Below are 72,089 nucleotides of genomic sequence, written 5' to 3'. Positions count from 1 at the left end.
CTCAGTCCCAGTTGATCAGCTGAGAGACAAATGTTTTTTCAACCCAAGTCACCTTTGGAGAAAGGAGGGGAGGAGAGAGAATGAGGGAGGATGGGAACAGGGATGGGGTGGGATGAGGAGGGGAGAGCAGTCACAGACAACTGGAACAGCAGTGATCTCTCAACCATTTCTTTTTGGCATTTGAATGTATTGTACAGAGGTGGTGGGTTTTTGTTGCCTTTTTTTTCCACCGGGAGATTTACCTTCCCAGTTCTGTTTGATTACAAATGAAAGAAGTCAGAGCAAATCCCCCTCTGATGGGGAAGAGCTGAGAGAAATGAAGAGGCAGTGGGTGTGAGGAGGGACCAGGAACATGTCCTTTGAGTAGTCCCTCTAATTTCCCAACTCTGACATATTACCCCCGTCACCCGAACGCCCCCCGCCCCCCGCCCCGGGAAGGACTAAAACCGTGGCTGTCCTGGAAATTCCAGAATGTAGGTCACCCACTAAATGGGTAATGCCATAAATGGAGAGTAGAGTTGAAATTGGTTGTAGTGGGAGGCATCAATGCCACCCACATATCTTTCCTACCAGTCAGATCATTCCCCAACCCTTTATCATCTTTTGATTTTAGGAATAAGAATGGTTATCATTTATCAAGTTCTTTGATATACATTACCTCTTATATTCTCTCCTCATATATGTTAAACGTGTGTCAGGCACTTTCAAGTAGATGACCTTGTTTAAAAAATTCTATCCTAGGAGATAACTGGATATTATTTGTCCTGTTACAGAAATGAGGAAACTCATTTCAGAGACATTGAGTTCGCCAAGGTCAGAATACCAAAGCTAGGATTTGAATACATGTGGGTCTTTATGTCAAAACCTATACTTTATTCCCCTCATTTTCTCCCTGTTCTTCCATACCTTACCTTGACCCAATTGTTACCCAATGGAGGTTGGCATTCTGGCAAACAGGCAATGATAGAGATCCCTTATGAATGTGAGACATTCCCCTCAACCATGTAAACCATGTTCTTGGAAGACAAGGTAAGGAAGACAAGCCTGGTAGATCTCATCTATATCTAGGCTCACTAATATGATTAGCTTTATTAAAAGTGAGGTTTGTTGAGGTATAATTTTAACATAAAAATTCCTTTTTTTTAGGTACTGGCCATAGAACCTAGGTTTCACCCATGCAAGGCTATCACTGCCATTGAGCTGCATACCCAGCCCTTTTAAAAATATTTTATTGGTACATTATAATTATACATAATAAGTGAGATTTGTCACTTATTCACACATGCACATGATATAATAATATAATTTGTTCAATATCATTCCCCAGTATTTCCACATATATTTTTATTTTGAGATAGGGTCTTGCTAAATTGCTCAGTCCGGCTTCTGTCTTGAGATCTTCCTGCCTCAGCCTGCATTACAGATGTGTGCCACCATACCCAACTTAAATTCTCCTTTTTAAAATGCAGTCCAATGAGTTTGACAAACATGAACTGTTATGTCATCGTCAACACAATTAAGATATAGAATAGTTTTGTTATTCCAAATAAGTTCTCCTTTGCTCCTTTGCAGTCAATCCTCTCCTCCTATACCCAATATTTGGTGAACATTGGTTTTCGAGGTCCATAATTTTGTCTTTTCCAGCATATCATACAAATGGAATCATGTAATGTATAGAATTAAAAGGGTCTGATTTCTAAGCACATTTTTGAGATTCATACATGTTATTTCATTCATTTTTATCACTAAGTAATATTTCATTGTGTGGGTATGGTCTGATTTGTTTATCCACTCACCAACTGATAGATATTTGTGTTGTAATAAGCTTTGAATGGTAAATAACAAAGCTGCCATAGAAATTCATGTATATGTTTTTATGTAAACAAATAGTCTAATTTCTTTTGTATAAATTACCTAGGTGTTGGATTTCTGGATGTCTAACTTTGTAAAAAAAATGCAAATGGGGTTCAGGATGTGCTACCCCCAAATATTACATCTTTGAATTTGAGAAAACGACAGAAGCAAGAAGGTCACTGTAACTTTTCCTCTGCCCATCTCCTCTGAAGCTGATCAGAAAACCTAGGAGAATATTCTGAGTTTCCCCTGAAGCAGGCCATAAGACCCTCAAGTGACAGTTGTCTTCCTTATAGCTGGTGAAAAAGAATATCCTTATCTCTGAAGACAAAGGAATTCAGACAGGAATCTTAGGCCTTGCTAAGTGAAACCCTAGTTTTTACTATTAAGCTATAAAATATAATCAGGTTTGTTTCTTTGGGTCTTCTTTTCCTAAGGAAGGCTTCCTTGTCACATAAAGTTTATATTAAATCAACTTGTATTATTGTTTTTTCTTGTTAATTCTATCTTTTGTTACTGGGGCCTCAGCCATGAAATTGAAACCGGCAGAGGAAAAGATATTTTTCCTTCCCTGTACTTATGAGAATTTTCCAATATGGCTATACCATTATGAATTCCCATCAGCAATGAATAAAATTCTAGTTGCTCTGCATCCTTGCCAATCCTTGAATAAGGTCACTCTTTTTAATTTTAGCAATTCTAATAGGTGTGTATTTTATGTGATTGTAGTTTCACTTTGCATTTTCATAATGAAGAATGAAGTAGAGTATCCTTTCATGTGCTTATTTGCCATCTATATCTTTTCCTTGTTCAAACTTCTGTTTTAATCTTTTGTCCATTTTCAAAAGGCTTTTTATTTTTGGCACTGGATATTGAACCCGGGACCCTTAACCACTGAGCCACATCCCCAGTCCTTTTTTATATTTTATTTAGAGATAGGGTCTTGCTAAATTGCTTAGGGCCTCGTTAAGTTGCTGAGGTTGGCTTTGAACACGCAATCTTCCTGCCTCAGCCTCCTGAACCACTGGAATTACAAAAATGCACCACCAGGCCTGGCCCAAAGGCTTTATTGACATACAACTGATATACAAAAAACCCGTATGTATTCATACATTTGGACATATGCATAAACCCATGAAGCTATCATGACAATCAAGGCACTAAGCATATTTCTCATCTCCAAAAATTTCTTTATTTGTCCCCCTTCTCTTGTGGTAAGAACACTTAACACAAGATCTTCCCTCTTAACATGTTTTAAGTGTACAATGCCATGTTGTTAACTACAGGAATTACATTGTATAGCAGATCTCTAGAACTCATTCCTTTTGTGGCTCATTTTTAAATTGGGTTGTTTGTTATGATTGAATTTTTAAAGTTTTAAAAAATATATCCTGGATGCATATGTCTTTTTGGATATGTGTTGTACAAATATTTTCTCCCAGTCTGTGGTTCACCTTTGTGTGTGTGTGTGTGTGTGTGTGTGTGTGTGTGTGTGTGTGTGATGCTGGGTTGAACCTAGGTCCTTAGTGCATGCTAGGCAAGAACTCTTATCACTGAGCGATATCTCCAGTCCTAATTTTCATTTTCTAACCCTATCTTTTGAAGAGCAGACGTTTGTAATTTTGATGAAGCTCAATTTACTGCTTTTCTTCTTCTGTTGTTCATGGTTTTTTAGATCATATCTATGAAATCTTTGTCTAAATCAGTTACAAAGAGTTTTCTCATATTTTATTCTAGAAGTTAGTTTTACCTTTTATATTTATGCCTATGATTTACTTTGAGTAAATATTTGTATTTGATATGAGGTAAGGATTGAAGTTCAGTTTTTGATATATAGATGTCAAATTGTCCCAGTACCATTTGTTGAAATGACTATCCTTTCTCCACTCCATTACCTTTGCGCCTTTGTAAAAAACCAATTGACCATAGAGGTGTGGGTCTACTTGTGGACTCTCTTCTCTTTCATTGATTTATATGGTTAGCCTTATAACAACACACTGTCTGGTTTACAGTAGATTCACAGTAAATCTTAAAATTAGAGTGTAGGTCATCTCACATTGTTCTTTTTAAAATTTGTGTTGGCTCTTTTATGTCCTTTGGTTTTCTACAGAAATTTTACACTCAGCTTGTCAATTTCTACAAAGAAATCTGTTGGAATTTTAAAAAATGTTTTTATTCTGGGGTGTGAATGAGAATGAGACATTATGGTGGAATGAGACAGACAGCATTATCCTATGTACATGTATGATTACACGAATGATATGAATCCACATTGTGTACAACCATAGAAATGAAATGATTTACCCTATTTGTGTACAATGAATCAAAATGCAGTCTTTAAAAATAAAAATAATAATAAAAACATTTTATTTTTGGTCTTTTATTAGCTGTGTTTTTTTTTTCTCAAAACTTTTTTCCTATATATTTTATTGTTGCATTATAATTATATTTAATAGTGTGATTCATGGTTATGTATTCATACATGCACATGATATAACAATAAAATTTGTTTAATATTGTTCCCCAGTATTCCTTTCCATCCCTCCTCCCAGGTATTTTGATTGAGATTATGTTGAGTCTAAAGACCAATTTGGAAAGAACTGACATCGCAACCCTGTTGAATCTCTGCTCCATGAACAAGGTGTGCCTCTCCATTTATTTAGGTCCTCTTTATTTCATCATTGTTTTGTAGTTTTCAGTATTCACATCTTGTGTGTATTTTTGTTTGTTTTGGATTTTTCATTTTTTCTTAAAAAATTTTATTAGTGATATCTTGCACATATGGTGTTAGATTTATCCCTAAGTATTTCATTTTGTATTATGCTATTGCAAAAGATACTGTTTGTTAAATTTTAATTTCTAATTGGTATGTAATTGATTTCTGTATATTGATTTTGTATCTTATGACTTCATTAAACTCATTTATTAGTTCTAGTAGCTATTTTTTTCTTTTAGGTGCTGGGGATCAACCCCAGATCCACAAGTATGGTGGGCAAGTACTCTGCCACTGAGTCATACCTACAGCCCTCTAGCAACTTTTTTGTTCCTAGTTGGGATTTTCTATGTAGATGATTATGAAATTTGTGAATAAAGACAGTTTTATTTATTCCTTGTTAATATTTATGTCTTTTATTTGTTCTTCCTTTCTTAATTGTCTTGGCTAGAACTTCTAGAACAATGTTGAATAGAAGTGGCAAGAGCAAATGTCCTTCCTTGTTTCTGACCTTAGGGGGAAGTTTTCAGTCTATTATTATTATTATTATTATTATTATTATTATTATTAATTTTGGGGGGATATGAGGGATTGAACCCAGTGGTTCTTAACCACTGAGCAACATCCCTAGCCCTTTTTATATTTTTTACGTAGAGACAGTGTCTCACTAAGTTACTGAGATTGGCTTTGAACTTGCAATTCTCCTGCTTCAGCCTCCTGAGTTGCTGGGATTATAGGCATGTGCCACCACACCTGGTTCAGTCTTTTATTAAGTGTGATGTTAGCTGTAGGTTTTTCATAGATGCTCTTTATTAGGTTGAGGATGTTTCCTTCTATTCTTATTTTCCTGTGAGTCCTTAAAAAATTGTAAGTGGATCTTCATCTTGTCAAATACCTTTTCTGCATTTACTGAGATTGTCATATGATTTTGCTGTTTATTTTGGGGGTTACTGGGGATTGAAGTCAGGGACACTCGACCACTGAGCCACACCTCAAGCCTTATTTTGTATTTTATTTAGCGACAGGGTCTTACCAAGTTGCTTAGCACCTGGTTATTGCTGAGGCAGGCTTTGAACTTGTGATCCTTGTGTCAGCCTCCCGAGCAGCTGGGAATACAGGTGTGCACCATGGCTCCTGGCAATCACATGGTTTTTATTTTTCAGTCTGTTGATATGGTAAATTACACTGACTGATTTTCATATTTTAACCAGACTTGCATTCCTAGGATAAACTCTACTTGGTCATGAGATGTTATCTTTTTTTTTTTTTTAATATATATTGCCAGATGTGATTTGTTAATATTTTGGGGGGGGGTATTTATGTGTATATTCATTAATGATATCGGTCTGTAGCTTTCTTATAATGTTTTTGGTTTGGTATTGGTGGGTTTTGAACTGGAGTTATTTTTCAAGTAGTGGGATTAATTTAGTGCTGGTCTCAGGCGAAAATGCTGTAAGGCCAGGTTTCTCTGAGACTTGACTTTGCTTTTCTTTACTTTGCAAAACCACATTACTGACCTTTTCACAACTGAAGATGGCGCTGGACCCTCAAATAGTTGCCTTGCTACTCAGCTCTAGAATTTTGTCTCCCTTCTTTGCCCCACTTCCAAACCAACAACACAATGTATAACGCAACAGAGACCTGTTTCCTGTATGTGAGAGTTAATCAAATAAGCCAAATATCTAACAGAAAAATCTACAGTCTAGGCTTAGGGTTGACTCGAATGAACTCCATAGCATCTGCACACACTGTCACCAAGGGTTCAAGGCATGCTGAGGGGGATTGCATCCAGCTTGTGAATGGGCACACTTTCAAATCTTTTCAAATCGTCACCTGTGCTTAGCAGAGATTTGAGAGTTCTCTGTAGTACCCTGAGTATTTAACAAGCATTCTGTTGCTGAGTAATGATTACAGTTGTACATAAAATAGAAAGATTAGTGTCTCAGTTGCCTGCTTAATATGTAAATGTATCCGGTTATATGTGAGTGCTTCTAATGAAGTAACTTGCACTTCTGTTTCCTACATTGAGAGTGATTGATGAAAAAATACTTTACAATCATATCAGAAACTAGCAGTCAGAAGGCCCTTTGAAACAACTCTGTGATGCTGCCTGGCCTAGGACTAGGAGGCAGTGGGACTGGGTTTTAGCTCTGGTTTTACAATTCTGCTTCTTTGTGCACTAGGCAGTAGACTTCTTTATCCCCATCTGAACTTGGAGAGTTCTTGATGATGGATTGTGAAATAACTCCTTTCACCCATATACCTAGATTGGTTCCCTTTCCAACATATCATATGAATGTTAAAAATAGCAGATACTAGGCACTTTGATGAGTGTTTTGCTTATATTATTTCCTTCAATCATCACACCAATCTTGGAAGATAGGAATTCACATACCCTTGCTTTACAGATGGATAAACTGAGGCTCAGAGAAGGGGAGTCCCTTGGCTAACCTCATTCTTTCAGTTAGTGGCTAGGCAGAGATTCAAGTTCAGATCTGCATGGCTATTGATCCCAATCTGTTATCATGACACTTCAAGGTCTCTCTCACTGCCAAAGATGGTAACATCTATCTGCAAGAATTATCCCACTTACATGCAACCAGATGAGCTTGGAAAGATGAGGAGTGTTCTGTGTGTATGTGGTGAAGAGCTAGATGCAGACAGCAGCTAGGGTTGAGCACTTTCTTTGGCACCCTGCTAAACATACACACATTGCTCTCAGCCTTCCATGCAAAGGACAGTGATTTGAAGTCTAGTTTAAGAAGACTGCATGGTGAATTCAGCCGCTATAAACATTGATGTGGATGTGTTACTACTATGCTGATTTTAGTAGGATGACTGGGTCAAATCGTGGTTCCATTCCAAGTTTTCTGAGGAATCTCCATACTGCTTTCCATAATAGTTGCACCATTTTGCATTCCCACCAACAAAGTATGAGTGTACCTTTTCCCCCACATCCTTGCCAACATTTGTTATTGCTTATATTCTTGATAATTGCCATTCTGATTGGAGTGAGATGAAATCTTAGTTTTGATTTGCATTTCTCTAATTGCTAGAGATGTTGAACATTTCTTCAACCACATCATGCATTCTATTGTCAAGTACAACAAATTAGAACAAATAAAAAATTTTTAAAAAGATGGCTGCATGACATCCACCTGCTCTCTGTAGCAGTAAGGGGCTCCTATTCATCTGCAGAGGCCTCACAGTGGCTAGCAAATGCTGCTCTGCTATTTCTAATTGAAAAAATATATGCATATATATAAAAATATATTATAAATAAACATATAGAGAGTACTTATTATGTTCCACTTTCTAATCACTATCTGCACACACACACACACACACACACACACACACACACACAATCCTCACAACAGTCTGAGGCAGAGCTGGAATTTGAATGCAAAGTGTAGTAATTCTAGACCTGTACCGGTTCATCAGAGAGCCACTAGCTACATGTGACTATTTAAATTTAAGTGAATTAAAATGAATTGAGGGGGTTTTCAAGATGGCGGCCTAGGGGGGTTTTCAAGATGGCGGCCTAGAGGGTGGCTGCATTTTGTGTTGCTCCAGGACTCAGGATTCAAGAGAGGAGATATTGGGACGCTTGGGACCAACTCAAAGCAGCCGGGTGACTCTCACCCCCTGGGGGGGCATCCTGGATGGGACGGGGGTCCCGGAACGCAGGAAACTTTGTGAAGTAGAACTGCTGGCGAGACACCCCTCCCCCCGCTGGAGCAGTGAACTCGGATAGCTGGGAGCGCCGTAGAGGAGGCCGCTCGGCACAGCGCTGGGACTCGGAGCAGCCACTGGGGCTCCGGCGGCTGCCCGGGGGAGGAGTGGCGGGGAGAACTGTGTGGACTCAGGACACCGGGGCCTGCCCTGAGGAGGAGGAGAGGAGCGTGGCCACTTGGATTCGGAGAGACTGCACCAGAGCTGCAGGCGGTTGCCAGAGGAGAAGCTGCGCGGCGAGCTGTTTGGAATCAGAACGACGCTTCTGAACACCGGGGCCTGCCCTGAGGACGAGGAGGAAGAGGAGCGGCCGCTTGGATTCGGGTGACTACACGGGAGCTATAGGCGGTTGCCAGAGAAGGGGCTGCGTGGCGAGCTGTTTGGACTCTGACAACCTCTGAACCTCGGGGCCTGCCCGGAGGAGTAGGAGAAGGAGGAGAAGGAGCGCGGCGGGTCCTTTGGACTCGCAGTGACTGCATTAGCGCTCCAGGCGGCTGCTCAGAGGAGAAGGCGAGTGGTGAGTTGTTTGGTCTAAAAGTGACAGCTCCTGAACACAGGGGGGCTGACTGGAGGAGAAGCGTGGTGGGACGCTTGGTCTTGAGTGGCCGCACCAGAGCTCCGGGCGGTGCCCAGAGGACCCGTGCAGTGGGTCACGTGGATTCAGAGCCACTCAGAGGGACTGCTCCTGAACACCCGGGGGGTTATCTGGAGAAGGAGGAGGAACGGGGAGGGTCACTTCGACTCGGAGTGATCGATTGCCCCGGGCTACGGATGGTTGGTGGGAGGAGGAGGCACGAAGTGAGTTTCTTGGACTCCTAGTGACCGCACCGGCATACTGGGCAGCTGTCTGGAGGAAGAGGCCTGTGGCGGGTCTCTGGGACTCAGAGCGATTGTTCGGGGCCACAGGTGGCTGCTCAGAGGAGGGGCCACGCAGCCAGGCGATTAGGTGCAGAACAGGGTCCCAGGATCTAGGAGGCTTCTGGGTGGAAGAGCCGCACAGAGACAGGCTTAGGGCGGAGCGAAGGTTCCAGGCCTATGGGCAAATTCTCTGAGGAGGGGCAGCCTAAGGATTTCATCTGCGAAGGGTGAGGCTCCCAGGCCCAGGAGGTAGGGCCGGGCCCCTGGAAACTTTGCAGAGGAAGGCAGCCCAGCCCAGGCAGTAGCTGTAAATTGAGGGGAACCTCTAGGAGGAAACTGACCAGCGAGACCTCCCCACTGGGTGAGTCTTCCCTGCCTGGTGAGGTTTCCCCACAAGGACGGTAAAACCAGAGACACAGGCCCAAACAGGCCTTGCCTCAGCCCACAGCCTAGGTCCCCTTTGGCTGACCACTGGTCAACAAGTGGAGGCACCTCTGCCCACTAGCAGGGAATATACCCCACCTGAAGGCCACCACTCCTAGAGAGGCAGCTTCCTTGTGGAGCACCGCATTATCAACTTCCTCCAAGACTTCAGCCTACTGAAGGCTAAGAGGGGATATATATAGAAATCTTCAGGGACATTGTAAATCAACAGAGGAAATCTGCAATATCTCAGCGGTCCACTGATATCTGAACAATATGAGAAAACAAGGAAAGAAAATGCTGCAAACAAATCTAGATGTTACATCAATAAAACCCAATGACAGCATGGCAGAAGAAATGACAGAAAAGGAGTTCAGAATGTACATAATTAAAATGATCAGAGAAGCAAACGATGAGATGAAAGAGCAAATGCAAGCATTGAATGATCGCACCAATCGACAGTTAAAAGAGCAAATACAGGAAGCAAAAGATCATTTCAATAAAGAGTTAGAGATATTGAAAAAAAAACCAAACAGAAATCCTTGACATGAAGGAAACAATAAACCAAATTAAGAACTCCATAGAAAGCATATCCAATAGGATAGAACACCTGGAAGACAGAACCTCAGACATTGAAGACAAAATATTTAACCTTGAAAACAAAGTTGAACAAACAGAGAAGATGGTAAGAAATCATGAACAGAATCTCCAAGAACTATGGGATATCATGAAAAGGCCAAATTTAAGAATTATTGGGATTGAGGAAGGTCTAGAGAAACAAGCCAAAGGAATGAACAATCTATTCAATGAAATAATATCAGAAAATTTCCCAAATCTGAAGAATGAAATGGAAAATCAAGTTCAAGAAGCTTACAGGACTCCAAATACACAAAATTACAACAGACCCACACCAAGGCACATTATAATGAAAATACCGAACATACAAAATAAAGACAGAATTTTAAAGGCTGTGAGAGAAAAGAACCAAATTACATTCAGGGGGAAACCAATACGCATATCAGCAGATTTTTCAATCCAGACCCTAAAAGCTAGAAGGTCCTGGAACAACATTTTTCAAGCCCTGAAAGAAAATGGATGCCAAACAAGAATCTTATACCCAGCAAAACTTACCTTCAAATTTGACGATGAAATAAAATCCTTCCATGATAAACAAAAGCTAAAAGAATTTACAAAAAGAAAGCCAGCATTACAGAACATTCTCAACAAAATATTCCATGAGGAAGAGATGAAAAACAAAGAAGCAAATCAGCAAAGGGAGGAATTATCCTAAAGGAATTGTCAAATAAAGGAGGAAGCAAGTTGTGTCAAACAAATAAATAAACAAAATTTTAAAAATGAACCAAATGACCGGGAAACCAAATCATTTCTCTATAATAACCCTGAATGTTAATGGCCTGAATTCATCAATCAAAAGACATAGACTGGCAGACTGGATTAAAAAGAAAGATCCAACAATATGTTGCCTGCAAGAGACTCACCTCATAGAAAAAGATACCCATAGATTAAAGGTGAAAGGATGGGGAAAAACATACCATGCACATGGACTCAGCAAAAAAGCTGGAGTATCCATCCTCATTTCCGATAATGTGGACTTCAAGCCAAAGTTAGTCAGAAGGGATAAAGAAGGTCATTTCATACTGCTTAAGGGAAGCATAAATCAGCAAGATATAACAATCATAAACATCTATGCCCCAAACAGTGGCTCATCTATGTATGTCAAACAAATCCTTCTCAATTTCAGAAACCAAATAGACCACAACACAATAATACTAGGTGATTTTAACACGCCGCTCTCACCACTGGACAGATCTTCCAGACAAAAATTGAACAAAGAAACCATAGATCTCAACAACACAATCAATAATTTAGACTTAACAGACATTTATAGAATATACCATCCAACCAAGAGTGAATACACTTTCTTCTCAGCAGCACATGGATCCTTCTCTAAAATAGACCATATATTATGCCACAAAGCTAATGTTAGCAAATACAAGAAGATAGAGACACTAGCATGTATTCTATCAGATCATAATGGATTGAAGTTAGAAATAAATGAAAGAGTAAAACACAGAAACTATTCCAACATCTGGAGATTAAACAATATGCTATTATATGATGAATGGATAACAGAAGATATTAGGAAGGAAATTAAAAAATTCTTAGAGGTAAATGAGAACAAAGAAACATCATATCAAAATCTCTGGGACACTATGAAAGCAGTACTTAGAGGGAAATTTATTTCATGGAGCGCATTTAATAAAAGAAGTAAAACTCAACAAATAAACAACCTAACACTACAGCTCAAAGCCTTAGAAAAAGAAGAACAGAACAGCACCAAAAGTAGTAGAAGACAGGAAATAGTTAAACTCAGAGCTGAAATCAATGAAATTGAAACAAAAGAAACAATACAAAAAATTGACAAAATAAAGAGTTGGTTCTTCGAAAAAATAAACAAAATTGATAAACCTTCAGCCACACTAACAAAGAGAAGACGAGAGAAAACCCAAATCACTAAAATTCGGAATGAACAAGGAAATATCACAACAGACAGGATTGAAATACAAAACATAATTAGAAGCTATTTTGAAAATCTATACTCCAACAAAATAGAAAATTTCGAAGACATCAACAGGTTTCTAGAGACATATGAATTGCCTAAACTGAATGAGGAGGACATAAACAATTTAAATAGACCAATTTCAAGTACTGAAATAGAAGAAGTCATCAAAAGCCTACCAACAAAGAAAAGTCCGGGACCAGATGGGTTCTCAGCCGAGTTCTACAAAACCTTTAAGGAAGAGCTCATTCCAATACTTCTCAAAGTATTCCATAAAATAGAAGAGGAGGGAACCCTCCCAAACTCATTCTATGAAGCCAATATCACACTGATACCTAAACCAGACAGAGACTCATGAAGGAAAGAAAATTTCAGACCAATATCCTTAATGAACATCGACGCAAAAATTCTCAACAAAATTTTAGCAAATCGCATACAAAAACATATTAAAAAGATAGTGCACCATGATCAAGTGGGTTTCATCCCAGGGATGCAAGGTTGGTTCAACATCAGGAAATCAATAAACGTAATTCACCATATTAATAGACTTAAAGTCAAGAATCACATGATTATTTCAATAGATGCAGAAAAGGCATTTGATAAAATACAGCACCCCTTCATGCTCAAAACACTAGAAAAAATAGGGTTAGTGGGAACATTCCTTAACATTGTAAAGGCCATTTATGCTAAGCCCATGGCTAATATCATTCTAAATGGTGAAAAACTGAAAGCATTCCCCCTAAAAACTGGAACAAGGCAGGGATGCCCTCTTTCCCCACTTCTATTCAACATCGTTCTTGAGACTCTGGCCAGAGCAATTAGACAAACCAAAGAAATTAAAGGGATACGAATTGGAAAAGAAGAACTCAAACTATCCCTGTTCGCTGATGACATGATTATATATTTAGAGGAACCTGGAAATTCCACCAGAAAACTCTGAGAACTCATAAGTGATTTCAGTAAAGTAGCAGGTTACAAGATCAATGCCCATAAATCCAACGCATTTTTATACATAAGTGATGAATCTTCAGAAAGAGAAATTAGGAAAACTACCCCATTCACAATAGCCTCGAAAAAAATAAAATACTTGGGAATCAATCTCACAAAAGAGGTGAAAGACCTCTACAATGCGAACTATACAACACTAAAGAAAGAAATTAAAGAACACCTTAGAAGATGGAAAGATCTTCCATGTTCTTGGATAGGAAGAATTAATATTGTCAAAATGGCCATACTACCTAAAGTGCTATACAAATTCAATGCAATTCCAATTAAAATCCCAATGATGTACCTTACAGAAATAGAGCAAGCAATTATGAAATTCATCTGGAAGAATAAGAAACCCAGAATAGCTAAAGCAATCCTGAGCAGGAAGAGTGAAACAGGGGGTATTGCAATACCAGATCTTCAACTCTACTACAAAGCAATAGTAACAAAAACGGCATGGTATTGGTACCAAAATAGAAAGGTAGATCAATGGTACAGAATAGAGGACACGGACACAAACCCAAATAAATACAATTTTCTCATACTAGACAAAGGGGCCAAAAATATGCAATGGAGAAAGATAGCCTCTTCAACAAATGGTGCTGGGAGAATTGGAAATCCATATGCAACAGAATGAAACTAAACCCATATCTCTCACCATGCACGAAACTAAACTCAAAATGGATTAAGGACCTCGGAATCAGACCAGAGACCCTGCATCTTATAGAAGAAAAAGTAGGTCCAAATCTTCACCTTGTTGGTCTAGGACCAGACTTCCTTAACAGGACTCCCATAGCACAAGAAATAAAAGCTAGAATCAACCACTGGGATAGATTCAAACTAAAAAGCTTTCTCTCAGCAAAGGAAACTATCAGCAATGCGAAGAAAGAGCCTACAGAGTGGGAGAATATCTTTGCCAATCATACTTCAGATAGAGCACTAATCTCCAGAATCTATAAAGAACTCAAAAACTCTACTCCAAGAATTCAAATAGTCCAGTCAACAAATGGGCTAAGGAAATGAATAGACACTTCACAGAAGAAGATCTACAAGCAATCAACAAACATATGGAAAAATGTTCAACATCTCTAGTAATAAGAGAAATGCAAATCAAAACCACCCTAAGATTCCATCTCACCCCAATTAGAATGGCGATTATCAAGAATACGAGCAACAACAGGTGTTGGCGAGGATGTGGGGAGAAAGGTACACTCATACACTGCTGGTGGGACTTCAAATTAGTGCAGCCACTCTGGAAAGCAGTGTGGAGATTCCTTAGAAAACTTGGAATGGAACCACCATTTGACCCAGCTATCCCACTCCTTGGCCTATACCCAAAGGACTTAAAATCTGCATACTACAGAAATACAGCCACATCAATGTTCATAGCTGCTCAATTCACAATAGCCAGACTGTGGAACCACCTAGATGCCCTTCAATTGATGAGTGGATAAAGAAACTGTGGTATATATATACAATGGAATATTACTCAGCCATAAAGAATGATAAAATTATGACATTTGCAGGCAAATGGATGAAATTGGAGAATATCTTGCTAAGTGAGATAGGCCGATCTCAAAAAGCCAAAGGACGAATGATATCGCTGATAAGTGGAGGATGACACATAATGGGGGGGAGGGAAGGGTTAGAGTTAGGGTTAGGGAGGGGGGCAAGTATGGAGGAAGGAAGTACTGTATAGAGGGTAAAGAGGGGTGGGAGGGGTGGGGGGAAGGGAAAAAATAACAGAATGAATCAAACAACATTGCTCTATGTAAATTTATGATTACACAAATGGTATGCCTTTACGCCATGTACAAACAGAGAAAAAACATGTATCCCATTTGTTTACAATAAAAAAAAAATGAATTGAAATTTGCAATTCAGTTTCTCAACCATACTAGCCACATTTCAAGCACTCAATAGCCACAGGTGGCTAGTGGCTAGTATGTGGATGGTGCATATATACAATACTTCCATCATTACAGAGAACTCTATCAGAGTGTTAAAATAGATTCTTTTAAAAATTTAAAAATCACTTACATGGTGTGGCCTACTCAGAAGACAATCTGAGTATGGCTTCCTATGTTCTTGGGTTGGTCTCTGCTTATCTTCCTCTTCAATTTTCTATTCTTTCCTTTTATTTAGCTTGATTGATGGACAGGACAGCACTTCCGGCCCTTTAAACACCAAGCTTTAAAGCCTGACCTAAGTTTCATGTATTAACCACCTTACCTCCACCATTCTGACCTCAGGCCTCTACTGAGGTTTTAATGTTTGAAGAGCTATAGTCTCTGCTCAGGATTTTGTATTAGGTCTGCAGGCCCCTTCTGTATAGCCCCAAGTCACGGCAGGGAAAGGAAAGATGCCAAGGGGTGTTGGCTGTTAGCCCCTTGCTACTTCTTTCTCCAGACTTTGGCCTTTATCAGATCAATTTGATATGTTGCCTGGAGAGGGAGGAAAACAATAAAGGAGCTTCTAAATAGGTGTCATCAAAGTCTGTAGCAGTTCTCTGCTATACTGATTTATAGGTATTACCACAAAATCCCCCAGAGCTGGGGCAATCAGACCAGTGATTGACAATGAGTACCCAAAGAGATTTTTTGTGGTTTTTCAGAAACCTAAGGAAGCAGGGTCCTTCTTACCAGCAGGTAGATATCTATGCAGCAGGGAGGGGGTGGGGGGTGAGGGTGGAGGGGAGATTTGGGGGAGAATTGACAAGGCTTTCCACTCTTCTACCCCTAAAATAAATCTCCATCTGGGCCTTCCTGGAAGTCCATGGTGCTTTCTCCCCTGCAGAGGGAGGGCATGGTATTTACTTGTTAGCTAATATATCATATTGAAACTGGAGTTTTGAAATGAGACTAGATTCTATGCTTTGCCAATTTACTTCTGGGGTCTTGTCTTGCAAATTTTGAAGAATAAAATCCATGGGCAGTAATAGAAGGGAAGAGTAAATGGAGCAGGATTTATTTAAGCAAGAGCTAGAACTCCCACCAAGCGGGGGGGGGGGGGGCAGATAGCAGAAAAACCCATATTGGTGTGCTAATTTAAGAGTTTATATATGGTTCTGGATAGAGCATGGAGCAAAATCTATGTTAAACAGGCATTGAAAACAGCACCAAATCATTGATCAAAATCTGTGTAAAACAGGCATTGAAAAAGCACCAAGGCTATCACCTTCCTATAACTTCCATCTGGGTTCCAGACAAGGGCGGTGTGGGACAACTTGGATGAAGGGAGAGTCATTTGCTGAAAAGTTTTAGATATGCCAGACATACTTCACTTCATTTTTCTCTTTGGCCTGTGCCCCTGTATACAGGTTCAAATTCAGGAAGGAGGGTTTGCAAAGACTCTTCATTGATAGATAAATGTTTTTCAGGGCAGACGAGGACCAGGATTTCAAGAATGATAATAACAAGCTTTCAAAAAAAAAAAAGTGGGGGGAGGCCACTGAGTGGTTATTTGTAGATAGGTCTTGGCATCTGTGGTTGATATAGCAGGTGCTTTGCTGCCACATTGACAGAGGGTGGGAGGGTGGTGGCAGAAGCTATTTATCCCACCAAGCACCCAGGCCCTGGGTGAGAGGGAACTTGGACAGCCCATGGGTGAGTCAGTGTTGTTCCTCTCTTGTTCCTATTGCTGGTGGCAACCTGTTGCCCTCATATGTGTTGTTATAAAACCTTTTCAATATGCCTTGCAGGGCCCTTCAGAATAGTAATCATGCACTCTTCTGAATGGCCAGCTGCAGTTTTAGAGCATTTTCAAATCCTTGATTTCACTTCATTGTCACCTATTTTCTCTGTAGTAGGAAGGACAGCAGTTCACCTCTATTTTAATGAGGAGGTGATGGAGGTTGAGGGGGGCCTCAAGGTTTCTTTGCAAGGAAGAGTTTGGCACCTGACTGGAATCCCAGATAGCTGGTTATCCTTCTGCTTTAGAAGCTTCTAGTAGTGTGCTGGAGTAGGCCTTCACTAAACTATTAAGTAGTTGACTAAAGGAAACCCTGGTGTTTGGTAGATGTAATTTCTCCCAAGAGTCTGTTAGAGAACAAATATCCTGACATTTGTTAAAATGGTAAAGAAGACTTTATTCAAAGTAGTTGTGACAGGGGACAGAGACTGAAGTCATCTCCAAATATAACAAGAACAAGTAGAGATTTAGAGCCAAAGTACAGAGAAAGGGTTCAGTGGATAGAAAATTGCTAAGAGGTGTTCGATTAGATATCAAGGGTAGGAATTGATGTGGTGGTGCATACCTGTAATCCCAGTTACTCAGGATACTGAAGATTGCCAGTATGAGACTAGCCTCAGCAACTAAGTTAGGCCCTGTCTCAAAAAATAAAAAGGGCTGGGGGTATATCTCAGTGGTAAAGCACCCCTGGGTTCATTACCAATACATTAAAAAAAAGATGTGAAAGGTAGGGGATTCATGCTAAACTGGCTTAGTGGGATTCTTAACTAAATGCAGGCTTGGGGACTTAGACATCAAGGGTGGGGGATGAGGAATTTGATCAGATATCAAGAGTGATCAGATATCTAGGGTGGGGGTATTTTTGCTAAACCAACTTGTTAGAAATATGAAGGTGACACAAGAAATGAAACACATGCTCAGAAGTGGGTGGGCAAGGCAAACTTTACCTCTGCCAGTGTGCTACTGAATCTGGCTAGCAAGCACACCTGGGCAGGTACTCTACCTGCTTTTATCCTTGACACAGAGCTCCTCCTTTCTCTGATAGGAAGAACTTGGGGGTACGACTGACCTGATTAGCTAATTTTAAAATTGGGGTGGGCAAAGGGAAGGGTTATAATTGATATGGCTACAATTGGATCTCCCTTTCAATTGAGGCTAAACTACTACATTCTGGGAAAACAGACTACCAGAATTTGTGTTTCTTACAAACTTAACAGGATTCTTTGCTAAAGATAGGCCAAGGACAGGGCTGAGGATGAGGCCAGGTTGGAAAGAGGGCTTTCAAGAGCCTGACCAAACTTTGGTTAAGAAGGGGACCTTTGGAAGGCCTACTCTGCTGGGGAAGAGTTTTGTTCCATCGTCTGGCAGGCACACCTTTTGGGAAACCAAAGTTGATGCCAGTGTCTGCCAAATGGAACTACTGATTAGAATCACCTGGGAAAGTCCTAAAAATACCCATGCCTGGCTCCTCGCCCATACCTAATAAATCCTTATTAATGAGGAGGGGATGAAGCGACTACATGTTTAACAAGCTTTCCTGGTGATTCTCATCATCAGCCAGGTTTGAAACCATAGGTTTACACTATGGATTGACCAAGAGGACAATAAACATGCAATGAGAACTGGCTGTTGGGAAAAGGATAAGTTGGGAAAGGAGAAGAAGGAGATCTGGTGGCTACTTTGCTCCTTTTCCCCAGATATGGGCTCCTGCTGAATAAGAACAGATAATGGTTAGGCAATGGGCCCCAGTTAAGGTCTTAATCAAAGGCAGAGACCACACCAGGAAGCTAACTGTTAGAAATATTAATGTGCACCATCAAGGCCTATTTCAAATATAACACACCATGAGGCTCACCTGTGGGATCACTCCAGGCAAGTCCTTTGTTCCAGAGAGGTGGGAAGGAATACAGATGGGAGTTGGGAGTTACAGGATGGATTAAAACTGATGTCAATAAGGACACAGCCAATATTTTTTCAATGCCTGTTTAACATGGATTTTGATCAACACTAACACCCCAAACCAATATAAGCCCCTAAGCTGGCACACCAAAACTGGTTTTCCTGCTATCAGGCCCACTCCCATATATGGGGAGTTCTCCCTTCTCACTTGAATAAATTCTACTGTATTTACTCTTCCTTTCCATTATTGACCATGTATTTTATTCAAATTTGTGAGCCAAGAACCCAGAAGAAAATTGATGAAGTGGGAACTCTAATCTTATCTCAAAACTCTGGTTTCACTGCCACCCTTGGAGGGCACCAGGACTTATGTAGTCACCAAAATTGAAAATTAAATTAACATTGTAAAACTGTTAACTTTGCTTCCCAGAGTTTTTTTTTTTTTTTTTTTTTTTTTTAACCCCTTTGGAACCTCTGTTGCTGCTTGGACACCTGGTACTTAGTTCCCCTTTGTTACTACTCTTATGAATTATATAAAATCTGCTTTCTTAAAAGAGGGTGGTTAAGCATTGCTCACTAAGGTTTGCATTGTTGAGAGGGAAAAATGACCTATTTAAAAAGGGACAAATACAGACATTAAAAGAGTAAATGCCCCAAAGTAGGAAATTCAAAAGTCGGAGAGGGGGCAACAGGGTTTCCGGTGTGTTTGTGTGTGGGATTGCTGTTTTCTTTGCCTATGTCTAAACTCGGCTCAGATGCTTTAGCTATGCCCCAGTTTCATAGGACTTTTTGAGAGATATTAGGCAGAGTTCTTTTTCCTAAAAGGACAGAAAAAATGAAAGGTTTAAAGCTAAACCCTGACTCTCAGGTAAGATGCAACCCTTACTGAAATAGCACTATGTCAGCAGAATACGGTCTCATTGGCTTATTATCAGGTGAGGTCAGGACATTATTTCTGGCAGCTTCTGAAAGCCACAGCCTGTTAGAAAAAAAAAAAATCTCCTTCCTGAGAGTTTAACACAGCTCGCTCTTACTTGTTCTCAGGAGCACTCTTGCTCGATAGCTCTCTTTTCTTGGGCCTCCTTTTAAAATGCTAATTAAATTTGCTTGATCGCCATTCCCCCTCCCCCAGCTAATTTTGGAGATCAAGAAAGGGAGCTTGATATCTATAAAAAATGTGCTTGTCTTTCCACCTGAGCTACCTTTGTATTTCATTCCCTTTTATTGCAGGAAATTGTGTCGAGCCCTAAACACTAACATACATAACATTGATTGTATTCTGCATAACAAATTGGATTAGGATAATTACCACACAGATGTTAAAAAACCCTGAATGCAAATCAATGCAATTAGTCATGACTTAATATACTATAATTCACACATTGGAATGTCTTATTGTGATTATACTATTTTAGAACTAAATGCTTTAACAAAAAATAAGGGGAAGAAAAGAATTCTTTTGCTCTGGTGCTGCACGTGCTCTGAACAAGAAATTGTTTTATGCTAATTCGGAATTTCACTACTCAGAATTCTTATTAACTAATCAGATCCTTCAATTTCTCTTGCCCCCTTTTATATAGAAAAAGCCGCTTCTTAGCAAGACAATTTCATGCGCAATTCAACTTGAATGCCACCATTATGAACAAAAGAATTTGCACACGGATGCTTCTGACAAACATGCCTTTAGAAAACTGAGCCTTGGGTGGTGGGGGCAGGCCCTCCCCCCATGGATGGCAGGGACCCTGAAACAAAGCAGACAAGAGTGTAAGCAATTGGAATGGGTCCAAGTAGCCAGCAATGAGAGGACCTGTCACAAGGGCAGTAGGCTCAGAGCTGCCACAAAGGGCTGTGAGCTTGTACTCAGTGGAGGGGGTGAGTAGGGGCTGAACTGCAGCCCCAGATCCATGCGCCAAGCTGTGCAACCAGGTGCAGTGCTGCATCGATCCAAGGAAAGGGTGTCTTTTTCTAATTTACACAAAGGAGCCTTATGGGTACAAGGCAGGAGTTTGGTCACACACACACACACAAAATACAAGTACCATTGCTAGAAACAATAGCAGCTGGGACCCCTGGAGTCTCAACTGGGAACTCAAATTCAATTCCTAAAGTCTATGTTAGCTTAGCTTACCTCCTGGTGGTCTTTGATTGCTTAGAATTGCTTGCAGTTCAAGGTGCTCTTGAAGCTGTGATCCACATTTTATTCCCTTGATTACGTGCTTTTTGGAATTGTCCTGTGTCTATTTTATGTCAAAGCTTTGTATTCCCACCTGATCGGAGGGACCCTCTGATGGCTAGGCTTGTGCCAGTATTCTCTCTGGCGTTCCCCCACCTATGGCTGTCAGATTCAACAAATAAAAATACAGAATGTTTAGGTAAATTTGAACTTCAGATATAACAAATGCTTTTTAATGTAAGTAAACTCCATGCAATATTTTGGACACAATTTTACTAAAAGAAAAGTTGTTTATGTGAAATTCAAATTTAACTTGGTGTTCTGAACTTTATCTGGAAACTCTAACCCCACCTTAGCATAAAGCACAGAGCTTGGTGATTAAAATAGATCTAGGCCAGTGAAATCAGAATCACCTGGAGGTAATGAAGACCCAGGTTGCTGGGCCCCATCCCCAGAGTTTCTGATTCAGCAAGTCAGGGGTGGGGCCCGACAATCTGCATTTCTAACAAGTTCCCAGGTGATGTTGCTGCTGGTCTAGGGACTACAGTTTGGGAACCACTTTTGCAATACAAGCTCAATAAATAAGTTCAATAGGAATGACGCTCCTGTTGCTAAATTGATAAGTGGAACGCTTTAAGGATCTCGTGCATCAGGGCCTGGGTTCCCTGACAATGCTCCCTCCAGGTGTGCATCTATTCAGTTCTGCTGACCTCAGCCACCTCCCTGCACAGTGTCTCTTGATTGCATCACTTAACAATGAGCAAAATTGTTCACATTTGTTGCTTCCAGTCTTGTTTTCACCTACATCTTAAACTCTCCTAAACCCTTCCCTCCCTTTTTAGGTGGCAGTAACTTTTTATTCTTTAACCTGCGAATGACAATTTATGTGCCGCAGGTACCGGTGGAGAAAGAGTATTTCCTAAGCAGAAAAGCAACCATTTGAACGTTGTTGGCAATTTTTAGTGAAGACATTGATTCCCTTTGAAGTTTTTTCCCTTTGTTCTGGGCAAGTCACCAGAATGGCCTTGTAATTACAAAAATATAAAGCACTACATCCCCCACTGACTTGGGATACTGACCTACCATTGTCAATAGGGAATGAGGGAGATTTGCATAAGGAGCACCAGGGCTTTTTTTTGAGACTGAGATAGAGATTCTGAATTTCTATTTGAGACCCAAAGTTATCACATTTAGGGATGGACTAGGTGGTCTCAGTCAATTCCAGGATTCTGGCAAGGGCAATAAAATTCCTGAGAAAGGAGACAGGACTAGGTGGCTAATTCTGCACTGGGGTTCCTCAGATACAGGAAGTATTGGGGATGTTTCTGCCAAGTCTCTGAAGCTACTGAGACCAGTATCTGTCTTAACAATGTCACTTCACTGGGGCAGGTTTGATCCATGTGCATGAAAGAGAAGACTCTAGGCCTCTTATCTTGAAACATTTGTCTGGGGCAAACATGCCCCAGAGTTCCTGTGGGTGATAATAGCCCTGGGGTCAAGGCTGTGTATTGGTGTCAGGGAGCATATCTAATACCCAGTGTTCTGAAGCACTCCAAGATAAAGCTTGAATGTTCTGTCAATATGCACACATAAAAACTGAGTTATAAAAATTTGAACATCAAACAGAATGTTAAACTTGTATCCCGAGTAGGTGGAATGGTCTACACTTACATGTGATATAGTTGTGCCAGAGTCTTCACTTTTTACCATCATGGCAAGACACTCATTTGATCACAGCTTTCTTTCTTACTGAGTCTGGATGTGCTTTTTAAAACCTCCTGTTTTTAGTACATTCTTGATTGCAAGTGACAGAAAACAAACTTTTAAATAAATCTAGCACTATGTTCTAAACAAAGTTCTAAAGTCTTTGTTTTTTTTTTGGTACTGGGGATTGAACCCAGGGGTGCATTAACACTGAGATACATCCCCAGTCCTTTTTATTTTTATATTGAGACAGGGTCTTGCTAAGTTGCTTAAGGCCTCAATAAATTGCCCAGCTTGGTCTTAAACTTGCGATCCTCCTGCCTCAGCCTCCCAAGCTGCTGGGATTATGGGCATGTACCCCCATGCCCAGCAAGAAACTAATTTTTAAATTTTTTTTTTTGTACTTGGCATTGAACCCAGGGGCATTTGGCCAATGAGCTATATTCCTAGACCCTTTCAAATTTTATTTTGAGACAGGGTCATCTCGCTAAGTTGCTGAGGCTGGCCTTGAACTCAGGATCCTCTTGCCTCAGTCTCCTTTGTCACTGGGATTATAGGCATGCACCACTGCACCCAAATTAATCTTTTTCTTTCCTTTTTTATAGTAGCTTTATAATGTGCTTTATTTTTTATTTTTCAAAGTTGAGTACACATTACAATAATTCAAGGAGTTCTCCTAGTTCTCATTCATCACTTCCAAAACAACCTTCTGTTAGAACTATGGGAACTCCTTGGATTATCATTAACACATCTTTCGTCCACCTTGACAATCCCACCCTACAGACAGATGAGACAGCAGGGACTAAATACTCATATTTGTAAATGAGAATGAGCTCTCCTGGGACCACTCTGAGACTTTGTTTGTCTCACTTTCTAGATCTCCACACTAACCTTTCCTTTTGGTTAACACATCTATCTTCAGCTTCAAATTACCATACAAAGAGTTAGCAATATTACCCCAAACCAGTATTCTGGGAAAGGAACACTCTTCTGCAGAATGATAATTGATGCTTTGCAGTTAAAAATGATTTTTTCATGGTTAATGTTGAGTTAAATAGGTTTCTTTTCCACAGGACTTTAGAGAGCCTTTAGTGAACCAATGTACACAATGAATTTCCAAAAGAAGGGTAGAAGCTGGGCACAGTGGCACTTGCCTATAATCCCAGAGGCTTGGGAGGCTGAGGCAGGAGGATGGTAAGTTTGAGGCCAGGCTCAGCAAGTTAGGGAGGCCCTCAGCAACTTAGTGAGACCCTGTCTTAAAAAAACAAGGGCTGGGGATGTGCTTAACAGTTAAGTGCCTATTTGGAAAAATAAGAGATGCAGAATAGCTAAAGCAATCCTTAGCAGGAATAGTGAAGCAGGGGGTATCACAATACCAGAACTTCAACTATACTACAAAGCCATAGTGACAAAAACGGCATGGTATTGGCACCAACATAGACAGGTAGATCAATGGTACAGAATAGAGGACACAGAGACAAACCCAAATAAATAGTTTTCTCATACTAGACAAAGGTGCCAAAAACATGAAATGGAGAAAAGATAGCCTGTTCAACAAATGGTGCTGGGAAAACTGGAAATCCATATGCAGCAGAATGAAACTAAACCCCTATCTCTCACCCTGCACAAAACTCAACTCAAAATGGATCAAGGACCTCAGAATCAGACCAGAGACCCTGCACCTTACAGAAGAAAAAGTAGGTCCAAATCTTCATCATGTTGGCTTAGGATCAGACTTCCTTAACAGGACTCCCAAAGCATAAGAAATAAAAGCAAGAATCAATAATTGGGATATATTCAAACTAAAAAGCTTTCTCTCAGCAAAGGAAACTATCAGCAATGTGAAGAGAGAGTCTACAGAGTGGGAGAAAATCTTTGCCACTCATACTTCAGATAGAGCACTAATCTCCAGAATCTATAAAGTACTCAATAAGCTTTACACCAAGAATACAAATAACCCAATCAACAAATGGGCTAAGGAAATGAACAGACACTTCACAGAAGATTTACAAGCAATCAACAGATATATGAAAAAATGTTCAATTATCTCTAGTAATAAGAGAAATGCAAATCAAAACTACCCTAAGATTCCTTCTCACTCCAATTAGAATGGCAGTTATCAAGAATACAAGCAACAATAGGTGTTGGTGAGGATGTGGGGAAAAAAGTACACTCACACATTGCTGGTGGGGTTGCAAATTAGTGCAGCCACTCTGGAAAGCAGTGTGGAGATTCCCTAGAAAACTTGGAATGGAACCACCATTTGACCCAGGTATCCCACTCCTTGGTCTATAACCAAAGGACTTAAAATCAGCATACTACAGTGCTGCAGCCACATCAATGTTCATAGCTGCTCAATTCATAATAGCCAGATTGTGGAACCAATCTAGATGCCCTTCAATAGATGATTGGATAAAGCAACTGTGGTATATATACACAATGGAATATTACTCCACCACGAAGAATGATAAAATTATGGCATTTGCAGGCAAATGGATGAAATTGGAGAATATCATGCTAAGTAAGATAAGCCAATCCCAAAAAACCAAAGGATGAATGATCTCGCTGATAAGCAGATGATGATACATAATGGGGGGTGGGAGGGAGGCAAGATGGAGGAAGGATGGACTATATAGAGGAAAAAGAGAGGTTGGGGGAAGGAAAAATAACAGAATGAATCAAACATCATTACCCTATGTAAATGTATGATTACACAAATCGTAAGCCTCTACTTCATGTACAACCAGAGAAACAAGTTGTACCCCATTTGTTTACAATTAAAAAAAAGTTAAGTGCCCCTGGGTTCAATTCCCTGTAACAACAACAACAACAAAAAGCTAGAGAGACTATAAGTTTTTGCCATTTATTATTTTTTAAAAGAAGTTATGCTAAGTGGATTAAAGAAGACACAGAAATAGAAATACCACACGATCTCACATGTGAAATTAAAAAAAATAAACTTATAGAAACAGTGTGGAATGGTGGTTACTAGGGGATGGGAAGTAGAGGGAGTGGAGAGATCATAACCAAAGGGCACAATGTTTGTTAGCCAATAGGAATACATTTTGAGATCTATTATACAATACAGTGAACATAATCAGTAATAAAATATTGTATATTTCAAAATTACTAAAGAGCAGGCTTTAAATATTCTCACTTCAAAAAAGATTAAGTATAATAGAAATGTTAATTGACTTGAGACAATCATTCTAAAATGTATACATTTATGGGAAAGCATCACATTGGACCCTATAAATATATACAATAATTGTCATTTAAAATTTTAAAAGATAGTTACAAAGGGGAATTTATGACTTTTCTATTGCTCTTGAAAAAAAATTACCACAAACTCAGTTGCTTAAAACAATACAAATTTATTCTTCTGGTTCTATAGTTCAGAAGTTCTAAAAATCACATATCAGCTGAGCTGCCTTTCTTCTGGAGGTTCTATGGGAGAATCTGTTTGCTTATTCTTTCTGGCTTCCAGTCATTACTCACATCCTTGGGTCCTAACCCCTCTCTTCAAAGTCAGCAGCACAGCATCTTCATATTCCCTTCCCCTATCACATCTTCTGAGTCCAGCACTCCTACTTCCCCCTTATGATTACATGATTAGGACTCTCATGATTGCATGGCGTCTACTTGGATAATCCAAGGTAATCTCCCCACCTCAAGATGTTTGTCACAAAAATAACATTTTTGCCATGTGAGGTTGTGTGTGTGTGTGTGTGTGTGTGTGTGGGTGTGTGTGTGTAGTATTAAACATGCTAATACAGTAGTATTCTTTTGAGATTAATCCAGGGTCAAACTTGATCAAGTTTGGATAGTTGCTGCCATTTCTCAGATAATTGTGTAGAGGTTAGAATGGGTTAGATCTCACAGAATTCTCAGAGGGTGCTCGCTACTTATAAGATCTAATGCTCTACATTGGTGGTGCGGTGGCAAAGGCTCTTGGAGAAGGAAGAAGGGTTTGTGCACTGATGAAGGGGAATTTTCCCTAAGTCCCCTTCTCAGAAACATGCCATTCTCAGACCAGAATCTTGCAGAACAATTGCTTGGCAGTGGGTTAGAGTGACTTGTTTAATGGAAAGTAGAGATAACCTATCACTTGAAATGGAAAGTAGGGCTCCAGAATGTCTTAAATGAGAGTGTTACCATCCTGGGAAAACCCCTGTTGACTTGTGAGCAAGAAAGTAAGGCTGCAAGCAGGTTACCTTTCCATGTCACCCGATTTCTTTGTGACAGGTGTTACACTGTATTTAAAGAAGCTGACACCCAAAGTTCTTGGCTTTCCTGCAGAGAAAATGTGATCCCTTCTATATTCCTCTAAGGATATAACTATTTCAAGTTGGTGATGATATTAACTCTTGACTTTGATGTAGTCTCTTCTAGGTATGGGGTCCCCAGAGCTGATTACATCATCAGAAGTCAAACTGAAGATCAGAGAGGGAATAATTGACATTCCATTAAATACTGCATTGACTAAAAATAGAAATTTCAGTTTAAGCACCTGACTATGCCATGCAGAAGATGAGAAATCTAGATTGTTGAGAAGTAATTCCTTATGTGACTTGGGAAAATACATACCAGAGGTTCCCAGGTGTCTTATTCTTACTAATCTCATTAGTATTTTCCTCCCTTCTGTGTTCTTCTTGTCTTCACTGACACTACCCCAACTTCTTAATTTCTTTTTATTTTGGGTTTTTTTTTGTTTTGTTTTTTTAAATTTTATTTTATTGTAAACAAATGGGATACATGTTGTTTCTCTGTTTGTACATGGTGTAAAGGCATACCATTTGTGTAATCATAAATTTACATAGAGTAATGTTGTTTGATTCATTCTGTTATTTTTTCCCTTCCCCCCAACCCCTCCCACCCCTCTTTACCCTCTATACAGTAGTTCCTTCCTCCATACTTGCCCCCCTCCCTAACCCTAACTCTAACCCTAACACTAACCCTTCCCTCCCCCCATTATGTGTCAACCCATTATGTGTCAACATCCACTTATTAGCGATATCATTCGTCCTTTAGCTTTTTGAGATTGGCTTATCTCACTTAGCATGATATTCTCCAATTTCATCCATTTGCCTGCAAATGCCATAATTTTATCATTCTTTATGGCTGAGTATATTCCATTGTATATATATACCACAGCTTCTTTATCCACTCATCAATTGAAGGGCATCTAGGTTGGTTCCACAGTCTGGCTATTGTGAATTGAGCAGCTATGAACATTGATGTGGCTGTGTCTCTGTAGTATGCTGATTTTAAGTCCTTTGGGTATAGGCCAAGGAGTGGGATAGCTGGGTCAAATGGAGGGTCCGTTCCAAGTTTTCTAAGGAATCTCCACACTGCTTTCCAGAGTGGCTGCACTAATTTGCAGTCCCACCAGCAATGTATGAGTGTACCTTTTTCCCCACATCCTGGCCAACACCTGTTGTTGCTCATATTCTTGATAATCGCCATTCTAATTGGGGTCAGATGGAATCTTAGGGTGGTTTTGATTTGCATTTCTCTTATTACTAGAGATGTTGAACATTTTTCCATATGTTTGTTGATTGCTTGTAGATCTTCTTCTGTGAAGTGTCTATTCATTTCCTTAGCCCATTTGTCCACTGGATTATTTGAATTCTTGGAGTAGAGCTTTTTGAGTTCTTTATAGATTCTGGAGATTAGTGCTCTATCTGAAGTATGTAGGCTCTTTCTTCACATTGCTGATAGTTTCCTTTGCTGAGAGAAAGCTTTTTAGTTTGAATCTATCCCAGTTATTGATTCTTGCTTTTATTTCTTGTGCTATGGGAGTCCTGTTAAGGAAGTCTGGTCCTAAGCTGACATGTTGAAGATCTGGACCTACTTTTTCTTCTATAATCTGCAGGGTCTCTGGTCTGATTCCGAGGTCCTTAATCCATTTTGAGTTTAGTTTCGTGCATGGTGAGAGATATGGGTTTAGTTTCATTCTGTTGCATATGGATTTCCAATTCTCCCAGCACCATTTGTTGAAGAGGCTATCTTTTCTCCATTGCATATTTTTGGCACCTTTGTCTAGTATGAGAAAATTGTATTTTTTTGGGTTTGTGTCCGTGTCCTCTATTCTGTACCATGGATCTACCTTTCTATTTTGGTACCAATACCATGCCGTTTTTGTTACTATTGCTTTGTAGTAGAGTTGAAGATCTGGTATTGCAATACCCCCTGTTTCACTCTTCCTGCTCAGGATTGCTTTAGCTATTCTGGGTTTCTTATTCTTCCAGATGAATTTCATAATTGCTTGCTCTATTTCTATAAGGTACGTCATTGGGATTTTAATTGGAATTGCATTGAATCTGTATAGCACTTTAGGTAGTATGGCCATTTTGACAATATTAATTCTTCCTATCCAAGAACATGGAAGATCTTTCCATCTTCTAAGGTGTTCTTTAATTTCTTTCTTTAGTGTTGTATAGTTCTCATTGTAGAGGTCTTTCACCTCTTTTGTGAGATTGATTCCCAAGTATTTTATTTTTTTCGAGGCTATTTTGAATGGGGTAGTTTTCCTAATTTCTCTTTCTGAAGATTCATCACTTATGTATAAAAATGCATTGGATTTATGAGCATTGATCTTGTAACCTGCTACTTTACTGAATTCACTTATGAGTTCTAAGAGTTTTCTGGTGGAATTTCCAGGTTCCTCTAAATATATAATCATGTCATCAGCGAACAGGGATAGTTTGAGTTCTTCTTCTTTTCCAATTCGTATCCCTTTAATTTCTTTGGTTTGTCTACATTGCTCTGGCTAGAGTCTCAAGAACGATGTTGAATAGAAGTGGTGAAAGAGGGCATCCCTGCCTTGTTCCAGTTTTTAGGGGGAATGCTTTCAGTTTTTCACCATTTAGAATGATTCTTTTTATTTTGGCTTCAGTGACCCAGTGTTATACTAATTTTCCTTCTATCCCTTTGACCATGCTTTGGTTTTATTTCCCAGCTTCTCTTTTTCCCATCTTCACTTTAGGTACTCTTTCATCCATTTATCCATTAAACATTTAAAAAATGTTTAAATATTTATTTATGTTTGGGGACCTGTATGGTGCACTGGCAATGCAAAAATATGTTGGCTACGATGCTTGTCTTCTGGGAACTCAAAAATTGGGGAAGTAGACAGGAAATCAATGAAAACAATAGAGTGTAATATTTAATATGAAATATATGACGTGTTTTATGGAACTCCATGGCAGGGGCAGCTATATATGCTTTCAGGTACAAGTAACAGAAAACTCAAGGTGACTTAAGCAACTAGGACAAATTTCTTTCTTTTAACAAGACATCTGAAGGCAGAGAGGTTCCAGAGTTGGTCAATTCAGTAGCTCAAGGGCCACATTCAGATGGCAGGTGTTTTCCACATTTTCATCTTCTATCTTTAGCATATCTCTTTCAGGATGGCAGAAAGGCTGCAGCAGTTCCAGGCATTGCATATAGAAATGGTGACACTCACATAAAAGAAAGTGTTGCCTACGGTGCATTTACTTTTATGAATAAGAAAAACTTTCCTTTGAAGCTTCCACCTGACTTCCCTCCAGGACCCATGGTCAGGATTGCCGAAATCAGTTAATGACAAAGGAATTAAAATGCCTTGGTTGGTTTAGACCAGTGCAACTTGATTTGACTGCACATGAGAATCACCTGTCCAGGGAGGTCCTAGAGCAATGAAATACAAATTGCTGATTGTGGGACCCAGACATCAACAGTGAAAAAGTTCTCCAAGTGTTTTTCCTGTGCAGTCAAGGTTGAGCTGCTGGTTTGGCCCAAACCCTCTAATTTATCCCTTTGGAGAGGAGAGAGTTTCTAGCTTCCCTTAAGAACATGGGTGCTTGAAATAGGACAAAACTGGGATTCTATAATCAGAAAGGAAATGAGGAATAGCTTTTTGGTAAGCAAATTACAATGTCTGCTACAGTCACAAATCAACATTCATGATTTCAGCTACCATTTGTATGTGGAGACTTATGCTATGGTTTTTACTTCATCTGGGCTTCAAGTGCCACCTGATATTTCTATTTGGAGTTTTTGTTTGTACCTCAGTATCATTTTTTTTCAAACCAAGTATTCCTGCTTCTCCCTCTCTAGGTGACATTATTTTCATCATATGATACCATCATTGTCAGAGTATTTCAGGATCAAATTATTGAAATCTTTATCTCCTTTACCCTGAATTTGTCCCCTTTGAGATGTTTTCATTCTACTCTATTATATCCCCTTTAATCCTCTTTCAGGTTGCCCTACAGTATTGCATGTGTGTATTCTTTAACAGTTTCCTAGCTATTTTTCTAAATCCAGCCTTAAATTCTTTCAGGTCATTCTGCATATCACTGAGACTTGAATTTCTATAAGATACAGCTTTCATTATGTGACTCTACACATTGCTTTTTTGTGTGTGATGCCGGGGATTAAACCCACCTTAAGCATACTAGGCAGGTGCTCCATCACTAGGCTACATCTACATCCTTTTTATAATTTTTTCTAATAATTTGAGACAGGGTCTCACTCAGTTGCCCACGCTGGCCTCAAACTTGTGATCCTTTTGCCTCAATTTCCTGAGTAGTAGATTATAGGAGCAACTGACTGTCCATTGCTTTTTTCCTTATTCTTTTCTTGGTATTGGGAATTGATCCCAGGACCTCATGCATGTTAAACACTTGCTCCACTGCTGAGCTATACCCCTAGCCTGCACATAGTCTTTTGATGTTTATAAAAATCCTACTTTTTTTTTTTGATACTGGGAGTTGAACTCAGGGGTGCTTAACTACTGAGCCACATCCCCAGCCCTTTTTTATATTTTGAGGCAGGGTCCTGCTAAGTTGCTTAGGGCCTCACTAAGTTGCTGAGGCTGGCTTTGAACTTGCAATCCTGCTACTCTACTCCTTTACAGTTTCGCCCTGCCTTTTGTTATTTTCACAGATTACATATTTTTATGCTCATTACCATAGCTTTGTAATTATTTCTTTACTAATTTTCTTTTAAATCACTTGGGAACAAAAAGGGAGGAGAGATAGTTACAAAGTATACATAAAATGCTACCAGTTTTTATACTTACCTATGTAAATACCTTTACTGTTGTTTATTTTTTCAGATGGCATTGGGTTAATGTCTACTGTCCTTTCATGTCATCTTGTGGGATTCTCCTTAGCACTTATTGTATGGCATGTTTACTAGTGATGAACTCCTGTTTTTGTTTATCCAGGAATGTCTTAATTTTTCCTTCATTTATGTAGGATAATGATAGATGTAGAATTCTTGGTTTATATTATTTTTCTTTTGAAATTTTTAAAATTTTTATTTTTTGGTACCGGGGTTTGTACCCTGAGGTGCTTAACTACTGAGCCACATCTCCAGCCCTTTTATATTTTTTAGAGACAGGGTGTTGCTAAGTTCCCTAAGGCCTTACTAAATTGCTGAGACTGGCTTTGAACTTGTGATCTTCTTGCCTCAGCCTCCTGAGTCCCTGGGATTATAGGCGCATGCCACCAAGCCTGGCTCAAAAATTTAATTATGCCATCCTATGGCCCTCAAGGTTTCCAAGGATATGTTGCCTGTTAATTTTACTGAAGATTCCTCACGGGGCAGGTTACTTTCCTCAATTTTCTTAAGGTGATCTCTTTGGCAGTCTTTTGACAATTTGACTATTATGCATCTTGGTTTGGATATCTTTGACTTTATCATGTCTGGATTTTGGTGTACTTGAATATATACATCCATGATTTTCATCCAGTTTGGAAAGGCTTTGGTCATTATATCTTCCAATATTTTTTTTGCTCCTTTATGTCTCTCTTTTACTTCCAGGAATCTATTTCTGCATACATATGTTGGTATAATTGATGGCATTTCAACAGGTCTCTTAGGCTCTGTTCTTTTTTTTTTTTTTTTTTTTTTTGTAACAGGGATTAAACCAAGAGGATCTTAACCACTGAGCCAGGTCCCCAGCCCTTTTTATTTTTTATTTTGAGATAGGGTCTCACTAAGTTACTGAGGCTGATCTCCAACTCCTCCTGCCTTGCACCACCATGCCCAGTGCTGTTCTTTCTTACTTTTTTCTTTCTGCTTCTGTAACTGAATGATCTCAACTGAGCAATATGTAAATTTGCTGATTCTTTCTTGTATCTGCTCAATCAGCTGTTAAGCTCCTTTAGTGAATTTTCATTTGTTTCTATTTTTTAAATGATCCCTATCTCTCCTTGATATTCTCTATTTGTTGAGACATTGTTCTACGTTAGTTTTTGTCCATGCTTTTCTGTAGGTCTTTGTGCATATATGGTAGTCCATTTAAAACTTTGTCTAGTAAGTCCAGTGCCAGGGCTTCCTAAGGAGTAGTTTCTGTTATTTATTCCTGTGTTTTTTGTATCTTTGCATTCCTTTTCATATTTTTTGTTGAAAAATGTATTTTGAATATTATAGTGTTATAATTCTGGAAATGAGATTCTCCACCCTAACCAGAATTTGTTCTTGTAAACTGTGTGGGCTGTTGGTGTTTGTTTAGTGGCTTCTCTAATCCATTTTTGTTTGTACTCTTTGTCATATGTGGCCCCTGAAGTCTGCTCTATTAGCATGGTGGTCAGCTGGTGTTTTGGCAGAATGACCTTAAATGCTTAAAGTCAACAAAAGATAGATAAAAGGAAGAAGAAAATAAAGTAAAAGGATTATTTCCCAGTCTTTGTAGATAGGTTTTGTGTTGGGGTGCTCCCTCAGTGCTTATCTGAACTGTTTACAACTCTCTTAGCTTTCACTTTCTACTTTCATGGGGCCTGAAGGCTAGATGGAAATTAAAGCTCAGGATCTTCTCAGGCCTTTTCTTTTTTTGCAGTACTGGGATGGAACCCAGGGCCTCGCACATGCTAAGCAAGGCTCTATTATTGAACTACACTCCCCAGCCCTTCTCAGTCCTTTTCTGAGTGTCTGTTCCTCACAGGGCATGTGTATGCATTCAGTATACACAGGAGTTTCAAAAATTATTTATTTTAATGATGGGGTCTCACTATATTGCCTATGCTGGCCTTGAACTCCTAGTCTTGAGGACTCTGTCTCAGCTTCCCAAGTAGCTAGGACTACATGCTCTGTTCCTTGAGGAAAATGGCAGAACAAGTCAAGACCCAATTCTTTGAAGATAAGACACATATCCCTCTTTCTGGCACTGGCAATCTGTGTCAAAGGTACAGGTTGTAGTTCACAGGATCATTGCCTTTTGGGAGTAAAGATGATGGATGTTGACTTGTTCTATCATTTTCCTCATGGAAGAGAGCAAATGCTACCCTTCATTTTACCCAAACAAGAGTTCCCAGTTTTATAACAGTTATCTTCACAAAAGCTTATAAAAGTACAGGCACTGACTACAGCAGTCAGGGTAAGGGCAAAACACTTGGGACAAACAATAGACAGACCAAGAATTCTGGGAAGGAGGAGGTTGGGAAAGGAGCTACATGTGGGAATAAGGGCTTTAAAAAGCTCCCATGTAGGCTGGGTGTGGTGGGTGGGCAATTTAAAATAGCATTGTGCTCTCATATCACAAAGCAACGACTTCTTTCTTCGAGTCTTCCTCTAGTTGTTGTTGGGTTTTCTATTTTTTAATTCAAGAGTTCTTCAAAAGTTGATTCTGACAGTTTAAAAAAAAAGAACAAAAAAACTAACTCATCAGTTGCTTTTAAGGTGAGATAGAGCTATGTAGTTCCCTACTCCTGTATTTTTAGGGATATAATTCCCAGAAGCAGAGTTTTTGTGCCTTATATTAGTCATTAGACACCCAGGTAAAATTTTAAAACCTATGGGTTGAAAAGGGCTCTTTAGGTATTTAGCTTCAAGTGCTTTTCCTAAGGATATGGACAAGTTACAAGATTCCTTGGATACTCATACCTGTTAATACAAGGTTGGGGGAGTCGCTAAAATATTTTAACCATTGTTTTATTTGTTCTTTTTAGATATACATGACAGTAAAATGTACTTTTTATAATTTATTTATTTATTTATATGTAGTGCTGAGGATCAAACCCAGTGCCTCACACGTGCTAAGCAAGCACTCTACCACTGAGCCACAACCCTAGTCCAGTAGAATGTATTTTGCATAGTATACATACATGGCGTATAACTTATTCTAATTAGGATCCCATTCTTGTACTTTAGCCATTATTAAACCAGTGTGAACCCATTTTTAATATCATGCAAATTAATAGACCAGTCAATGAAAATCACTTTTTGCATTCTTTATACTAATTAGCAAATAGGAGGTGGTCCTGTGTCTGAGATAAAGGTAACAAAAAAAAATTGTCATCACATCTGTAGTGTGACCCTTTCTGGCATCATGCTCTCTGTTCCAGTCTGTATATCCTTATGAGAGCAGCTAACTGACTCTAAAGGCCAAACCAAAATATACTGGTAAAGACATAATATCACACTGTTTATGCTGAAGAACCATAAGGTAACTGGCAGACTGTAACACATATGTCATTTAATATAATAATTCCATTAAGTAGGATTTTACTTATGTCCATGCTATAAACAAGGAAACTGAGATGGTTATTGGTTTAGGTATACCCAGCTAGTAAGTGGTAGAGCTTGGATTCCATATTAACTTTTTGAGTCTCCACATCCCCTAATCCTTATTTTAGGATCCAAAATATCTGCTTTATGGTATTTTTTGTCATGTGAGGACTTCTTTTAAGAGAATTTCTGTTCACTAAATTTTTTTGTCGTGTTGGGAATTGAACCCAAGGCCTTGTACATGCTAGGCAGCCACCCTATCACTGAGCTATATTCTTTGCCCCTGTACTAAATGTTCTTGTTGGTTGGAGGCTGGCCCATAGGTAGAATGTAGCTGGATAATTCACTGCCTGCCTTTGGTCCTCCTTGAAGTTTGCCACATGGCAAATCTCAAGTGCAAAGAGTGATTATGGGAAATAACAGCAGTAGTCTCTATTGGGGGTATCCAGGAGGCCCTAGTCATGGTTGTAAAGGCATCCAGGAATTAGACTTGAGTCTCTTTATTTTTTTTCTTCCCACCTACTGGAGTACTGCAGTGCCTGCTAAGAATTTTAGTTCTTGGGTGTCGTAAGACCCTAGGAATATAGACAGGATGAAATGCACTTGCATTTGATATGAGTAGAGGACAGCCTTTTAGAGAAGCCTATTAGTGATTACTGAAAATAGAGTAATATGCTACATAAGGATATTTTGGTCAACAATGGACTGCATACATGATGGTAGCACACATTGCCCATTGACACTGTAGCCTTCTTAGTTTATATAAGTACATTTTATGATTGCATAAAAACAAATTTACCTGATATATTTCTCAGAACGTACTTGTCATTAAGCAATGTGTGACTATAGTTGCAAACATGAATTCAGTTTTTCCCTTGCAGTATCTGCTTATACCATGGCTCTATGGGAAGATTTTTTAGATTATGGAAATTGTATTCCACTTTCTAGTAATATCTTCAAGTTAACTCCAACAGGGTTAGCTTTAAGAGGTGGTGGAGGAAGGGGTCCTGTATAGAACGAGATTTGAAAATGCACCTGGCGGTGCACTGCTCTTGCCAAGTTCAATGCCAATCATTCCACAATTTCTCAATTTCTTTGTGTCTTTAAGAAACCCCTAGCAAAATGCCAAGTTTGATAGGAGTTCTACTAAAGCTTTTTCAGTGTAGACCCCTCTCAAATGTACTTCCTTTCCTTCCTTTGAACTTTTGGAGGGCAGACAACAGCTTGGGGACCATCAAACTTACACTGGGGGAAATGAGGATGTCAGGATCTTTCCAGATGGCTTGAAATGAATGCAGGTGTGCCTGGAACTCTGCCATTTCTCCTTATTCTGAAATGGTAGTCAGTAAATGCACTTCTAGTAAACAATTCCAATTTAAAATGTGCCAATGGAATATGCTAGCTAAAGAAATCCAGCAATGAATCTGTTTATTCTGTAAATAAGTGTCCCTGGCTTTGAAGTTTGCATTTTATTGGGGTTCCTAGATTCTTAAAATAATTTCAGAAATTTTTATCTTAAATATTTTAAATAAGTGGAAAGTCTGATTTAGATTGTGTAAGATGTATGTATATATGGACAAAGAAAAAGAGAAGGAGATTTATATTGATGGGTTATGGTATGTGCACTTGTTTGTCTGGCAGGGAAAGATAACTAGCATTTACTGATATTTACTAGTGTCAGGCATGGTTCTAAGTGTTTTACATGTACTATTTAATTCTCATGTCAGTTCTGAGGTAGATATTATTATTCTCCCTTAACCACTTAGAGAGGTTAAGTAATTTGCTCAGTCACAGAAGACCCAGATCGAGCTTGTGACCTTAGGAAATTCACTTTTCTCTGGGCTTCAGTGTCCTCACCTGTAAAATGAAATGTTATTTTAAAGTACTTCTGGCTATGACAGTCTATGATTCTATGTGTCTGAGCTGCTTCCTATGTCCCCTGGGTTTTGATTCGTAAGCAGATAAAGGCCAGAGGTAAAAAAAAGTCTCATTTGCAGATAGACATTATTTCTTTTTTTGTGGTGGTGTTGGTGTTGGTTTTTCATTTCAGTGATCTGAGTTCTTGACACTATCAAAGCACTTCATTCTCACCGTTAGTTTTGCTTTGAGAGAGACTAGAGGCCAGGAATGGTGGCACATGCCTGCAATCCCAGTGAAGAGGCTGAGGCAGGAGGATCACAAGTTCAAGGCTAGCCTCAGCAATCCAGTGAGACCCTATGAAATTTAGCAAGATCCTGTCTAAAAAAAAATTAAAAAGGGCTGGGGATGTGGCTCAGTGGTTGAGCATCCCTGGGTTCAATAATCCCCCATACCAAAAAGAGAGAGAGAGAGAAGAGAGACTGAAGTCCACAACATTTATTGTAATTTTCCTTTACTAAATTTGGATTATTTTAGTGTTTCTTATTACCTCAAAGTGCTGTCCCTGTTGGCCATTATGATTTGCTTCCATTCATTCGATAATAAATATTGAGCATCTGCTATGAGTGAAATATTTTTCTAGGCATCAGGGATATATCAGTGAATAGAACAGTCATGCCCTTTTGCCCTCATGGAGGTTATATTTTAGTGGGGTGGTCAGGTGATGAGAAAAATATAGTAGTTCAATATATATAGTATGTGAAGTGGGAGAAAATAAAGCAGTTTGTGGGGGGAGGGCTTGGGAGTCTTGGTCCAATTATTTACTAGCTCCCTGGGAAAATTAGTGCTGCTTTTCATCAGAGCTTAGGTTATAGAGAATTTTTTTTACCTAGGCAATTAAGCATGGACTCTGGAGTCAGAGAGACATAGTTTGATTTGTAACTCTGTATCCCAGCTTTGTGACCTTGGTCAAATAATTTTACCTCATTGAGCCTCATATTTTCCAGTGTTCAACCAGAGATGCAGAACCATTAGAAATGATATCAAGCAAATGATTTATTATAGGGCTCTGATCTTATGCAATTGTGGGAACTGATTTAACAGTTCACATAGGCTGTTGTTCTCTCTCTGGTGCTAGGACTGAAGTCAGCATAGCAGATGGGAGGGATGGATGTGAAATGGGGGAGAGCAAGGTCAAACTAGAACTTATGAGAACCTGCTGGAACCCATGAACACACACTGGAACCCACATCAATCTCTCAAAGCCTCTATGCCAAACAACTTCAAAGGTGGGTGTGTCTTGAAGAAGAAGCTGGTGTACTTCATTGCAGAGCCAATCACCTGACTCCTGAGCCAGAGAAGCTGAAGGAGGAGGTTTACTAGTTGATGGGGGCTGAGACATGCCCCATGACAAAACTGAGAGCCAGGAGAGGAGACAACATGCCTAATCTGCAACAGCACCTGGTTTCCTCCCCTGATCTTCTGGGTATAGGAAAAAATGGTTGATGCTTCACTTTCCTGTTCCAAGTCCTATGCAATATATCTCTCATGGTCCATGCTGAACTATTGAAAATAGGGAAGGGAATCCTGAAGATCTAGTTACAGTTTAGCAAGTTGACAGTATAAATTTACCAGAAGCCTATTTCTTCATGGGGTAGTAATACTTGACTCATTGGTTTTTTGTGAAGAATAGATTAGCCAATCCATGTAAAAGTACCTAGTACATAGTAGGTAGTCAATAGATATTTTTCTTCCCTTCTCCAAAGAATGTCTCAATTTTAGGCATTTGGACCTGTGGAGAAGGTTTTATTGTTTATGGTTGAGGAAGTGATGATGTGTGGTCTGTGAAAACTTATTTTTTTGGTACTGGGAATTGAAACCAGGGGCACTTTACCAATGAGCTACATCCCTAGCCCTTTTGATTTTTAATTTTGAGACAGTGTCTCATTAAGTTGCTGAGGTTGGCTTTGAATTTGTGATCCTCCTGCTTCAGGCTTCTGGGTTTTGGGAATTACAGGCATGCACCACTGTCTGGTGAGAACTTTTTAATCATTAAATAATTATATCAGATTGTAAGCTGTCTGTTATATCTGTATCTGAGATTGGCTCCATTTGAAGATGTGAAAGAAAAACTGAATGCCCCAGGTCATTGAAGATATATGCATGCATGCATATATACATACATTCAACAAAAAACAAATTTGAAGAAATAATTCAAGATGGTGGAAGAATAAAATATAATTTATGAAGTCAGAATCAAAGAATGTCAGAGCTGGTAGGGACCTAGGAAGGGATCCATCAATTCGACATCTAATTTTAATAGATGGGGAAACTGAGGCTAAGAGAGGTAAATTACCTAATGTCATAACTTCTTTGATTCAATAATATTTTTATAGAATTTTATTTTAGAATCCCGAGGAACTAGTTAAATATAGTGTAAGGATATTGTTGAGGACTTCATCTATTTTTCAGTGTCCTCTATATGACATCTTCACATGAGAAATTTTAGAAGTAAGTACCAGGAAAATCTTTGTTTATTCTGAGGAACTGGTATGCTTTTATTCCTTATGGACAATACAAATCTGGTAAATTAGCATGTGGAAACATGATCATTTAGCTTTGGCTGCCAGATTGTTCAGAGCCAAATTTGTAGCTCCAACTTTATTAACTATGTAGGATTCCATGGCTTCAATGTCTATGTTCTACCCTTCTGTAGCTTTGTTGCTTTTTTGTTGATTTTTAGTTTATATATATAAATTAAACATATATATGTATATATATAGTCTCTAATCATTTGTGGTATAAGGAAAGACATGAACACATAAATAGAAAACTCCTGTAGGTTTTGACGTCTATGGTATAGTTAAAAAGCACCAGTCACATTGTATCCTAGGCTCAGTCTTTATTTTTTTATTTTACTTTATTTATTTGTGTGTGTGTGTGTGTGTGTGTGTGTGTGTGTGTGTGTGTGTGTGTGTGCACGTGTGTGCAGCGCTGAGGATTTGACCCTGGGCCTCTCACACGTCAGAATCACTGGGCAAGCCTCCCGTGGCAGCAACTGCTTGTAATCCTAGAGACTTGGAAGGCTGAGGCAGGAGGATCAGCAATTTAGCAAGGCCCTTAGCAACTTAGCGAGACTCTTTCTCAAAATTAAAAATAAAAAAGGGCTGGGGATGTGGCTCAGTGGTTAAGTACCCCTAGGTTCAATCCCCAGTATCAAAAAAAAAAAAAAAAAAAAGAAAGAAAAGAATAAAATCATTGGGTGTGCACCCCCAGTTCTAGGCCCTGCCATTTAATAGTCTTCTTTCAGTTCAGTTCGGTTTGATCAGCTTGAGTATTGTAATCTCTGGTCATGATTCTGAAGATAGCCTTTGCTAAAGAGTATAGAGATATCTAAAATCTTATGTGAAGATTTGTCCCTGATATAAAAGGTGTTTTATGTAACTTTAAATTGAAAGATTCAGGGTGATTTGAAAGGAGCACTTCTCTCAATTCTGGGTAAGAAACCAAAGTAATTAGATTGTCTTAAGTTTAGTGAGAGAACAGAATATAAAAGTAGAATTTATTCTCTCATTTGCTTTTATTTTAAATTTTTTTTAATCCTAAAGTTTACAATTTAGTAAAATTGGTTTCCTGATGAGTGTACAGTTATGAGTTTTAACATACATAGATTCACATAGCCACCACTATGTGGACACAGAATAGTTCTGTGTCTCCAGAAAACTCCCTCTGGCTCTCCTTTTATAGTCACACTCTCTCTCTAGCTACATGCCTTGATTTTATTTATTTTAAACTGTCCTCCCCAACATAACATTTTATAGGAATAGATTAAAAAGATTAATTTGATTTTACCGTTCACTTTATAGAGTTCCTTCTGTCTGCTTACCACTGTGGTAGGTTATATAAGGAATATCATATGTGGACCAGGGTTTCAAGCTTGTTACAAGATGGTCAGCAAGATCAGCTTAACATATTGGAAACAATTGGAGAACCATATAAGACACTCTCTAAGTAAGTGCTAAATTGGCACAGATCAGGACATGGGGAAATATTTGTCTAGATAGAATATAGAATTCTGCAACTGAATGACACACTACTTGCATGTGTTGTATATATCTTTCTGTGTGAGGACAAACTGGAATGTATTTAGAAAAGTAGATTTAAGTTTCACCTCTGAAAGTGATCTATTAGTCTAAACAGATCAAAGGAAATCACATACTTGTGAGAGTATTTACAAAAGTCTTCAGAATCTCTAGTCAAGGAAGCCTACCTAAGTGCAAAAAAATTATTTTACTTTTATAAGATGTGGAGAGACAGACGACTGCCAAATGGTTTTGCTCTGTGACCAGAGAAATTTAACAAAGCTGACATCCAAATATCTATTGCAGAAGTCTGACTAGAATTTTCCATTATGAATATAGTGCATGTAAATTCTGAACATATGGCTCCCATCAGTGATCTATGAGGAGGTGATGGAATGTAGGTTGGGGAAGACAAGAGGAAGGCCAAGTCTCTGACTCTAAAGTGAGAGGCAGCTGGACACCATATGTGTGTGTTTACACTTGGAGCCAGCTTTATGTCGAGGGAGTAGGCAGTCACCCAAGCTTTGTGATTTGTAGGGTGTGGGGAAAGGATCTTCCTTTGCCAAATTCTTCCCCTACAGGCAGGCCCCAAAGCCTGAACTTTCCATTAGAGAATGAAAATATTGTTTTATTTCCAGAAACCCTCTTTAAAATATAGGGAGCTGGGTAGGGAGAAGGGACACCAGTCCATTAAGCTGGAAACAGCTATAAGAGCCTTGATGTGGAACATTTTATCTACTTAGCCTAGCAGAACTGGAGGAACAGTAGGATCCAGGAATAGGTCTCTGTGACTGTGGGTGTGTCCGTGTGGTGCATGTGCATGCATGCTGGGAGTCAGTGTGTTTGCAAAAGTCTGGCCCAATACAGATCAGAATGATAATATTTGTACCTATGTACATATTCAAGCTCATTGATTTCATGCTGGGTGCCTGTAATGGTTTATTCCCCAAGGTGGCAGGCCTCCATAGTATCAGCTGGGGTACAGGTTGACTATGGAGAATTGCTTGGTCTCATGAAAAGGGCACTCAGAAGCATCCTTGGCCTATGCATCTCAAAGAGCTTTCTTAAGCATTCTCCAGACAGCCCTTACAGAAAGTTGGGGCAAAGTAGGAGTGTGAAGCCCATTTGTGGGAACAGAGATATTAGCTGTTAGAGAGGTTTCACTTCTCTAGAAATAATCTTGGTATTTAGGGTAGAAGTAGGACTGTCTGGTGCATGTGATAAAAACCAGGAGCCCCACCCTTTACAAGCTAATGAAGTGATACGAAGCACAGAGCTTTCTGATTGTGCCATCTAAGTATGATCGCTAAGTATGATCCTGCCTTGCATCTTAAAAATTGATTTTCTCAAAATGAAATTGCCTCTTAAGTCTTCTTTCCAAGTTATTTTTAGCAATCAGTCCAACCTCACTGAGTTGGGAAAACATATAAAGCTCCTTTTTCTTTTGAAAATGAAGGAAAATGTACTCTAAGAAGCCATGAAGATGGGCAGGATTCCAGTAAATGTTGGACTTGGTTATTTGAAATATGAAAGGATAATCAGTTCAGAGGCTTGTCCAGTCCTTACAATATACAAGAACATTGGACCTACAGAGAAAGCACTCAGATGTTAAAATCTAGGGCCATACCTCTTTGATGTTAAAGTACCAATTTAGCTCATAATCTCTCATTTTGGTGATTCTATAACTGAGCTTTTTGCATTAAGAAAGCAATGTACTTTTCACATTGGTTTGGGGTAAAGAAAATCAATAAAACATGTGGGTGTGGTGTTGGCTTTTCTGAGTTCATTGTTAGGTGGAAAATTCAGACTACTTCTCAGCCTGAGTCATCTGAAAAATTGGATCTGCTCATTTGGAGGTGGAAAATTTAATGTGCCCATTAATTTCTTCAGATGATGACATTTAAAGGTGAAAGTGATAATGGTGCTGGGAAGGTGTACTGGGGATCGTGCTCTTTATGGTGCTAGGGCAGAGAGCTGCCGCTGTGGTTGTGTGAATTGGCTTTGGTCAAAGGGTTCCGGTATGATTTTCCTGTAGATTGATAATGAAAATTTCCCATTATAGCTTGTGGGCATATGATGTATTAGAGATTCATAAATAGAATTCTTGGGCCTTTAGACCTACTTTATTGCTACACAAATGGGTATTTGTATCTTTTATGTGGTATCTAGGGTTGGAGACCCAGCCAGTTTTCTCAGTAGCCTTTTCAATTTCCAGGGAAGTTGAGAAACTATTATTTCCAACTATGTGTCTCCTACTTAGATTTTGCCCATTTCTCCTTGGCCACTGTTTCATTTACATTGAGAATAATTTCTCAGCATTGTTCTTATTAAATCCCTTCATGGACTACTGGTCCATGCTCCTCAAGTCTTCTCCAGGCTAATACTTTTTTGTAGTGATAACATAAGCTTTTCTCAGTTCACTCCAGAAGAAATGAGTCTTGAAGCTTCTTGCTTAAATAATAATGATGATGATACTAATAACTAATAGTCATCATTTAAAAAATCTGATATTTATTGAGTGCTATTTGCCAGGAAGTGTGCTAAGGATTTTACTTGTATTGTTTCATGTTATCCAATGGTGGTAGGAATTATTTTGACACTTTAAGGATTAGGAAGCTAAAACAGTTAATTTTCCCAGGTTCACACTTTCAGTTTCACTTTTACCTTTCTGTGAGACTGTATAGCTTCCCTGATCAGACTACTCTTTCTTGTATGTTTATTTTTTTGTGCATATACACACACATGCATACACAAATATACAAACATTTGCATACACACTGGAAAATAAGTGGAAATAAATTTGTTAAATGTGTGCAACACTGCTTTTACCATGCCAAGGTATTAATACTTTTTAAAGGAAAGACTAGCTGACCTTCATCTATACTGAAATGACTCCCTTAGGAATATTTCATTTCTCTTTTCCATTAATAAGCTGCCTTGAAGAACAAATTAGTTCTATGAAGGATGCTACATTAAGTTTCAAAGTGCTAAAGCCAAAGGAAATTTAAATATTTTCACCTTTATTCTATCCACATATGTGGTAGATGATAAAATTTTACAGCAGTTCCTACCTGTGCACTGCCTCTCAGACTTAGGGGCTGTTAGGTGGTAGCTAAGAGGAAGCAATGCATATCTTCTACGAATGACCTGTAGGCCACTTTGTAGTCCTGTATGGTCCAGTAGGAGGAATGAATGTAAGCATATGTTGTAGATGAAAATAAACCAGCTGCACGTGGTGTTTGTGCCCTAAGTGTATTTCCAGAGTTGCTCCTGGCCCTTGGAGGACTGAGGAATGCAGACAGTCAAGTGTACATTTTCAGGAGTTTTAATAGTGTCTGAAAAGTCAGGGAACCAGGATATATTGCTTGGTTTAGGATTTGAAGACAAGGAATTGAGGAAGAACAGAGGAGTACCTGAAGTGAAATTCATTAGTTTTGTGTTCCAATTGAGCTGATGCTCCCAGAATGGGCACTGCTGTGTGCCATATTAGGTTGGGGAAAGAAGGAAGAATAGCAACACTTGCATCTTAGGTCTAGCTTTGCCACTTTGTAGGTGTGTGTGTCTTTGTGAAAATTGTCTCCCTTCTGGGCCTCAGTTTCCTCACTTGTAAAGTAGGGATCAGACTTTATCTATCTCATTGACTTGTTGTGATGGTTAAGTGGGAGGCTGTTTTGAGTCAATAGAGAGTTATAAATGGTGCACACCTGTGATCCCAGATAATTGAGAAGCTGAGGCAGAAGGATCCCAGTTTTGAAGCCAGCCTGGGCAATTTAGCAAGACCCTGTCTCCAAATAAAAAATTAAAAGGCTTGCAGATGTAGCTCAGTGGTAGAGACCTGAGGTTCAGTCCCCAGGACTGCCACCTCCCAAAGGAATGTTAACAATTACTACAGATTATATTTTAGGTGTGTTGCAATTTCTGTGCTTATTATCATCTCAGAAATAATACTCACCTGTATGTTTCACAGTATAGAATCAAAAATACTATTTTTTTAGCATACAATAATATTAAGTTTAGCCACTGATCTCACTGATCTCTTTGACTTCTATAGCCCTCTTCTGAGCAGACTTGGGATGGTCTTCTGGTTGAGGGCAGTGAGGGAGCTTTTCAACTCTCTTAAATCAGTGAGCTACTTTACCACCATCTTCTCATTTGCCTTTAAAATTCATAGCTTGCATTTAATCAGTGCTGGTTTCTCTTAGGCCAGTGGTCTCCAAAGTGGGAGATGTGTAGACTCCTAGAGACTGTGCAAGATGATCTATTTGGGTATGGGGAAAACATTAACATTCTAAATTATTTTTTGGTACTGGGGATTAAGCTCGAGGGCACTCTACCACTGAGCTACACCCTCATCATTATATTTTTAAAATTTGATACAGGGTTTCGCTAAGTTGCTGAGGTTGAACTCAAACTTGCGATCCTTCTGCCTTAGCCTCCTGAGTGGCTGGTATTGCAGGCATATGCCACTGTACCTCATCAAAACATTAAAATTCATACTTAATTTTTATCTAAAAACAGAAAGGAATTAAGCCTTGCTAATGTTTAATCTTTGGACTGGCATTTTCTGCTCACTTGGATCTCTGATAGACATGTCACACATGTCTGCCAGTGCCTTGAAGAAAGAGTGGGTGTTTCAGAATTCAAAGTGGTTTTCAGCAAAGGCCTCACTGGTTTTTTGTTTTCAGTGCACTGTAACATATTGTGGTTTGCCTGTGTAGGGAGAAGATTCTGGCTTATATGATCTTAAAAAATAAAATCTTCAGTAGTTTGCAAAGAGATGGAGAATGACCATGGAAATCTTTTGTACCACCCAGAGGGCTCACTAGTAATCTTGAGGAAAATATTTTAAAAAATGTTGAACTTGGAGATAAATTACCCTTTTTTCTTTTGAACAAAGAAAAATATTCCAAATTTGCTGACCTTTCCTTGCTAAGTAGTTGGTAGTAGTATGATACACAGAAGACATTATTAAAAAAGACTTAAGCTATCCATTCAAGGTGAATTTTAGCAATAAGTGAAAATTAACTGCTTAAAATCAGTGTATTTTTAAAATGAAGAGCTGGTGTGGTGACCTGCACCTGTAATCCCTGCTATAGGGAGGCTGAGTTGGGAAGAATGTGAGTTTTAGGCGGCCTCAGCAGTTTAGGGAGACCCTCAGCTCAAAAAAAAAAAAAAAAAAAAGATACTGGAAAATGTTTCTATCTTTTATGTGATTTCAGTGCTTTGTCAACTAAAAGAAACATCTTGGTATCTGCATAATTTTTTAAAAATCACAGCCCAATCGATTTTTCTTTCCCCTTTTCCTTCCTTCCTTCCTTCCTTTCTTCCTTCCTTCCTTCCTTCCTTCCTTCCTTCCTTCCTTCCTTCCTTCCTTCCTTCCTTCCTTCTTTCCTTGAAATTGAACCCAGAGGAGCTTTGCCAGTGAACCAAATCCCCATCTCATTTTATTTTTCATTGCGAAAGTCTCACTAAGTTGTTCAGGCTCTTGCTAAATTGCTGAGGCTGGCCTTGAATTTGCCATCCTCATGTCCCAGCCTCCCAAGTTGCTGGGATTATAGGTGTGTGCTACTGCACCCTGCTAGAAAGAAATACTTCTAACTTCTTTTAAATTTTTCCAAATGAGGAATTTTATTAAACCCCTATGTTAAAAATATTAAGAAACCACACCTTCTGATTCTGTGTAAGCATAGCTGATTATCACTAGGAAATAAGGAATTTTAGTATATAAATTACAACAAATGCTTTTAAATAATTGGGGGATGAAATTTAAAAATGCACTCATGATATATTAAACACAGACAAAGATGTATTTCTTCTATTTCTACCTTTGTATCTTTGAGCTCTGTTCAACCAAGATCCATTAAAACCTGGTATCAAAATAACCTAATTTAGAGCCGGGTGTAGTGGTACACACTTGTAATCCCAGGTATTAAAGAGGCTGAGGCAGGAGGAGGATTGCAAATTGAAGGCCAGCCTCAGCAACTTAAGTGAGACCCTGTTTCAAAATAAAAAAGGACTGGGGATGTAGCAAAATGCTCCTGAGTAGAGTTCCCAGTACCAAACAAACAAACCAAAATAAACCAAAACAAACAACCCTCCCTCCCAATCTGGAATAAGTCTTTCAAATTGCTGTATCGTATGTTTTTAAAATTAAGGACCAATGTTACGTCATGTTGCTCTCAATAAACTCTGTTGTATAATAATTTTAGGAAAGAATGAAATTACTTAGGTACCATTTATTAAAAATATACTCTTGTTTTAAATGCCATTAGTTTTATTTTTCCCATTATTTAAAAATTTCTATGTATGTTTGTATCATAAATATGTAATATATTAGTGTACTTATAGTATGTGTATATAATTTATAAAAAATTCATATTTAATTTTGGGAATATATGCTTTTTTAAATAAAGTAGAGGCCGCTGAACTAGATTAGATGCTCCAGATACTTGACAGTGAATATAATAACATTGACTTGTCTTCTGTGTCTCCTGTCAATAGCCCAGCTGAGAGAAGTGTTATTTAGATGAGGGACATGCTATCCCCCATCTCATATAGTTATTATGTGTTCTAGTTTTGGCTCAAGCTAGAGCACTGAAAGGCACGTATCTGGGTTGTGTAAGAATGGGTCAAGGTGAAAGCATAGAACTGGAAAGGTGCTAGAAAGTGTGTGTGGTTCAATAATTGGGGAGGGAGAAATAAGTCAAGGTGTGGAAGGATTGAAATTTTGTAACATTCTCCCTCTCTGGCTTGACCTACCTATGGGCCTCAGAAAGGTCATCCTAAGATAAAATTCTACAGCACATTTCATTCCCCTTCTACCAGCCCCTACTCACATAGAGCCCACAAAAATCACAAAGAGAAATGAGAAATGCTGAATGGTATTAGCTTGTATTGTTCTTTAATCGTGTATGCATGTAAACCCTAGGTAATGGAGTACTAGTTAAAAGCAAGAACATTGGTCAGACCTTAATGTTAATCCTGGATCCATTGGTTTGCTTGCTGTCCCTATGACTTAGGGCAAGTAACTTAATAAGTTTTGGGGTTAATTCAGCCTTTTTTGAATCTTATTTTTTTCCCCCTCTGGTGGTGGATTGAACCCAGGGCCTTGTGCATGCAAGGCAAGCACTCTATCAACTGAGCTATATCCCCAGCCCTGAATCTTAGTTTCTTACAAAATGAAGATACTCCTATCTAGATCTCAGGGCAGTTGAGAGGATTAAATTCACGGAAAGCTAGGAATCTAATGTATAGCAAGTACTCAATAACAATAGCATTATTCATCAGATTGTCACCTTTCTGTGTTTCTTTTCTATACTCACAGTGCCTAACACAGACCTAAGCATATACTTGGTGATCAGTTAGTACTTATTGAATTGAAAAGAATTAGTAGGAAAGACATATTAGGGCAAGGTCAATTTACAAATCTACTACAACCTGAGATTAGAGATTTTCAACCAATTTATTTTCTTTCTCTCTGCTGAAATTGTTAATATATTTATTGGTAACGGGTATTGATCCCAGGTGCACTTAACCACTGAGTTACATCCCCAGACCTTTTAATTTTTTATTTTGACACAGGGTCTAAATTGCTTAGTGCCTCACTAAATGACTGAGGCTAGCTTTGACCTTGTGATCCTCCTACCTTACCCTCTAGAGTTGCTGGGATAACAGGCATGTGTCACTGCACCTGGCTGAAATAGTTTCTTTTTGAAAGGCATTCTGATTATTTTTCTCTAACCCCCCAATCTTATTGCAACAATTCTTTTTATATATTTATTCAAGATTCATCCCTTTGAGGAGAAAATAAAAATCTTCTTGATTCCATTAGTAATATCTCTGTTCTCTTTAGTGAAGTTTGAAATATTTGACTTTGTCCTCTCCTTTAATCATGATAGAGAAATGTTAGCAACATCATTATGCTTCTGTCTGCATAACCATTCATAAATTGCTCCTTCCTGTCTGCCAGTGAAGCCCAAATTCCTGAATCTGGCCCCATCTGTCCTATCCAAATGTTTCCCACCAAGCCTCTGCTTCAGTCAGGTGGGTCTGAACAGGAGCTGTAAGCACTGTGCAAAACTCAAATTAAACTTTTCCTTTGCTGTGTTAGGATCTCTCGTTTCCAAATGTGAGGCTTTACCTAGCTACTAAATGCCCCATTGAGTTCTTCTAGATTGCTCACTCATTTTGGATTCTTAGTTAAGTGTCAAATGTATATATTCATGTTTTCCATAAATGAGATTTGATCCACCAGAAGGCAGGGAGAGGGTCTTGTTTTTGTTATTCCCCACAGTGCCACAGTTTCTGCAGAGCACACACTATGATTAATTAAAATGGAAGAGCCATGAAAGTGCTTTGCAAATCTAAATATAAGGGGTTTAAGAAATTTATTCACATACATAAAAATCATTTACTGAGTACCTACTGTGTGCTGGATAACTAGGATGGTTCTAAGTGATGTGTAAGTATTCTTTAGGGACTCCCAAGCTTTCCTTGGGAGGGGAGTTTGGTAAAAGACTAGATAAATTTTCTAAAGTCAAGTAGCGTGAGTGCTCAGATTTGGTTGTAAGGGGTCATGTGACCTCACAGACCTGAAAAATCAGATATTTAGGTTATAAGTGTACTAACCTAATTGAAGACAGAATGTGCCCAGCAGGAGAGACTTCATATTTATATTGCTCTCCGTTCCATTTTAGTGCCTAGAACACAAAGTCTGACACATAGAATTTTAACAAACACTCTTGAATGAACAGTGAGACTTCTGGGGAAATTGAATTTACTGGGGATGTACTAACAAAGTAAGGCTCCTGGGATCTAAGGCCTGGAGGTCAGACAATGGTAAATTCTAAGTTGCTGCTACCCCAAAAGTGTCCTTGGAAAGCACCCAGCTGGGCTCTTGAAGATCCCTCGATCTTGTCCTTTTCTATTCGAAACTTCTGTAAAAGCACCTTTTGGCAGTTATAACACTTTTTCTCTTATCTGAAAGCTAAAGTAACTTTATGCATTTTTCATAAGTAGTTAAAACACTGAATCTTGGTTTATCTTCTTTTCCACATCTGGCCTACATTCACTGTGTTACATTTTGTAAATATCACTGTGAAACAACCTACGTTAGTCAGTCTGTATCTCTTGTGGTATTTGACACTCAAGTTTTCAGTTGGCCACCTTCTTCACTTTTAGCAACTTCATAGTAAACCACACCAAACTATGAGAAAACAGTTGCTCATTCTGTCACCTCAGAAAGCAGGTAATTTGGGAGTCATTTAAAAATATATATAAAAACTCAAACCCAAAATGAGCTTAAAAGCATCACGAGGATTGTTGTTGACGTTATTGCTACTCATTCTAGGGAAGGAAAGAGCCCAGAATGATTCCGCTCCGCACAGCCAAATCATCTGGTCTGTGTGCTGAGTCCAAAAACACTGCTGTATATTTTCCCCAAGGAACAAAGCAGAAAAATGGATTATGAAAGATCACGGTAGGTTTTAGGTGAGAAAAACTTCCAGGGAAGAACTTCCTTAAAAAGAAAAGTTATATTTGGTGAAAAGTACTGCTCTCCAACTGCCACCTCTGTGTTTTCTCTCACATATTATGACAGTAGAGATAAAATCCCATTTGCCTCTCTATTGCTTCATGACCCATTTTCAGCACTATTTCCTTCACTTCAGGCTTTTTTTTTTTTGTACTGGGGATTGAACCCAGGGTGCTTAACCACTAAGCTACATCTATAACCCTTTTTATTTTTTTTAAATTTGAGACAGAGTCTCACTAAGTTACTCAGGGTCTTGGTAAATTGTTGACTTGTGACCCTTTTACCTCAGCCTCCCAAATCGCTGGGATTACAGATGTGTGCCACTGTGCATGACACCATCTTGCTTTAAGCTTCTATCCTTTAGTGGAAAGAGTGTGGAAGCAAGCATAGGGTGGGGACTGCTATCTTGGAGGTTACTAAACATTTTTACTAGGCCATATCAATATTGGTTCTGTTAATGACTCTACCAATTCTAGGAACAAGCATTGTGGTCTCTGTTCTGCCTCGATTGCTCTTCCCTTGAATCTTGGCATTTTTTTTTATTACCTCATGTACATGTATGACTGCATGACTGATGTGATCTTACAATATGTATAATCAGAAAAATGAGAGATTACACTCCATTTATGTATGATCTACAAAATGTATAAATGCATTGTACTGTTATGTACTACTAATTAGAACAAATGTAAAAAATTAATTGAAAATTAAGAAACACACATGCAAAAGGTCCATCCAGTGGTAGACAATTAATAAATATCACCACTTTAATATGTATCACTTCTTGTTGTATCACAGTGTTTACAGTATATCAGGCATGGTGTTATGTGTTCTACCTACACTATCTCATTATATACTATAAACATTTCCATGATACGGAAGCTGTACCATTCATATTTTACAGATGAGAAATTTCAGGCTCAGAGTATTATATTACTTTTCAAAAGTTAAAATGGTCTGGGCATGGTGGTACACACCTGCAATCCCAGCTATTCTGGAGGCTGAGGCAGGAGGATTGCAAGTTTGAGGCCAGCCCCGGGAACTTAGAAGATCCTGTCTCAAAATAAAATTTAAAGGGCTGGGGATGTAGCTCAGTGGTAAGTGCCCTGAGTTAAAAATTAAAAAAAGTTACAGAGGCAGTCAATGAGATGGACATATACTTATTCTTGCCTTCCCCTCCCCCAGGGAACTCAGGGCCTCTTGCCTATTAGGCAAGCACTCTACCACTGAGTCACATCCCCAGTCCTTTAAAAAAATGTGTGTGTGTGTGTGTGTGTGTGTGTGTGTGTGTGTGTGTGTTTGAAAGAGTGATACTAGCAATTGAACCCAGGGGCACTTTACCATCTCGGCCTTTTTTATTTTGAGTCAGGGTCTTGCCAAGTTGCCCGGGCTGGCCTCAAATTTGTGATCCAGTCACTGGGATTAGAGGTGTATACTACTTTGCCCAGCTATTCTTGAATTTTTGAACAAAGTATACATTTACTGGTTTAAAATTAAAAAAAAAAAAAACTGCTCTGAGAAGTGGCTACCTACTCCAGGTAACACTTTTTACTGAGGAAGGTTATCCATTTGGCTTTGAGAAATAGGTGATCTCTAAATGTGCTCAGGTTCTGAAATATCCCACGTTCGTACCCCAACATCTTTTTGGTTCAAGTAAAATCAGTGAATCTTGGCATTTTTAACTTCTAGTTCTTCATGCTTCAGCCTATGTATTACTTCTTTTAAAAGACCTATTTTAATCATGCTATATAACATAGCCACCATTTTCTTCAGTTCAGTAATTGTACTGTCTTTCTTTCCCTTCCTTCCTTCCTTCCTTCCTTCCTTCCTTCCTTCCTTCCTTCCTTCCTTCCTTCCTTCCTTCCTTCCTTCCTTTTTCTTTCTCCTCCTCCTCCTCCTTCTTCTTGTGCTGGGAATTCAACTTAAGGGTGCTTTACCATTAAGCTACATCCCCAGTTCTTTTTTATTTTGAGATAGGGTCTCAATAATTTGCCTATGTTGGTCTCGAACTTGGGATCCTCCTGCTTTAGTCTCTAGAGTCTCTGGGAATACAGGTATGCACCACTGTTCCTGGCTTCTGGTTTCTTTCATACTTATCTGACTTATTTATCTTAACTGAAATGATCTACCTTATTTGCTTGATTCCCTGCCCTCCCTCAATTCCCCTGCTCACCAAAATGCAGTTTCATTGCAGGCAGGGATCATGTTTACCTCATATCATTGTTCTATATACCCAATTCTTAGCACAGTGCCTGGTACATTCTATGTGACCAGGAACAATTTATTCAATAAATGAATGGGTAGGGCAGAGGTCAATCTAGGACTCCCACAATGTGACATCTTTCTGGAGTGTTCAGTCACAGAATAGTGTCTGCCAAGATTTGTCAAGCTCGTTGACCTCTACCCACATCTACTGATTCATGTGGGAACAAATGATATAATCAGAAGAGATGGAACTGTCTCTTTAGTATTCTAAATTTGATCATGAAACTTGAAGGGTTTGATAATACAGTTAGAATTTTGATTTCCTTCATAGGGTATAAGGAATGAGTTGGGTAGAGATTGCAACATACAGGAATTAACAGTTGACCACATTTATAATGTTGGACCTAATTTTCTGGACTGTGTTCCATGGCAGTAGAACAATGGGTTGCTGGTAAAGGATGAACTGTATCTTGTGAAGACCAAAAAATTTGTCAGGAGACTCATGAACTGCATCAAGAACATAGAGTTGCTGGATTTAACAAAAACCAAAACCAGATGACCATTTAAACTTGAATTTTGAATTTCAGATAAATAATGGATAATTTTTTAGTATAATATGTCTCATGCAATATTTGGTGTTCTGTATTTCATCTGGCAACCCTACAAGAGTGTTTTCATCCATTTCTCATTAGTCTATATTAGCCACAGGGATATCATAAGAACTATATCAGATGCCTTGCTGATTATTAGACATAATTTTTCTGTAGCAGCATTTCCCAAACCATGTTCCATGAAACTACAGGGCCCCAGAAGATGTGACTATACCTTGATAAATTGTCAAATGTATTTACAGATAGTTATAGTGCACATTAGATATCAAAAATTCCAAGTGTGCATGCACACACACACACACACACACACACACAAACACACAAACACACAAACTATCCTGCAAATTTGCTTCTGTTTTGAGGCTCCACAGTCTGTAGATGGATTAGCTCCCTCTGAGATTCCCATCCTCACCTCATGTGACCAGTCCTGCTGAATACTTTGACTCTGACATTGGGCCAGGTTCTGTACTGGCTAACTTTCAGTTTTCCCTCTGGGGATGAAAAATACAGAAACCTGAGAATTGGACCCTGAAGAAAAATTTCATAGTCTTGCTGCGGCCTCACTGGTTATTGTCAGCTGCGTGAGTAAGCCAGAGCTGTTCTGGAACCTTCTGAGGTTCAGGGGCTTGCTTGCATGTCTGCCCAGCTTTGAAGAAACCCTGTAATGAGACTTGTTCATTGTTTTAGACATATTTTGTTGTCATGGTTTTTCAAGGCATGGACAATAATATTCAAGTGGAAAAGCACTACATTATCTTAGGAATTAATTTGTGCATAATTTTCTAGGTGAAGTCCAGAATGCACCTTCTTCAAAGGTAAACTTAATGACATTTGTTTCATAAATACCATCATTCCTCACTGTCAGTCCTCTGTGAACACTCTAGCCTCTGACATTCAGTGAAGCAATAAAGAAATCAAACATGCCTACCTAACCTTTATGAAAATATTTAAAATTATGATTTAATTTTTAATCTCCCATGGCAGCAGTAAAATAAATGATATAAATCTCAATAGGACAAACCATCTCTTGGCAATAACACTTAGAGTATAGCCTGAACGGGCAAGAATTCCTCTTAATCATAAACCAATGTGGCACAGGTCTGGGCAAAGGGAGGGTATAGATGTTGACATTTCCGGGGACCTGTTTATGTAATTGTCTTTCAAAAAGGGTAGAAACTAGAGAAGCAATTTTGACACATCCTGGGCTAACAGTTTGGGTTTTAATATAATACATTTTTCTTCTTTGCTATTGAATCTCTCCCTTTTGTCATTATTTATGACAACACAATAGCAAAACAAAATCCAAGAAAGCTCAAAGCACACAAAACAACTGCCATGACAAAATAGAGGTAAGAAAAGCATGACTTTTTTGACTTAAAAAGAAATGAAATAATCCACTCCATCTAAAAAGATGGGATTTAAGGTTTATTGAATCCATTGTGAAATTCCTTATACAATTATCTGAGGTCTGGGGCACTAAGCCGCAGGAATGGGAATGGGTAAATACAGGGATGCCAAATTAAATAAGATGGTTATGGTGTTGAAATGATCTTCACACAATGTACTGTAGATGTAGTAACTAGTTTCTCAGTGTTTCCACAGTTTAAAGAGCTAACATCAAAAGACACATATCACTAGGAAGCAAATTTGTTAGTTTTATAACATCTTATGTACACTATACATTACTTAAATAAGTATATTATTTTTGTGGATGCTAGGCTTGTGAATACTTTGAGGTGCCAGAGTCTGGTCCATACATAGGTGTTAAATACATGTATGTTGATTCTGTGAATGGCTTACATACAACTACAGTTTTGTTTTGTTGTGGTAATGGGGATTGAACCCAGAGGTGCTTAACCACCGAGCTACATCACCAGCCCTTTTTATCTGTTATTTTGAGACAGGATCTTGCTAAGTTGCTGAGGCTGGCTTTAAACTTGCAATCCTTCTGCCTCAGTCTCTCCAGCTGCAGGGATTATAGGCATGCACCACTCTTCCTGGCTCATTTGGACTTTTGCCACCAGTGCCCCTACTCCTTTTTGGGGGGAAGGTACTGGGGATTGATTTTAGGGGTGCTTTTTCATTAAGCTACACCCCCAGTCCTTATTATTTAAAATTTTGAGATAAGTTCTCCCTAAGTTGCTGAGGGTCTTGCTAAATTGCTGAAGCAGGCCTTAAACCTGTGATCCTCCTGCTTTAGCCTCTCAAGTCTCTGGGATTATAATGGTTGACCACTGTGGCTGGTTTGCTTCCTCTCCTTATCCTGGGTAAGTTAGAATCTACTATTCTAGTTGTTTATATCAAACCAGTTGTGGCTGGGCACAGTGGCACCCACCTGTAGCACCAAAGAATTGGGGGACTGAGGCAGAAGGATCTCAAGTTTCAAAGCCAGCTTCAACAACTTAGCAAGGCCTTAAACAACTTAGTGACACCCTGTTTCAAAAAAAAAAAAAAAAAAAAGAATGCTGGGGATGCAGTTCAATGGTAAAATATCCCTGGGTTAAATACACACACACACACACACACACACACACACACACACACACACAAAGTCAAAACAAACAAAAAAAAGTTGTGCCTCTGACTATGGTAAACGAAGAAGTTTTTGCCTTCAAGACCAGCTGAAGTTCAGATTTGATCATGACATCCGGTGTTCCAATCACATGGAAGGAGCTAGCACAAGGAAGTGATTAATCAAGAGAATAACTGCTTCAGTATCCTAGGCATGAGAGGTATGCTCAAAGAAATGAATTCCTCTTTTAGTGAAAATTTGGAGGAAATGTGGAAATTACATGAACAATCCAGGTAGTTCATGATTAATACAGTACTGCCCCTCTGTTTCTTTAAAATTTTAATAACTTTTTTCTTTTGTGACATGTTTCAGAGAGAGGACTATGAGTATGTGTGAGTATGTAGAAGGACATAGAAAAACGTGCCTGTGAAGAGGAAAACGTAGGTTGAGGGGGCTTTGAAATGAAATGTGTCTTGAGTTATCTTTGATTCCTGGATGGGAAGTAGATGGTTCTTTCTGCTCTTTGTGGGGAAAAAGGCTTTGGAGTACATCTTCTCCATTAGCATTAGATGCAGTTATTTTATAGAAAGATGAAAGAGGCAAATATGGGGTACTTTATCTTTTAGGGAAGAAATTATATTTTTTCCTTCTAATGGTATCCTCCCAGTAGATTTATTTAGGAGGAGAGAGAGGGAGAGGTGAAGTAGTAGACACATTGACTCACAAACAAATGCTACTTGATCCATTTCTACCCCTCAGACTTCCTCTTCCTTGGTGTTTCTCTAGTAGTATTAAACAGTATTGACTTTGTATCAGATCCAGAGAGACTTGAAGGGAGCTGTACACTGACTTTTAAAAATCACCTAATGAAAATATAATCCCTCCACTTGAGGAAATATAAAATGGAATCTAGATAAACATCTTTTATTTTTTGATTCAAAAATTGCATTTCATTGTTAAATTGTGCAAGTTTTGTTGTTCTGAGAAAGAGGTCTCAGAGAGACCTCTGGCATATTCTCTCATGGCAAAGCACCAGTTCCTTTTTATAGGAGAGTTGATTCTTTGTGCTGGTTAACCTGGGGTGCTCTGCTTCATGGCAGCCTGCCTACCCCAGTCTAGCAGAGACTTCTACTAGTTGCAACATATGTGGCCACCAGAGACATGTGCTCTTTTATCTTTAAATAGACCAAAGATCAAGAAGGCAGACCCTGGGCAAGGACCCCTGTGTTTAAACAAACAGTAAGCATCATGAGCACAGTAGAAGCAAAACCAAAGTTCTGACAGTGTTTCTTGTCCCCAGGAAGAAAGGAGAAGCCATCACTATTTCCAACAGCTTTCCAGTGTGAGAGGCCTGACTAGTTCAGATGCAGATCTCAGGAGGTAGAGGGCCAGACCCTGTGATTCTTCTCCAGTTCCAGGAAAATAAATAAGAATGATTGATTTTTTTCAGGAAGGGAGCCATGTGCAAAAGAGGGCTCCTGACCTCAGAAGGAGGAAGGGGAGGGAGGAGGAAACAGATGTTCAAGTAATAGCAAAGAGACCCAGGAGGCTGTTATGCTGTGTTAGTGATGTAATGCTGAATTGAAATGACTCCTAACTAGAGATGTGTGGGCTGTCCCTTGCCTTGGGAGGGAGGAGTGTTCCCATGCAGGTGCAGGCACCAGAGTTCCAGACAGCTAGTCACAGATAAGCTTGTGTTTACTTTAATCTGTGTATGTCTCTTTGGTCCAGTCTGGGCCTTCATTCCTAGATGATGATTATTCTGAGGACAAAGAATGAAATGTGATTCAGGAAGAGCATCACACCCAAGCCAGAGACAGCGTGGTGATAGTTTGGGTAACATGTTTATAGCTCTCCCAGTCCTGGACTTTTTCAAATTTTGTTCTTTGGGTGAAGATTCCCTTTAATGAGAACCAAGAACTTATCTGTAGATTTCTCCTGAAAAACCTGTCCTAAGGGATGAACTATATATTTTACTCAACCCTGACCATATGGTAAGAACTGGCAGATGTCATGGAATCATAAAAATCATAGAAAATCTATCATTATCTTGTTTTAAATGTTCTGGTGGACTTCTCTGATTCATCTCTTTAGCTTCATCTTGTACCACTCTATTCCCTCTTGCTATATGTGTGTCTCCCTGTCCTTCTATCAGTTATTCCCATCCTTGTCATACAATAGGCGTTTGGCACTAGCTTTTTCCTCTGCTTGGAAAACTCTTTGCCTATGATCCTTGAAGGACAACTCCTACTCATCATTCAGTTCTCAGGGCCTAGTACATACTTAACCTCAAGTAAATAGAACAGATTACTATGGGGTAACTGTTTATGGGCCTGCAGAGGTTGGTGGAGAGGTTATGTTTGAGGATGGAGATGAAGATAAAGGTGGTGATAGGAATTTTGTAGCTAAAAGGAACAAATGTAGAGCAGAGTGAGCAGGGGATGGGCAGTGGGTAACACTTGGTTTCATCTGTTATTCAAGGGGCTTGGTTTGAGTACTAGGACTTTACTGATAAGGGCTGCTCTAATGTGAACCAATGAGGGAAGTACCTGGTCAAACTAATTTGTTGTCATAATCTGAAAAAAACAAAAACAAGAACAAATAGCAGCCCCTGGGAATGCTACTGAGAATTTCACTTATACTTTAAATCAAGGGACTGAAGAGTGGAAGTTTTATTTCTTTTTGGCTTCCCTTCATCTGCAAGAGGGGTATTTCTCCATATTCTTTCCCACTCTTGACTGGAATAGATACCTCTCCTCTGCATGTTCACAGTGCTGAGTGCTTCTCTCCATAAAGACACTAATGCTACTGTACTGTTTTGGGCAGATATGAGTCTGTCTTCCTGCTTGTCTGGGAGCTCAGTGAGGGGAGGGACCATATCACTAGCAGGTGACTGTAAATGCTACGTTGTTTGATGAATGATTGAAATATCCTCTGATTCTCAATATGGCTGCCCCATGTGTTACTATACTCACTCACTCACTAATTCTTCATTCAACATACACCCCACCACACTTTTTTTGTGTGGAACTAGGAATTGAACCCAGGGCCTTGCACATGGTAGACAAGTGCTCCACTACTGAGCTACATCCCCAGCATCCCCCTTTAAAAATTTTGTTTTGAGACAGGGTCTTGCTAAGTCACTGAGGCTATCTTCAAACCTCCCTCTGCCTCCTGAGTACCTGGGATTACATGTATGTACCATAGTGTCCAGCTTCAAAACACAGACACACACACACACATTTTTGGTACTGGGTATTGGATCCAGAGATACTTTTACACTGAGCTACATGCCCAATCCTTTATATTTTTATTTTGAGAGAGAGTCTCACCAAGTTGCTGAGGTTGGCCTAGAACTCACCATCCTCCTACCTTGGCCTCCCAAGTCATTGGGATTATAGGCATGCACCACCATGCCTGACAACACATATTTTTTGAGCAACTACCATGTGTCAAGGTTTCTGCTAGTTGTGGGCCTTCATAGGCAGTTAAAGACCCTTTTCTTCCCTTGTAGGGCTCACCATCTAGTGGAGGAGACCACAAGCTAAAAGGTTATTGTTTTACAGCATGATTAAGTATTAAGAGAGGCAAAGTAAAAGGTTCACTGGGGGCAAAGACAGGGAACTGAAGAGTATTTCAGGCAGAGGAAACACAATGGGAAAAGGCTTGGAGACAAGATGATAGAGAGCAACTAAAAAAAATCAGTCTGACTGGAGCAGAGCATTAAGTCTTGAGGCTTAGCCAGAGCTTGTGGCCTTGGAACTTGTATTTTCTGAGTTGGCCATTACCTCTAGTAAGTGAGAGAAACCCTCTGACCACTAGGCCCACAGACCACAAAAACTCTTCAGAGAGTCCACAGAAAATCCACCTGCTTTTATGTACAATAACACACACAAAGCAAATAAAATTACCATGAAAAGTGAAAAGACAAATTATAGACTGTGTTGAGAATGCCTATAAATCAAGAAGAATATGGTAAATGACCTAATAGAAGAATGGGAAAAGGAAAGACAGAGTAGAAGATACAAATGACCAATACATATGAGAAAAAATATTCAACCTCTTTGGTAATCGAGAAAATGCAAAGTAGCCACAATGAAATACCATTTTACACCTATCAGATTGACAAATAGTGAAGTCTGAAAGTACCAAATATTGGCTAGAATGGGGAGTAATAAGTTCTTATTCACTGTCCGGGTACATACCTAGATATACTGTTGTACATAAGGGCAAAAGCCATTGATCTTGGCATTGTTTCTAATGATAAACACTTGGAATCAATCTATATGTTCAGTAATAGAATAGATAGATAACATAAGGCATACAATATACTTCTATATGGCAGATGAAAGGAATGATCTAGATCCATATGCAACAAAAGTTTGGGTGAATAAAGAAAGTTGCAGGAGATGTAGATATATGTACATTTTTATAACCACAAAAGCCAAATTCTGTATTGTTATATGGGAGTGCATTTAAAGTATAAAAGATGCTGTTTTGGAAAATGTACACTATATTCATGATGATGATTGCCTCTGAGAAGGGGAAAGGAAAATGGGATTGTGAGTGTAGGTCCAAGATGATCTGTCTTTATCTATAAGGTTTCTTTTCATATTCTTTTTTTTATGCACTCTAGGCAAGCACTTGACCACTGAGCTACACCACCAGCCCAGTTTTTTTTTTTTTTTTTATGAAGAATAATGCACTAATAAATGTTTAACAACTGGCTCTCCAGGAATTTAACAAAAATCCTGGTTTCTAGCATGTGAGGATTTCCATGGTGTAATACTTTTACCATGGCAAATTCAAGCCACCAAAGGTTGAGCAACCAGCTGGCAAAATTCCTAAAAATTTCACAGATGACTATCAAGAATAAGTAAGAGCTGGCTACAGTATAATATTCTCTCTGTCTCTGTATATGTATAAATTGAAGCATTGATGATAATATTAACAATCCTCAGTTTTGTACACTAGAACTGCAGACATGTTATATTATCCTTTAAAGTTTTATGCATTATTAAGTTACTGGGAAGAAAGAAACTTTAAGAATCAGAGTGGGTAAAGATACATAAAAATTAAATTCTAATTGGAAGTGGTATAAACCTGGGCTTTGTCCTAGATACCTTTCCTTGCATTTACATTAAATAACTTAATACTTGTTGGATATATTGAATAAATGCATGTTAAGTATCTTTCTCTTTGCTGGTCACATACGATTATGAACCAGGTGAAGCCTTTGGAAATAGCTAACATTTGTTATCCAATTAAAAAAAAACTTGTATGACAAAAAACTCAGCTAAGTGAACAGAACAGTTCAAATAATCCCCAAATATCTCTTACAGGGCCTGATACTTTGTTGACAAGCTATCAGAATCCGTTTCACTCCATTGAAACTCCATAAAAACAACTGCTAGATTGTTTGGACAATATATTTTTTAACGAGCTTCGAAGTCTTGGAGATGTGATGATACATTATCCATTGTATATATGCTGTTACTGCTTTCTGTTTCCACAACTAAAAGGGGCTCAACTATTACTGTGAAAGGAACAGAGCAGTTAAATGTAATAACAATTTCCTCAGTTCCCTCTTCATCTGTTACTGAGTCCCTGGAATGAACCTACTGCCTATGACTTCCAGTCCACTGAAGCAAAAACAATGAGGAAACTATCATTTTTTTTTTATTGAAGGAATCTTGTTGGAAATGAAAATGAGAAAACAAGAGTACTTCAAAATGCTTTTCTCCCTTTTCTCTCAACCATTTATAGGATATTTTGGAAGTCAAATAATATCAAGAAATTAATTTTATATGTAAATTATACAATACCTATACTATAAAATATATTTATATTTAAACAGTATTCTATGTGTCAGTTGGATTTATAGTAAGATGTACATTATACAAATGATTTGTTTTTAGATTTATAATTATCAATTTTATAAATTTAACATATTTCCTAAGTAACACTGGAATAAATTGCATATTAAGGAAATCTGTTTTGAATTAGATATAAATTATTACTTGCTGTGACAATTGCATTTAGGTTCTATTATATGAAATACTTATGTAAAACCAAATACTATAAATAAAACCTACCCACAGAAACTACCACAGAAACATTGCATATTCTTGACTGTCTAGCCTACCTAGCCTGTGTTTTAATTTTTTTTTTTTTTTTTTTTTTGGTACTGTGGATTTAATCCAGGAGTGCTTAACCACTGAGCAACATCTCCAGCCCTTTTTTTTTATATTTTATTTTGAGACAGGGTCTCCCTGAGTTGCGTAAGGCCTCACTATATTGCTGAGTCTGGCTTTGAACTCTTGCCTCAGCCTCCAGAGTCGATGGGATTACAGGCTGTGCCACTGCGCCCAGCTTTATAGATGGTCCTCACATAGAACTACGATCATTGTAAATGAAGATTTATTCATGTTGCTGATTGAGATTTCAGTCTTCACTTAGCACATGCCACTGAAAAAGTTGGATTTTCTTATTTTTAATGCAGCCTATGCTTCCTAATCTTCAAATTGGAGAGACCAGCGGGAATTATTTCTAATGCAATAATTTGGAATGGCTACTGCTTATTTTCTATGTTGTTTTTATTAAAAAATACTTTGTTCCTTGCTGGGTATAGTGGTGCATGCCTATAATGCCAGCAGCTCAGGAGGCTGGAACAGGAGGATTGTAAATTTGAGGCCAGCCTCAGAAATTTAGTGAGGCCCTAAGCAACTTAGTGAGGCCCTATCTCGAAATAAAACATAAAAAGGGCTGGGGATGCGGCACAGTGGTAAAGCTCCTCTGGGTTCAATCCCTGGTACACAAATAAATAAATAAATAACCAACTTTGTTTCTAAAGATAAAACTTACATATACTCTGTAGGAAACAGAGAAATAGAAAAGAAGTGAGGGAATTTTGCTTTATTTATTTATTTATTTTAGAGAAACTTCCACTGTTTGCATTTTATACTTTTATCCTTGAATTTATTATTTTGAGCTTCTATTATCTTTGTAATTAAAACCAATAAAGAAAAACACACATATTTTAAAAAGCAAAACTCAAAAACATTCTGCAATGTGAATACTCAAGGATTATCATTCTTAAATTTTTGCTATGTTTTCCTTCTGGCCTTTTATGCATGTCACACACACACACACACACACACACACACACACACGGGTGTGTGTGTGTGTGTGTGTGTGTGTGTATTCTTTAAACTTTTCAATGTTAAAATCACCAGGAGGAGCTTTTTAAAAAATATCAGTGCTGGATCCCACACCTAGATCATTTGAATAAAAAATGTTGGGTGGAAGATTCAGGCATGGTTATTTTTAGAAGGTAATTTTAGTGTGCAGTTCAGGTTGAGCACAACTGTACTGTATCTATACATTATATCACTTTGGATTTTTTGTTTGCAAGGAGCAGAAACATCACTGAAACTGGTTAAGAAAACAGAGTGCTATGTGGTTTCTTTTAATTGAAAAGCCTAGAGGTAATGAGAGTCTCTGGCACTGTGTGATTGGTACTCCAACTAAATTTCTCTGCAATTCTCTTCACTGCTCTCAATGCTCCAGCTTCTGTTGTGGTTCAAATTAGGAGGGGAAAAGGAGCACAGTTTCCCATTATTTCTGGAAGCTCTGAATAAAAGTCCTAAGTTCTATTCTGGTTGGTCCAATATGTACTAATAACTGTGTCCAGTTAACTGCTATGGATCCTTGACATAGGCTTAATGCTGCCCATCCATGAACTATGAAAAGGAGGGAAATCCAGATGTTTTCAGGAGGGGTACAAAGGGAATTGGATGAGTAGGCAATCAAAGTATGTTCACTATATAGGAATTTAGCCACTTTGGATCATACTACCACATATATAGTTTATTTTCCTGATTTAAAAATACATACAATATTATATTTGAATACATGTTGACAAATACTTTTAATTACCTAATACTGTATCATATGAATGTACTATTAATTTAAATCTTAGCCCTTAGCATATTTTAAGTTATTTCTAATGGAGCAATCAATAGCCTTCAACTAGTTATGACCATCTGACCCCATTTGGCCTGGGACCATATTTGTCAGTGTTTGTGGTCCTAGAATAAAAATAATAATAATTATTTTTTGTATTTTTATTTTTACAGACTGCGTTTTGATTCATTGTACACAAATGGGGTGAAACTTTTTGTTTCTATGGTGTGCACAATGTAGATTCCTACCATTTGTGTAATCATGCATGTACATAGGGTAATGATGTCTGTCTCATTCCACCATCTTTCTTAACCCTGCCCCCTCCCCCCTCTCATTTCCCTCTATGTAATCCAAAGTTCCTCCATTCTTCTCTCACCCCCTTACCCCCCAACTCCCATTATGTATCATCATCCACTTATCAGGGAAAACATTTTTTGAGTTGTAATTTACTTTATATTTATTTCATTTATTTAATAAACATATATTGAACATGGTGCTAGGTATCTTCAAAAGAGGAATTAATGAGGAAGATAAAGTTCTTGACCTCAGAAAGCATACTTTGCTGGGAAGCCAGTCATTAAACCAATATTTACATAGTTAAATTAATTTACTATTTAATTGTAATCAATGATCCAAAGCAACAGGGTGCTATGGGATTAGTTAGCACAAAGATATGCCTCATCTTAAATATGCTTCTGTTTGTATTTTATTTTCTTCTTTTTAAAAATTTTTAGTTGTAGATGTACACAATACATTTATATCACTTATTTATGTGGTGCTAATGATCAAACCCAGTGCCCCATGCATGTGAGGCAAACAGTTACCACTGAGGCACAACCCCACCCCTTGTTTGTATTTGCACGTGTGTGTGTGTGTGTGTGTGTGTATGTTTGTATGTAGAAAGGAAATTGTATGTAAGGATATGGGTCCTCCTTATAAATCCTTTTTTGAATTTCAGTTGAGTAGAAAATTGGATATTTTAAACTTTAGTTGAGTGAGTGAAAGTAAACATTAAACAAAATACTGTTATAAACTATTACCAGATTATATGAGATGAAGAACAGGGTGAAGGACCCATTTAAAGGTGAAATGATAAAAAAAATTCAAACTTGGTACTTAAAATAGTTCGTACTGGAAATATACTTCTACAAAATTATTACTTAAATAGAATTCATGTGCTAAGTGAACTTTCAGTTACCTCCTGTAAGTAAGAATTAGGAAATGGTTTATATTCTTCTGATACTTGAACTTCTTCTGTTCACATGATATAATCATTCAGAGAAAGTAGTAGCAGTGAAAATTGCCAAGGCATTTTATGCCGAGTGCTATGATTGAGAGAATTGTGTTTACTCATAAATGTGTGTAAAATAGAACCCATCTAAAAGTAAGGCCGAGGGGATAAATTTTTGATTAAATTAAAACTCCTTCTTGAGATTTTGTCATTGAAGTTTTTGAGATTAGGTCCAATAATCAGTACTTATGATTTTAGGAAGATTATTTGCTCAAGTCTATTTTCTTACTCTCAGTTGAGAGTTTTCCTTTAAGCGTGTGGTTTCAAAGCTCTGATGAGAATATATGTGGTATATTGGTTCTACTGCCCCTCAGTATTCATCCAAAAGAATTAGTCAGCATATAATAGCAGTATATGTAGACCCATTTTTATAGCAGTACAATTTACAATAGCCAAGTTGTGGAACCAGCTCAGGTGTCTGTCAAAAGATGAAAGGATAAAGAAAATATGGTATATATACACAATGGAGTATTACTCAGCCATAAAGAAGAATGGAATTAGGGTGTTTTCCAGTTGATGGATGGAACTGAGACTATCATGATAAGGGGAATAGTCCAGACTCAGAGAGTCAAGGGTCACAGATTTTCTCTTATACAAGGAAGCATTTCATTGCTTCTTGGTTACTCAATTTTCTTTCTTATATTGAACATTGCATATGCTGTTTGACCCAGAGGATAAGAACTATTTGAAGTTGATGATTATGGTGTGCATGCCTGTGATTGCAGGTATTCAGGGGGCTAAGACAGGACTAGAATAATGATTAATAGTGACCTATTCAACTCTTAAAAGTATCCTGGTTTGGAGGACAAATTTTATGATCATGTTACTTTAAACATAAATATTTGTCCATTTATCTGAGCATTTCCTTAATGTAGATTCTTGGCAATAAGAATTTCTGGGTCAAAGAGCAGAAACTTAATTAAAGGTTCTTGATACACATTGACAAGGTTGTTCTTTTCAGAAAATATGCCATTTTATATTCCAATCAGCATTACACAAGATAGGCATCTCATAAAACTCTTGCTAGCACTGAATGTTACCTTTTTCTTTCAGTTTTTCTTTTTTGTAATTTGCCAGTTTGATAAGAGAAAAAGACTATATTTATCTGTTTAGTAGCTCCTCAGTTGTTGGTGAGCCTGAACATTGTTTTCATATGCTTAGTGACTATTTATAAATCTTGTTTTGCTTGTTTATGTCATTTGCTTCTTGAGTCCTTTGTATGTGAATCCTATTTGTGTTTAATATATTTGTTGAAAACAGTTTTCTCTTGCTTTCATTTTCTTTGTTGTGATTTTATAAAATTAAAGGCTGTGGCCAGGTGTGGCGATACACACCTATAATCCCATAGACTAGGGAGGTTGAGGCAAGAGGATCCAAAGTTGGAGGCCAGCCTCAGTAACTTAGTGAGTCCCTGTCTCAAAATCAAAATCAAAAGGACTAGGGATGTAGATCAGTGGTACAGTGCCACTGGGTTCAATTCCTAGTACCTAAATAAATAAATAATATATAAAATAAATTATAGATTTTATAAATTTAATTATCTAGGAATATTTTTTGTTATTTTTTCCATTGCTTTTACACTAGGAAAATCTACCATCATCCTGAAATCAGACTGATAGTCCACTGATATTTATAGACCACCTTAAATTTTCTTCTAGCCCTTTAAATTTGTTTGTTGCTTGAGATTGGGTTTGCTATGGTACCAATATAGCAACATAACTGGTGTCCCACTCCTCAGCTCAAGTGATAGTCCCACTTATGCCTCCTTGAGTAGATGTGACATCAGGCTTGAGCTACTGCCCCTGGTTAGCTGTTTATTTTTAATATTTTTTCATTCTTGAGTATACTTGGAATTCATTTTGGTATAAACTTGGAATAAATGTCACTTTATTTTGTTTTCCAGTAGTTAACAATTTTTACTGTACCAACTTGATTGAAATTGCCTTACACCACAATTTCAGGGACAAATTGACATCTTTATGATTATTTGCCTTGTGCTTATTATGCAAGCATATTGTCTCTCCATTTATTCCTGTATTTTTTCTTTTTTCTCTTTTACTTCATTCATGTTGCTCTCTTCAAGCAGGTGCTGCTTAGTTCTTACACTGTTCCTAGTTATTTCATAAAATACATTGGTAAGATGAATGGAGTTCCCCTGCCCCATTGTATTTTCTCACAGGTTGTTGCTGTTATATAGGAAAGCTATTGATTTTTTATATTTATTTTGCATTCAGTCACTTATTAGTTCTCTTATATTTTCAGTTGATTGATTCTACTGGAGTTCCTACAGAGATAAACACAAAATCTGTAAGAATTATGATTATGTATCCTTTCTAAATAGTTATACTTTGAATTAATTTTTCACGTTGTATTAATAACACTTTTAGAAAAATGTACATGATGTTGGTTCTAGGAAGTATTCTTCTTTTGTTCCTGAATTTAAAGAAAATGTACTTTTAGTGTTTTACTCTTAAGTAAGATATTGACATTTGGATTAAGAAATATATATTTTCTTTCTTTTGCAGTACTGGGGATTGAACTCAGGGCCTTGTGCTTGTGAGGCAAGCACTCTACCAGCTGAGCTATGTCCCCAGCCCTAAGAAATATATTTTTACCTTAATAAAGATACATTTTGTACCTCAAGTTTATTAAGAGAGTTTTTATTCTGTTTTTGAAAATTGAGTCTAATCAACTGAATTTTTGCCATTTGTGTTTATGAACACAATATTTCCTTTTTGCTCTAATGTGATGAATAATATGAATAGGTTTCATTATACTGAATTATGTTTATAGTACTAAAATAGATTACATTTAGTAATGTAAAAATAGATTACATTTAGTAATGACATATCATTCTCTTTATATCCTGTTGAATTTACTTTGCTTGTACTTTATATGGGATTTTATTGCCCCTACACTCATAACTAAAATTGGTTTTGTGTGTGTATGTACCATCTTTGTCACCTTAGAATAAGGATTATGGCAGCTTTTAAAAATAAATTGGAGGGTTTCTATTTTTATCCTTGCATTTAAATTTATAACTATAATTTTGATTTCTTATTCTTTTTCTTGTATTTATTATCCTTTTGTTTTGTGTTTCTTTATCCCACTCTCAACATGACTGTTATCTGCCATTTCACTCAACTGTGAGCTCTAAGATGGTAGGGACACTATTTTTACTTTCCCTTCTATTCTTGGCTCCTGAGCAGAGATACTAGAAGATTAACATGGAAATGATCTAGTCCGTAACCAAGAAAACTTTGGTAATTGTCTTCAGATATTAGAATCAGTTATTTCTTTATGTTCTATCATTGTTTTCCCATGTGCTTGTCATTAATTACCCTTTTACTGTGCCTCTGTAATATTAACCTCCATTCTCCGTAGTCCACTGAAACCATTCAATTCTACATTTGCCAGTGATCTTTTCCTTGCCTGGGTGACCTTTTCCTCAAGTCTCATGCTTCTTGTTCTCTCCAGTAATTGATACTGGAGATATATTCAAATTTTCTCTTCTTGGTTTCAGGTACTGTGTATTATCCTTTTTTGCTCTACCATCTTTTTTAACCTCTCCTGTCTCATGATCCTTTAATTCCCATTTTTTCTAAAACCCTTTAAATTTGAACTTTCCTTCCACCAGGTCCTTTGCTCTTTATGTGTCCTTAGTAATATGAATCCACTTCTGGGTCTTCAACTATGTAAATGCCATCCGTGAAAGTTACTAATATGGTGACTATCACATGGTACGTGATCAAGAAATGTTACTTCAGCTGAACGTGGGGGCACATGCCTATGATCCCATCAACTCAGGAAAGTGGGCAGGAGGAGGATCTCAAGTTTGAGGCCAGCCTCAGCAATCTAGCAAGGTCCTAAGAAATTTAATAAGACCCCATCTCAAATTAAAAAAAAAAAAAAAGAGGCTAGGGTTGTAGCTTAGTGGTAATCTCCCATGTACTCCCCACCCCCAGGTTCAATCCCAGGTAAAAAAAAAAAGTTTACTTCAATTTAAGCTTCAAATCCATGTCTAGATTTGATTTACTATTTGTACCATGATGGGAACTGTGGAGAATGAATACATGATTTGTTTAATAGGGTGGGTGTACCAGGAAATTATTGCCATTTAAATATGTTGGTCCAATATGCTGAATTTCATGATTTTTTTTTGAGAAGCTGGACTTTTTTTTTTTTTAAAGTCAATGCCAATTCTCAAATGTTGATAACTAATGCAGCTTTAAAAAACTGAGTCCAAATGAAACACATCTGTGGTCGGCTTTTGACCTGTGGGCTATCAGTTTGTAATCTCTGGGCCAGAGAGTCTTCAGTCTCATAGTCTCATAGTTATAATGCTATTTCTCTTCTAGGTATTTTAAATAATCAGCCACATGGGAGAGGCATGGGGATAGGAAGGATAGCGGGATGAATTGGACATTATTACCCTATGTGCATATATGATTACACGACCAGTGTGATTCTACATCATGTACAACCAGAAGAATGAGAAGTTAAACTCTATTTGTATGTGATGTGTCAAAATGAATTCTACTCTCATGTATAACTAATTAGAACAAATTAAAAAATGCATACAGTTCAAACATATAAGTCAATGAAGTTTTCGTTTTAACAAATGCATATACCTGTATAACCACTAACCCTCTTTGTTCCTTTCTGGTAAATCCTTTCCTCCCTGCAGCTTGAGTTCTGATTTATGCTACTATGGTTTAATTTTGCCTATTTTAGAAGTTAATGAAAATGGAATAAAATAGTATGTGCTCTTCTATGTCTGTCTCCTTTCATTCAGCCTGTTTTTGAGATTCCTTCATGTTTTTCTTTTTAGTAGTATATTCATTTTATTGATGTGTAGTATTGCAGCAATTTTTCTATCTAGTTTCCTGTTGATGGATGTTATGGCATTACTTCCTATAGGCATTTTAAATAAAAGTGAAATTAAAAACATAACTATAAGTGTACAGTCAAAAAACCTAGAATCGCTCAGCAAATCAAACTTTTGATTAGAGTTAGCTTTTGTTTCAAAGTAAGTGACCTTTCTGTTCCACTCTGTCATTTTCTTTAACTTGAGTTTCTTTAACATCCTTATATTTATCCCTCATCATCCATTAGTATCTTAATCAAACTATCAGAGTTTACCACAAACTGAGCAGCTGTGATCCTAGCAATCTTTTATTTCCCATTTGATTACTAGTTCCCGATGGCAGTGTTCACTCTCTGGTTATATCCTTTATAGGTCTGTATGATGCAAATCATATATCGTAATTAATTGTGTTATGGAACCTTAGTGGCAGGAGATATACCTGTTTTCCATTCCTAGTCAGACTAGAAGTACTGTTTAAAGTATAAACAATACAGTGAGTGATTTTTTTATTGCCCTGATGTTAGCTAGCCTCGAACAATTAGCCAGGATATCTTTGGGAATGTAAACCTTGAGATGAAATTAAAATATATAAAATATCAGGATATTCAACGTATGCATTGGTGAATTCAACATTCACTCAACAACCATTTAATTTTGTTGTATTTGTTCTGATTTTTCAGATATTAATACACACTACAGATAGAGTTGAATCATCTTCTATACCATTCCACAATCCTAGTTTCTTCTCTTTCTCCCCAGTGATAATCACTATCCTGAATTTGGTATTTAACATTCCTATGTATATGAGTAGACTTTTAGTGTATACATGCCCATAAGTAGTAATATTTAGCATTGTTTTTCCTTTTTAAAAACTTTAGGTAAGTGGCTTCTTATTTTGTAACTTGCTTTTTTGCTCAATCTCATGTTTGTGAAAGTCTTCCTGTTAATACAGCTCTATTTCAGTCATCTTAATTTTCTGTACCAAAATTATTTATTCTTTTGTTGGTTGTCATTTAGTGACTCACAGATTTTGTTATTAGAAGCAATCAGGAATGAGCATTCTTATACTTGTCTCCTAATGTACATACAGAAGAGATTCTCTACTGTTTTTAGTAGGTTGTAGGATATGTGCACCCTCCCCATCAAATGTTTTAGTTCCTTATTTACAATTATTTAACTTCGGTTTAACTGAGAATTTATAAGTGATACTTAGGGTTTAGACTAAATCAATATAACATATTCAAAACACACTAGGCCAAACAAAATAGAAGTATATTTCTCTTGTGTAGCAGTCTAAAGTTCAGTTCAGGTAGGTGACTCTGCTCCATAAACTCAGGTCTGTCTTACTTGTTTGACATTTCCTTGGGCAGTGTTGATTTTTTTTTTTTTTTTTTTGAGGCAGGGTCTCACTATGTTGCCCAGGCTGCTCTTGAACTCATGGTCTCAAGTGATTCTCTGGCCCATCTCCCAAATAGCTGGGACTGCAGGCAATAGGTGTGTGCCACCGTGCCTGGCTATTCACTTGCTGTTTTTATGGACTAAGAATGGTCTGTATATTTTTAAATGGTTGAAAAAAAATACTATTTCATGATACATGAAATATAAATTTTAGTGTCCATAAAGAAAGTTTAATTGGAACATTTCCACACCTGATTATTTCCATGTTATATAAGGTTATTATTTTTTTTTTTGCAGTACTGTGGATTGAACCCAGGGGTGCTCTACCACTGAGCTACTTCCCAAGTCCTTTTTATTTTTAATTTTGAGATAGAACCTCACTAAGTTCCTCAGGCTGGCTTTGAATTTGTGATCCTCCTGTCTCAGACTCCCAAGGAGCTAGTATTATAGGTGGTGCCACTCTGCTTGGCTTTAAAGTCGCTTTTGAGCTATAGAGGCAGCATGAGTTGATGGAACAGAGGTAATATTGCCCACAAAACTTAAAATATTTGATCTGTTTTTTAATAGAAAAAGTTCAGTTACCCTTACATTAAGATACTATTCATGTCTCATGGTTTAAGATAGATAATCACCATCTCTTCTTTTTTTCATTTC

The sequence above is a fragment of the Sciurus vulgaris genome (assembly GCF_902686455.1).
Source record: "Sciurus vulgaris genome assembly, chromosome: X".
NCBI classification, from domain to species: Eukaryota; Metazoa; Chordata; class Mammalia; order Rodentia; family Sciuridae; genus Sciurus; species Sciurus vulgaris.
This window is presented reverse-complemented; position numbering follows the sequence as displayed.